The sequence below is a fragment of the Nerophis lumbriciformis genome, linkage group LG04 (assembly GCF_033978685.3).
Source record: "Nerophis lumbriciformis linkage group LG04, RoL_Nlum_v2.1, whole genome shotgun sequence".
NCBI lineage: Eukaryota > Metazoa > Chordata > Actinopteri > Syngnathiformes > Syngnathidae > Nerophis > Nerophis lumbriciformis.
Genome location: NC_084551.2, coordinates 29,200,423 through 29,272,511, shown reverse-complemented (window position 1 = coordinate 29,272,511; position 72,089 = coordinate 29,200,423). Strand labels below are relative to the sequence as shown.

Below are 72,089 nucleotides of genomic sequence, written 5' to 3'. Positions count from 1 at the left end.
TCGCATGCCTGCGTTTCACCTATCAGATGCAGTCACTGGTGACGTTGGACTCCGTTTCACCAATCAGATGCAGTCACTGGTGACGTCTGACCAATCAAACAGAGCCAGGCGGTCACATGACCGTCACACGTGGACCCCGACTTAAACAAGTTGAAAAACGAATTCGGGTGCTACCATTTAGTGGTCAATTGTACGGAATATGTACTGTACTGTGCAATCTACTAATAAAAATTTCAATCAATCAATCAAAAGTGTGAAGGAAAAAGACACTTATTTATTTCAGCTGTACCTCCCGTCAAAAGCCTAAAGACTGACCGCACAGTTCCTGTCTTCAAAGTGCCGCTCCATCGCGCTTGCGCTAACAAAATAAGAGTCAGCCATGAACCTCACCGCACGTCACTGACACACACATATCATATATATATACATATACATACACACACATATCATATACATATATACATATACATACATTTATATATACAACATATAATTTATATTTATTTATTTTGCCGTTTTTGTTCATATGTTAAAGATGTTTTAATGAATATACATGCATGTTTAACATATAGATTCCTTTCTTTCATGAAGACAAGAATATAAGTTGGTGTATTACCTGATTCTGCCCACTGCTCCCCTCACCTCCCAGGGGGTGATCAAGGGGATGGGTCAAATGCAGAGGTAACATTTCATTACACGTAGTGTGTGTGTGACAATCATTGGTACTTTAACTTAACTTTAACTTTACACATACAAACAGTAGCACACAAAAAAGCACATTTAATAAAAAAAACGTTATTATGGTCTTACATTTACTTATAAATGAAGTCCATGTGCCGCTGTTGTGCTGGATTATTGCACCCCCGCCGTAGAATGCACCCCCTGACGGGAGTGTTATATCAACTAAAGCCCTCACTTAAACTTTCCACGTGCAAGATTGAATCTATTTAAAAAAGTGTAACCGAGGGTTTATAAATGTCGCCTATACTGTATGAAACTACAAAATAACAAACACGGAGGCTCCAGTTTACACGAGGACCACTTTATTTACCTTCTTTCAAAAACCTCCGCTCCACTCCAACGAGTCATCACTTCCGCTCTTAGCGCCTTCAAAATAAGAGCTCAAGGCATATACTGTATAACAGCGCATAACAGGAACTTAACATCACAAAGAGGAAAGCCCATAAAAATAGGTTACAAAAGTTATTTAATAAGAAGCCAAAAAGTGCAAAAACAATAATGTTCGTGTTGGAGGAGTTGTGAATTAGGTACACCTGCAGTCTGCAGGTGTACCTAATATTGTGGCCCTGCAGTCATTCACAACTCCTCCAACACGAACATTATTGTTTTTGCACTTTTTGGCTTCTTATGAAATAACTATTTTAAATAGATTCAATCTTGCACGTGGAAAGTTTAAGTGTGGGCTTTAGTTGATATAACACTCCCGTCAGGGGGTGCATTCTACGGCGAGGGTGCAGGAGGCGGGATTACTGCGAGCCTCAGCCAGTGCATCTTTTGCAGCCGTTTTATGATCGCTCAGCACAAGAAATACGCTACACACATACAGTTGTTGACAAAATACACTGTACATTATATACCTCAGCTAACTAAACTATGGAAATGTATAATATAGTTCATATAGCAATACGGTCTCACTGCACAGCAGACCAGCAGTTAGCCGAGTCCGCAATCCATGTTGAGGCACAACGCAGTGACGTGCCTCAACTGGCTGCTGTTCACTGACCGTCTCTTCTCAGTATTTGAATGGAAAATGTGAAAATTCAGTGATTTTAAATAAAAATAATCTAAAACTGGTGAAGTTAAACGGAAAATAACTTTATAGTATAATCACTGGATACATATAACAATTTAATAAAAATGTTTTCTTTTTACATTTTTTTTCTTTCCATGATGGCAGGTGAGGCCCCGCCTCACCTGCCTCTAGTGACTGCACGTCACTGGTGTGTGTATGTATATGTATATATGAGGTAGATCACCTCGACTTGGTCATTTATTAAGTAATTGATTAACGTTGAAAAACTTATTGGGGTGTTACCATTTAGTGGTCAATTGTACGGAATATGTACTGTACTGTGCAATCTACTAATACAAGTTTCAATCAATCAATCAATGAATGCCTACTGAGCCTATGGTGCTTTTAAGTTATTGTGGCTCAATTTGCCTTAATTTTTATTTTATTTTAATGTATTATTATTTAATATATATTATTGTTTTAGTTGCTTAAGAGATATTCCTGGCTCTGAATTTGCTCATTGCTATTTTTATGTTTTTGTGCATTATTTGTTGCCGTCATCATTAAACGAACAGGTTACTCATCAGTTACTCGGTACTTGAGTAGTTTTTTCACAACATACTTTTTACTTTTACTCAAGTAAATATTTGGGTGACTACTCCTTACTTTTACTTCAGTAATAAATCTCTAAAGTAACAGTACTCTTACTTGAGTACAATTTATGGCTACTCTACCCACCTCTGCAAATACATGTAGCATTTAATTCATAGATGTACACTTTACAAATAAAGTAACTCACAACAAGGAATACACTGGATCTATACTCTCTATTTTATGCTGCCCTTTTTTGCTGCAGCTGTTGCATATACTGTGATATTGTACATGGTAATTGGGATTTGTTATATATATATATATATATATATATATATATATATATATATATATATATATATATATATATATATATATATATATATATATATATATATATATATATACTATTTCAGTATATATTATACACTATATATACTATGTGAACATTACATATATGTTATATTTTATATTGCTACTGTGGTACATTTTTAGTCTACTTTATACCTGCATTATCTTTCCATCCTTACACTTTCCATTTTTTGTAACTGAGCTACTGTGTGGAACAATTTCTCTTGTGGATCAATAAAGTTTGTCTAAGTCTAAGTCTAAGTCTAGTCAGTGTTCAGTTGGTATACCAAGTGTAATTTTTATATTACAGTAATATCTCGTTTATCCCTGTTAATTTATTCCGGGACTATTTTGCACCTTTCTGTACGTCATGTTTGTAAGGGGCTTTTCTCAGTCTTTTTGTTTATATTTGTCCAAATAATGATGTTTTCTTCAGAAAATATCTCTATTATATTACACAGTGAAAATCACAACTATAAATTGCAACTTTTATTTTCTCCTTCAATTTTATTGCAAAGATCACCTAATAAAAATCTGCACTTTTTGTTGAAATTTTGGGAAAACTATAAAGGTTGATTTGTGTCTTTATCATCAAATACATTTTTTTCTTACACTGAATTTGTGTAACTGCATTTTTGCTTTTACATTTTGTGAACTGAATTTGATTTACAGTATTTTGTTATGCTGAAAATGTCATTGAATAAATATTTTTTTATATTCAGTGTTTTAAAATTCAAAATGTATAAAACTAAATGTAAAAAAATTCAGTGCAGAAAAATTTGGTGCAGAAATATTTGTTGATATTTTGTTGGCATTTTAGGCCACAACATTCACACAAAAAGTCTGCGAAATTGAACACCGATTGAACAATCTGCTGTAAATGAGCCAGATTGTATGTAGCATAGATGCTAATTTACTAGGGATGTTTTGACCAGGGGTTATGCTGCCGATTCCAATACCGGTCATCCATGAGTGAGATCGGCCGATACCAATACCGATACTAATCATATGTATTAACTCTACATTTTTCAATTTATTTATGGTGAGTGCTAATGACAGTTTAATACAAGTGACAATAATTTCTTATTATCTTTCTTGTAACATGTTCAGCCTCATTCTCCAGTGATAACATTACATGATAATGACACTTAGAGGAGTGGCTCCACACTGTGTATGGAGGCACATAATTAGTTGCTATCTGCTCCTCAGCAGGCGGACTAAAAATATACAGTGTCAACCACAGTGTCAAGCTTGGTCAAAAATAGGACTCAGTTGCAGAGTGGGGAACAATCCGGCAGGCTTTTATTTTGAATGCTACTTTTCACCTCCAAAGACAGGGCAATTCAACAATGGCTATTATCTGACAAACTATCCGAAAAGGTTCCACAAAAAGGGAACAACCGAAAATCACTCCAAAAGGAAGGATCAAAAGAATATCAATTGCGAACTATACTTAGCGCAGAATATAACTATGAAATTTGTCAATAATAAAAAAACGCTCCAAAAGGAGGAAGAAACAATGGCAGTAAAACTTCTTCACTGTTTCGTATCTGGAAAATTAGTTAACAGAATTTCACTCAAAAATTGAGAAAAAGAAGGAACTGTAACAATAACTGAAACTCACCACTTCGACTGCAAAACTATATAACCAAAAATCACTATGCTTAAGAGGAGAAAAGGAAACTCAAAATACCAACAAGGGAATTCAGGATCAGGATACTCAAAAGCGAGACGAGACAAGGCTTGGGCATGAGTCTGGAGATGCACGAGACAACGAGACATTCTGGCACAGAACAAAGGGAGGCGTGGGCTTATAAGACACATGGGGGTAATGGGGAACAGGGGGAAACAATCAGGGATCAGGGATGACGTCAGACTGATGACACATAAGGAAGGGTAAGGGAGAGTTACTTTTGAAACTAAGACATGAAATTCACATGACAAAAAAACCAAGACAAGACATCCCTCACCGCGGTGTGACACACAGGGGACCGGCAATCAAATGCATTAATCGGCAATGGCGACTACATACTTCTTTACGAAAATCAGACGATTCTAATCGATGGCCGATCGAACGGCACATCCATATAATCTGTAGTCCCCCATACTAGTGTCAGTGGTACTGGGGGTAAAGAGGGTAGAGTGTCTTGCTTAAGGACACAACGGCAAGACCATAGGATGACAGAAGCTGGATTTGTACCAGGAACCCTCACGTTTCCTCACTCTACCATCCGAGTACCGCCCTGCCTCATTTCATGGATTTTTGTTTTGTTTATTTTTTTCCCCTAAAGGCTAAATTGTTGCATAATGGAAGGTGTAGACTCCAGTTATATGTATCTCAAACCTCAATAGCAAGACGGATAAAGAAGATAATAAGGCAGGTATATTTATTTCAGCATTGGTACAGTTATAATTATACCAATAAGGCCGCCAAATGTTTCCCAAGAGCTTCTCAGTCGGGCTGAAACAAATCGAGCTGTCAGATGCCTGATGTTATGAAGGTGTTTGGTGACAATGGCTGCGTTTTATTGCCCACATGACTGTTATTTTTGTTTTATGTGAGGAAATAAGCAAAGGAAATGCTGATGTTTGGTGCCTGACTGTAATAAATGTCTCATGGCCACCCAGTGGGTTTGAGCTCAATGTGTTCGAGGGAGAAGCAGCACGCAGTAACAACGGGAGAGAGCTGAGAGCAATTCGTAGAAAGAAAAAAAAATAGAAAAACTACACACAGAGAGAAGGAGGCTGCACTATGGCAACAAGCTTTAACAGAAAGATGATCACAGCTGGAGGGAGCGTATAAAATCGCTATAAAATGACTAAAACGTAAGCAATTGAAAAGGAGACTATAATATGCTGTACTTGTGTTGATTGTACAGCACAAATAGAAAACCTATTGAGTAAAACAAATGAATGATGCTGGTTTATCTACAGTGTATGTGCAAAGTGGACCCACCTTTTCAGTTATGCTGTGACTTTTTTTATTTTTTATTTTTATTTTATTTTTTCATGTATATATTCATTTCACACCATATTCATTGCACTTCTACATTTTTTATATTTTTATATATTTGCACATTGTTTTTCTAGCATGCACACATCGCACTGTATGGAATGGCCTCAATCTCGTTACTTTGCGTAATGACAATAAAGCTGATTCTGATTCTGATTCTGATTCTTATGAGAACATGCATTCAAAAATAGATAGATGGATCAACAATAAGGTGTCACACGTTTTTGTGCCAATTAAAAAGTCCATCTCGATATATGGACAATGTCAAGATGGACAGCAGATTTCCAAGACCATATTCTGTTCGAAAATATGTTTAAAATGTTTAAAGATAGGTCATTTTGTATATGCCAGCAGTCACACTGAACTGGCTTTTTTAATTGACGTGAAACCTTTTTATACTTGTTTTAACCAAACTTTAATTGAATTTGATGCATGGTTTGTGCTAAAACTAATTTATAACAAACAAATTGTTTCTTATTTTTTAGTGCAAAATAAACCTAAAACATACATTTGCTAATTTTCCAGACACGTGTCCTGCCTCGACTGCGGATGTTGTGGATCGGTGGAGGGAATACTTCGAAGACCTCCTCAATCCCACCAACACGTCTTCCTATGAGGAAGCAGTGCCTGGGTAATCTGTGGTGGGCTCTTCTATTTCTGGGGCTGAGGTTGCTGAGGTAGTTAAAAAGCTCCTCGGTGGCAAGGCCCCGGGGGTGGATGAGATCCGCCCGGAGTTCCTTAAGGCTCTGGATGCTGTGGGGCTGTCTTGGTTGACAAGACTCTGCAGCATCGCGTGGACATCGGGGGCGGTACCTCTGGATTGGCAGACCGGGGTGGTGGTTCCTCTCTTTAAGAAGGGGAACCGGAGGGTGTGTTCTAATTATCGTGGGATCAGCCTTCCCGGTAAGGTCTATTCAGGTGTACTGTAGAGGAGGCTAAGCCGGATGGTCGAACCTCGGATTCAGGAGGAACAGTGTGGTTTTCGTCCTGGTCGTGGAACTGTGGACCAGCTCTATACTCTCGGCAGGGTCCTTGAGGGTGCATGGGAGTTTGCCCAACCAGTCTACATGTGCTTTGTGGACTTGGAGAAGGCATTCGACCGTGTCCCTCGAGAAGTCCTGTGGGGAGTGCTCAGAGAGTATGGGGTATCGGACTATCTGATTTTGGCGGTCCGCTCCCTGTATGATCAGTGTCAGAGCTTGGTCCGCATTGCCGGCAGTAAGTCGGACACGTTTCCAGTGAGGGTTGGACTCCGCCAAGGCTGCCCTTTGTCACCGATTCTGTTCATAACTTTTATGGACAGAATTTCTAGGCGCAGTCAAGGCGTTGAGGGGATCCGGTTTGGTGGCTGCAGGTTTAGGTCTCTGCTTTTTGCAGATGATGTGGTCCTGATGGCTTCATCTGGCCAGGATCTTCAGCTCTCGCTGGATCGGTTCGCAGCCGAGTGTGAAGCGACTGGGATGGGAATCAGCACCTCCAAGTCCGAGTCCATGGTTCTCGCCCGGAAAAGGGTGGAGTGCCATCTCCGGGTTGGGGAGGAGACCCTGCCCCAAGTGGAGGAGTTCAAGTACCTCGGAGTCTTGTTCATGAGTGAGGGAAGAGTGGATCGTGAGATCGACAGGCGGATCGGTGCGGCATCTTCAGTAATGCTGTATCGATCTGTTGTGGTGAAGAAGGAGCTGAGCCGGAAGGCAAAGCTCTCAATTTACCGGTCGATCTACGTTCCCATCCTCACCTATGGTCATGAGCTTTGGGTTATGACCGAAAGGACAAGATTACGGGTACAAGCGGCCGAAATGAGTTTCCTCCGCCGGGTGGTGGGGCTCTCCCTTAGAGATAGGGTGAGAAGCTCTGTCATCCGCGGGGAAATCAAAGTAAAGCCGCTGCTCCTCCACATCGAGAGGAGCCAGATGAGGTGGTTCGGGCATCTGGTCAGGATGCCACCCGATCGCCTCCCTCAGGAGGTGTTTAGGGCACGTCCAACCGGTAGGAGGCCACGGGGAAGACCCAGGACACGTTGGGAAGACTATGTCTCCCGGCTGGCCTGGGAACGCCTCGGGATCCCCCGGGAAGAGCTGGACGAAGTGGCTGGGGAGAGGGAAGTCTGGGCTTCCCTGCTTAGGCTGCTGCCCCCGCAACCCGACCTCGGATAAGCGGAAGGAGATGGATGGATGGATGGGTGTCCTGCCAGGTCTCGAACATACAACCCTTGGTAAAACGATTTAGGATGTTTATTCTGTTGTTTGATTTTGTAGAAAATGTTTTTGGCAACTTCCTGGCTTTAAAAAACACTAAAACTAATCAAGAAAATAAATTGAGGTAGTCAGTAATAACAGTTTTGCTTTTAAATCAAGCAGAGTGAAACAAATATGAATTCACTCAATTCCGAGGGAAAAAAATAGCGAATCATGAAAAAGAAAAGAAAAACACTCCAACACACCACTAGTACTTTGGTGCACCACCTTTGGCTTTTCCAACAGCTTGGAGTCTCTGAGGCATGGCCTTAACGAGTGACAAACAGTTCTTTTCATCAATCTTGCTCTAACTCTCTCTGATTTGCTGTTGTTGTCAGATCAGCTTTGCAGGTTGGTTCTTCTCATGGACCATTTCCACATATGAAGGGGTTTTCAGAAATGTGAAGGGGGCATCATGTGTACAAGCCGCTCCTTCATGCTGCAGTACTTTATTTCCTGTGCTAATACAGTAGTAACATTTCTTTCTTCAATGCATTTGGTTGTTAGCTACAGTGTGTGTCCAACTCCGACCTGGAGAAGAGGATTACACTTTGTCAGGCCTCTAACTTCACATCTGTATAACTTGGATGTCCCACCTGAAGACGAAACTCCTGCTGGTAAATCCTGAGGTTACTGAGGTACGCAACCCCCTGACCACAATAAGATGGCAATCTCTCAGGGGTGAAACAAAAAAAATTGAACAAATTAAATAATGTATTCTTTATCCAAATTTGATCAACCATCACAAAATGCATCTTAACTTGATGGCCTAATTCTTAAACTGAATTTAACCTACAGCAGGACTTCACCCAGTATAGTCAATATTTACCAAACTGAAATGTACAGTAGTCTTATGAATATAAAAATAACATTCTTCTCAAACTAATGTATCATCAGGTCAGCTGCATCATGCCTTAAAGTTCCTGCATTCTCCACTAATTTAGACAAACAAACATAACAACACTGCCTACAGTCTATAGCAGACCTGGGCAAATTAAGGCCCGGGGGCCACATGCGGCCTGTTAAGCTTTTCAATCTGGCCCGCCGGACATTCCCAAATATTTTTTTTAGGTCTTTAAGATGGAAAGTGTAGCAGCCATTATGATGTGCAGTGATGTTTTCTAATGACCGTAAGTCTTCAAATATACTAAGTCTTTCAATATTTGAAATCTGCGCTTGTGGATGATATACTAGTTACTATGGTAATCTAATTAGTTACTATGGCAATCTACTTAGTTACTATGGTAATCTATGTCACAGCAGCTCAGACGAGGCACCAAGCAGTGTGGGCGGGAAGCGTTTCCACAGAGATTTTCACAACAAACTTCTAAAGTCTAGATATATCAAATATATCAGAATGTAGGTGGGTTTATTTTGTACCCTTTGCATTCATATTTCACTGTTTGTTGCATTTTTGTTGCATTTCAGTTGATTGTAAAATATGTCGATCCAAAAAGGGTGTGACGTTCATATTTTGTCAATATTCAGTGTTTTATCCTTCATAGAAAAATGTAAAATTACATTACGTTTTTTTAAGGCGGTCTGTCATAACGTTTTTAGCATTCAATCAGACATTATTGTGAGGTTTTGTATTAGTGTTCCTAAAAATAGATATACCGGCCCCCAGACACATTTTTTTCTCTAAATGTGGCCCCCGAGTCAAAATAATTGCCCGGGCCTGGTCTATAGTAATGTTTTTTTTTCAAGTGGTGTTTTACTGTACCAACTAACAAACAGTCCCCCCTGTTCTTTTAAATGTTATTTATTTCATTGTGTTCTCTGACCAGTGAGCATGAAAACACTGGCAGCGTGAGGAACTTTACATTGAAGCAAATAATGGTATCCTACATATTCACTTTCATCACCATTTAAACAAGAATGGCAACTGACTCGTTTTGACCAAACAGCTCATTTCACCAGAAGCAGCAAATACACACGTACAGCTTTAACTTACAGTTGTGTAGATGTCCCGATCAGTGGATCGCCCGCTGATGGCATCATAAAACATATAACATTAAAAATAAAATGTGTCCTCTGTCACGCCGTGGTCATCGGGATGCGTGCATTGTTCTCCCAAGGATGCAGCAGGAACTCGGGAGGCAACGTGCAGGTGAAACAATGATTTATTGTCCACAAAATCAGACAGGATACAAACAAAAGCAACTCATGCCAAATGTACGGGGAGCAGAGCTAAAGCTTAGCAAAACGAAAACAAGCATAGGAGTCAAAAAAGATAACGGCGTAATGTGTTGCATGGAAGCAAATAAGGAAGCCGGACTGATTGTGGCAAACAACAGGACTAAGTAGCTCTCTGATTAATGCCCAGGTGAACCTAATCTGCAGTCATGGCAACTAAACACAAACCCAGGGGTGCTGAAAACAGAACTGAGGTAGTCAAACTAACAAAACATGATCTGGCCAATGGATCATAACATCCTCTTCCCTTAATCCCAGATGTTCACATATTATCATGTAGAACACGTTGAAGGCCTACTGAAACCCACTACTACCGACCACGCAGTCTGATAGTTTATATATCAATGATGAAATCTTAACATTGCAACACATGCTAATACGACCGGGTTAGCTTACTAAAGTGCAATTTTAAATTTTGTGCGAAATATCCTGCTGAAAACGTCTCGGTGTGATGACGCCTACGTCACGGATTGCAGAAGACATTTTGGGACAGCATGGTGGCCAGCTATTAAGTTGTCTGTTTTCATCTCAAAATTCCACAGTATTCTGGACATCTGTGTTGGTGAATCTTTTGCAATTTGTTCAATGAACAATGGAGACAGCAAAGAAGAAAGCTGTAGGTGGGAAGCGGTGTATTGCGGCAGGTGTTGTGTCGGATAACGCACCCCCGCCGTAGAATGGACCCCCTGACTGTTGTGCCGGATAACACAGCCGGTGTTTCATTGTTTACATTCCCAAAAGATGACAGTCAAGCTTTACCATTGGCCTGTGGAAAACTGGGACAACAGAGACTCTTACCAGGAAGACTTTGAGTTGGATGCGGAGACGCGGTACCGTGAGTACGCATGCAGCTGCGGCTTCCAAACATTTGATCGCTTGCCCGTACGTGCGTGCCGCGATGTGCATGTCACGTACGTAACTTTGGGGACTTTGGGGAAATATATGTTGTATATTGTTGTATGTATATTGAGTGTGTTGTGCAGGTGTTTGAGTTGTATTGGCAGGTTATATGGATGGGAGGGGGAGGTGTTTGTTATGCGGGATTAATTTGTGGCATATTAAATATAAGCCTGGTTGTGTTGTGGCTAATAGAGTATATATATGTCTTGTGTTTATTTACTATTTTAGTCATTCCCAGCTGATTATCAGGTCCCACCCGCCTCTCACAGCATCTTACCTATCTGAATCGCTCCCACTGCCCTCTAGTCCTTCACTCTCACTTTCCTCATCCACAAATCTTTCATCCTCACTCAAATTAATGGGGAAATCGTTGCTTTCTCGGTCCGAATTGCTCTCGCTGCTGGTGGCCATGATTGTAAACATTGTGCGGATGTGAGGAGCTCCACAACCTGTGACGTCACGCGCATATCGTCTGCTACTTCCAGTACAGGCAAGGCTTTTTTATCAGCGACCAAAAGTTGCGAACTTTATCGTCGATATTCTCTACTAAATCCTTTCAGCAAAAATATGGCAATATCGCGAAATGATCAAGTATGACACACAGAATGGACCTGCTATCCCCGTTTAAATAAGAAAATGGCATTTCAGTAGGCCTTTAAATCATCACCTTTTTGTTTTGGCGCTGATGGTGAGACATTCAATTTGAACTTCCTCATCTCAGAAGGAAAAGCATCTGATTGGCTCCCCCCATAGCGAACCCCGGCCCTCTCTCTATTAAAGAACTGTGATTGGATATATTCCGAACTCGTCCCACCCCTCTACAAGACAAAATTAAATATGATTGGATTTTTTTTCTGACAACTTCCCCTCTTGTTTTTAATTCGTTGACACTGGTTTACTGAGGGCTGAAGGGTAGGGTGTGTGTGTGTGTGTGTGTGTGTGTGTGTGTGTGTGTGTGTGTGTGTGTGTGTGTGTGTGTGTGTGTGTGTGTGTGTGCGTGCGCAAACCTGCGTACCGCAGCCTAAACACAGCCGATGAACAGAGAAGATGATACTAGTGTTGTAGTGTGTCCCTTTTTCAGCGGATTTCTCCGCTACTGCCTCTAATTTTGTCAGCTTGTAATATGTTAATTTTGTGAGTATATCAAAATGTATTTTCTCAAATTCAAACATTTTGATTTGAGGGGGAACTGCCACCCTCTTGCCCTTACATAGACCCGGCTTCGATCTTCCACCAAAGAGGTGACAAGTCCTGACAGGTTCATGACAGGTCATGTTTTGTTTGTGTTTGTTATGCTCTCCTATGTTTGAGTCTGCTTCTGTTCTCAGCGCTCTTTCCTTTGTTTATATTTAGTTGCAAGGTGCGCTGATTTTCTTACATACCATTTTCTGTTCGGTGCTTAGTGTTTCCACATGCTGTCACCACTAATCACTTCCCCTTATACACCAATGTGACTCTGCCTTTGGTTGCTGGATCAATGTCCTTTGTTCGCCGTTGGCAACGGTTGCATGCTTGTTAGCTCTACGCGACAGCTTATGTTTTCACCTCTACATGCTGAACAAAGATTGGATTTTTTAATTCCTGTGCGTCTCCGAGCGACAAGCTTGTCGTTTTTTTGTATTTTTGCCTCGTATATGACATTAAAGGAATCTTACCTGCACGCAGCTCCTACTACACCCTGTCTTTTTCCACGATCAGAATGTAACAAGAATATCCGCAAACATTCTTGGGATTGATGGAATAAGAAAAGTGTAAAAAAAAGTACAAACTTGTGCAAGTATTGAAGATGTAATGACAGCCACCTCCACAGTGCCATTATCTGACATACATATATCATCGGAAATGTGCATGTTTTCATCAGGCAGTCGTCTTCATAAATCTCATTTGAACGCCACCAAAGTTCGAGCATCATCACCTTGCCCAATGCAGATTTGCAATTAATCCAAGAATATAACTCTCATCCAGTCACCCATAATCCACCATTGCATTTCCTTAGCCCATTGTAATCTTGTTTTTTTTATGTTTTAGATGTTACTGACAGCTTTTGTTTAGCTTTTCTGTATTTAAATCTAATTTCCTTCAGGTGCTTTTTTACATTTGGGTAACAGACGGTGACTCCAGTCTCCGACCATTTGTTCTTCATTTGTTTTGCTCTGCATTTTCTGTTTTCAAGACATATTGCTTTAAGTTTACTGTCTTTGCGCTTTAATGTTTTCCTTGGTCTACCAGGATGCTTTTCTTTTGCAACCTTCTCATGTTGTTTTTGCTTGGTCCACATTTTAGACACAGCTGACTGTAAACAATCAACATCTATTGCAACACTGCGTGATGATTTATCTTCTTGAAGAAGTTTGATAATCCTCTACTCCGTTTCAATTGACATCTACCATGTTGGAGCCATGATGATTCATTAAGCTACCTGATGCAACAGCCCTCCAAGGTGTGAACACTCCTTTTTATCTGCAGACTAATGAACAGATTTAATCTGATGCAGGTGTTAGCGTTGGAAAGAAACATGTACAGTGTGATGCCATATTTTTTTGTCAGAATTGAGTGTTTCTACAATTTTTTCACTCTGCTTGACCTGAAAATGAAAAATGTGACTGATTATCGTAATTTATATTCTTGATTTCTTTTAGTCTTTCTCAAAGCCAGAAAGTTGTTCCACAAACAACTGAATGAACATCCTTAAAGTCTGGTGATTAAATATGTTTGCAAGGGTTTGTAGTATTTCTGTTTCCAAGAAACTATCACTAACAAAGTGCGCCACAGGAGACGCTACAGGAGACACTGATGTACAAAATGTATCAAAGTGGCTTCGCCGCCCTTCAAATTTTCTGAACGCGGTCCTTGCTGGAAAAAATTTGGTCACCCCTGTTTTACAGTTATTTGTTTTAATGTTACAGTAAATTTTGATTACAGTATTTCACTGTGAAAAATACTGTTAAATATTTTACAGTGTACTGTCAGTCATTCTTTGGAATTACTCTTACAGAAGTTCCTGGCAGATAAACATAAACAGCATTCAGGTTCTGTGGAAGAACTCCATGACATAGTGTGTACATTTTTCAAGTAGGATCATATAAATAACGTGTGTGTGTGTGTGGGGGGGGTTGTGCTCCAGTAAAATGAAGTAATAAAGGCCACAGCACACAGAGTGAGGCTACTAGTACAGTAGACAAAGTGCCAAAGATGATAAATAACAGAACAGACCATGTCGTAAAGCCAGTGTACCTGGTTTCAAATATCGATCTGAGGTTTATTAAATTGGGACATGACCAGAGCATGTTTCTCAAAGATAATATTTTAAGGACTGATGAGTGAAAACAGAAATTGTAGACAGAAATCGTCATGCAAACCCTTTGGCTTTGACGGAGGAACGATAGAATGGTGCGTGCACACCAAGATGTTTTTTCCTTCAATTGGTAAGCAGTGAAATGACTGCAAAAGCAGAAAGGAGTGGGAGCTATTACCATTTTGCTGAGGCTGACTTTTCCAGGTAAACATTAGCATGAAAAGAAGATGGCAGCACTCCTGGCTCACTACGACATGATGATGGGTTGACACCCAGACAATGTTTACAAGATAGATTGTGCTTCTTCCTGGAGCAATAACTCAGGTGTATATTTTACAACCATTTACTTAAAATATACAGTTCAATAAGGAGCCTCATTCTATTTTTTCATTTTATCAAACATTTTTATATTCCTAACCAAAGAGAAGCAAACTAATAGAGGTGAGAATTTTTGGGCACCTCACGATTTGATTTGAGTATAAATCGATTACATATATTGTGCAAATGTAATTATTATATTGATAATATATGGTAGACTAATATTATATATTGTATTAAGGTCCTTCTTTGGCTGCAGACTTATGCAGTATCGCATCGATTCTGTTTGTTCTTTTTTTTAGTTAGTGTGCACAGCATACATATATATGGAGAACTGGATACATGAGAAATGCAGACGCCTGCTGAGTGAAAAAAATAAATAAATGTCTCTACTTGGCAAGCAGGCATCCTTAATGTTATTTGATAAATGTTGTGCCATCTGAAACCATGGAATGTTCACACACTTTGGCCCCAGTCGCCACAAACTTGCGGCTCAAAGACGTGTCGTCTATCCACTCATTCAGATCTATGGCTGAAAGTGTCGCCTGCCAGCTGTCGCACGGTACGGATATTATTGCCTCTCCTGATTTGTTAATCTACTTGCTAATTTCCTTTTCTTTGCTGGTTACTTCCTGCTGCAACGCCATTCCTATTAGCCTTCTGTTGAATTGTACAAAGCATTGATTATTTTCTTGTTTTACTATTTCACATTAACTAACTAACATGGTTAGTTAGAACTAAACCTAGAACTAACATGTGTATAATATCAATGTTTGGACATTTATCCATCGATTCAGAATCACCAACGTTCTAATTTTGATGCGTCTAAGAATCGATCATTTTTCCCACCTCTATTAACTACTGTGTAGTAAAACTACAACAAAGTAAACTAGTCACCCTTTGAATATATATGTCTTACCGATGAAAGAGAGAGAATATTTAGCCCTACTTGTCAAAATGTGATTAATTACCGCCACCTGTCAATGATTTATGACCCTTGCTTGTCAAACTTTTTGGCAGGTGGGCAGGGTTTCCGGTCAATGCTTGATTTAATCACTTACAATGGTACTTCAACTACAACAGTATTTTAAAGATAGGAGCTGGAGAAAATAGAGCTTGCTAGAATTTGCGTTAAAAGCTTCCCCGCCATAAGTTGGTGTTTTTGATTGATTGAGAAGTTTATTGACATCTTGATTGATTGATTGATTGAAACTTTTATTAGTAGGTTGCACAGTGAAGTACATATTCCGTACAATTGACCACTAAATGGTAACGCCCAAATACGTTTTTCAACTAGTTTAAGTTGGGGTCCACTTAAATTGATACATGATACAGATATATACTATCAAATATATACTAACATTATAATACAGTCATCACACAAGATAATAATCAGAGTATATACATTTAATTATTTACATTATTTACATTATTTACAATCCGGGGTGTGGGATATGGAGGGGGGCGGGGGGGATTGGTTAGGTTTGGTTGGTATCAACACTTCAGTCATCAACAATCAGCATCAACAATTGCATCATCAGAGAAATGGATATTGAAAAAGTGTAGGACTGACTTGGTAGGATATGTACAGTAGTGGACATAGAGAGAGAGATCAGAAAGAATAAGAAAACGTGTCTATAGTTTGGTTATTTACATTTGATTATTTACAATCCGAAGAGGTATTATGTGGAAGGGAGGGTGCTTAAAGAATTGAATCCATGTAATGCTTTAAAAAGGCAAATGGATGGCACAAAAAGCCAAAAGGCTTGTTTCCATTGTGGTCCATTAAATATTCATCACATTGACAAATTCAATAATATAAGATATATAATCTGTAACATGTATATATAAAAATATGTTAAAAAAAAATTGATAAATTATGTACATATACACAGTATACATGTCAGGCGATTTGAAAAACAATATATACAAAAAATGGGGGGGGGGGGGGGGGGGATATATACACTATGTACACGACACTATGTACATGACTATGCACATGTTGACTCTAAGAGTGTGCAAAACAGAATGAGAAAATATATATACACTATATAAGTTGCTGGGGATCAATTACAAATGTTACAGTGAACCCCGCAAGATCCGACCAAAACATCTGGTCTTACTAGCTGGCATTAGCTTATAGCTACAGATCAACATACCTGTTGTTGTTTTTCTAACCATGAGAAGGAAGAATGTGCGTGTAAAGGACAGTGCTGAGAAGAAGTGGATGACATTCTTTGAATTAAAGAGAGAAATCATCAAAAACATGACCGAGCGCGTCTCCAGCTTGGCGAAGCAATTCGAACGCATCCCGGCTAATCTACTGTGCTGAAGTACAATGATTCTGTCAGCCAAGAATGTTCAACTAATATCTGAACGATGAACATTTATGGAAAAGCGGTACCGCGAGATACCGTAAAAGTCCTCCTAGGTAAATGTTGCACATTATTACTTTTACATTACTTTATTAAACTACTGTTGTTGTTTATAGTACATACTATTGTATGGTTTTCATACAAAAATTATTTTCGGAAAGATTGTTTTTATTTTTAAAAGGCATGTTTCATGTTAAAATTGTGCTGTTTTTGGGGACCAAATACCAATGAAATTATTTTCAATGTATTACATGATTTGAGTTACAAGTGTAAGTTGAGGTACAGTAGTACTGTATATGTCATGGAAAATGTAGGTCAAACTCCAAATTGTACACCTTGGTGTTTCATTGCTGGTGTGCAGCCTTTTGTCTGAGCTGCTGCATGCAAACGTGGACGTGATCCATGTTTATCTGGTCTCATGTAAACACTGGGGAAAGGTGCTCTTCCTGGAGTCACTGATGCTCCATCATCCACGACTCGTTCTTGACGTCACCAAGGCGCCATCCCAGAGCGCAACGTTGTAAATCACGTCAGCAAGAGTGAGGATCCAGTGCAAGCACATTCAGGGGTAGGCTGGCATATCGCTGAAACTAGCTTTATTATCTCAAAATGCATCATGACATTATCGATTCACATCCAAATCCGGACCTTGATTTATTCAGATTCTAAATTGATTCATAATTTTTGAAAATACATATTTTTATTTTCAAGAATTAATTTGTGGATTAAAACATTATACAACTAATATTGATATTTTAGATATTTTATACATTTTTGGTTTTCCTATTTTTTTAGTATTCTATTTGTATGTTTTCTCAATGTCTTTGTACATTTAGATAAGTCTTGTACAGCTGGGATTGGGTTGCTCTATTTTCTTTTATCAGATTGATTAACATTCTGTGATTTTTATAAATAAGATTTGAAAAATGTTGTCTGTCTATCTGTGTTGGCCCTGTGATGAGGTGGCGACTTGTCCGAATGCAGCTGAGATAGGCACCAGCACCCACCGCGACCCCGAAAGGGACAAGCGGTAGAAAATGGATGGATAGAGGGAGGGATTTTAAAAATATGTTTTTAGGCCAGCGCTGCCCATATTCAGTATTCACAGCGCTTCCCTTTTTCCACACTTTGTTTTGTTACAGCCTTATTCCAAAATGGAATAAATTCATTTTTGTCCTCAAAATTCTACACACAATACCCTATGATGGCAATATGAAAATATTGTATTTAAAATCGTGGCAAATGTATTAAAAAATAAAAATAAAAAGTATGTAAGTAATCACAGCATTTGCTCAATACTTTGTTGATGCCGGATAAAAGCCAACACTTCTCATTCAACCTGATGGAGCTTGAGAGGTTCTGCAAAGAGGAATGGGCGGAACTGCCCAAACCTGACTTTGGGCAGTTAAAATTTGCTATATTTATTCAAAATTTTGCAAATTTATTAAAAATGTGCTTAATTTTGACAAAAACAACTACTAAACTTCACATTGTTATTAGGGGTATTGCGTGTAGAATTTTGAGGACATAAATGGATTTATTCAATGTTGGAATAATGCTGCAATGTAAGAAAATGTGGAAATGTAAAGGCCTACTGAAACCCACTACTACCGACCACGCAGTCTGATAGTTTATTTATCAATGATGAAATCTTAACATTGCAACACATGCCAATACGGCCGGGTTAGCTTACTAAAGTGCAATTTTAAATTTCGCGCAAAATATCCTGCTGAAAACGTCTCGGTAGGATGACGTCTGCGCGTGACGTCACGGATTGTAGAGGACATTTTGGGACAGCATGGTGGCCAGCTATTAAGTTGTCTGTTTTCATCGCAAAATTCCACAGTATTCTGGACATCTGTGTTGGTGGATCTTTTGCAATTTGTTCAATGAACAATGGAGACAGCAAAGAAGAAAGCTGTAGGTGGGAAGCGGTGTATTGCGGGCTGCTGCAGCAACACAAACACAGCCGGTGTTTCATTGTTTACATTCCCGAAAGATGACAGTCAAGCTTTACCATTGGCCTGTGGAGAACTGGGACAACAGAGACTCTTACCAGGAGGACTTTGAGTTGGATACGCAGACACGGTACCGTTCGTACGCATGCAGCTGCGCCTTCCAAACATTTGATCGCTTGCCCGTACGTGCGTGCCGCTATGTGCATGTCATGTACGTAACTTTGGGGACTTTGGGGAAATATATGTGCTGTATGAACTTTGGGGAGGTGAACGATACTTTGGGCTGTGGGATTGAGTGTGTTGTGATGGTGTTTTAGTTGTATTGGCGGATTATATGGACGGGAGGGGGGAGGTGTTTGTTATGCGGGATTAATTTGTGGCATATTAAATATAAGCCTGGTTGTGTTGTGGCTAATAGAGTATATACTCTTGTGTTTATTTACTGTTTTAGTCATTCCCAGCTGAATATCAGGTCCCACCCGCCTCTCACAGCATCTTCCCTATCTGAATCGCTCCCACTGCCCTCTAGTCCTTCGCACTCTCACTTTCCTCATCCACGAATCTTTCATCCTCGCTCAAATTAATGGGGAAATCGTCGCTTTCTTGGTCTGAATCGCTCTCGCTGCTGGTGGCCATGATTGTAAACATTGTGCGGATGTGAGGAGCTCCACAACCTGTGACGTCACGCGCATATCGCCTGGTACTTCCAGTACAGGCAAGGCTTTTTTATCAGCGACCAAAAGTTGCGAACTTTATCGTCGATATTCTCTACTAAATCCTTTCAGCAAAAATATGGCAATATCGCAAAATGATCAAGTATGACACATAGAATGGACCTGCTATCCCCGTTTAAATAAGAAAATCGCATTTCAGTAGGCCTGTAAATCACACGTCAGCAGCCAAGAGAAGCGTTTGTGGATTTATCATACTTTATATACCAACCAATACGCTAAAAAATTCATGTTGAATTGAGAATCGATTCTGAATCGAATCATTACCCAGACAATCACAATTGAATGGTAAGGTGCCCAAAGATTCCCTACCTTCAATGCTGGTGATCTTACTGTCTAATCTGGGCAACATTGAGCCGCCTCCTATGCTGGAGGCTTTGTCTTGGTTTTGCATAAAGACTTTCATTCAGTCCACTGTCATGCCATGCAGGCAATCGATGTCTTTGAAAAAGCACCATCTTCACGGAGGGAGCAACCATCTTCATCAGGATTGATGAGGAGGAAAGCTAACCAATTAGCAAGCCAGTTGCAATCACTTAGCAACACAGAAATACACACAGTGCACTGGTGGACTTCCACAGAAAGGAGAACATTAAGAAGATATGGCTCATAAGGTCCACATCCAAAAGCCAACATGGGACTGAACCTATATATAAAGATCATAAACGTAAGTCACCTTAATGACCGGCAGCATCCACTGTAAATTGTACCAGGAGAAATTCTAGTCTCACAGTCACTAGAGGTAGAGACTCAGCAAGGCTTTTTGTGCCTGAAAACAATGGCACATACACTAAAACAGAATATTATACATTACAAAACATCTATTTAGAGTGTCTTCCATTAAAAATTCAATTACTCACCTAGTTATTATAAAACGATTGCTAAAAAAATATGAACAGGAAAAAAAAGGCTTCTTTTGCAAAGGAAAAATAATTGGTGGAAAATCAATCAAAATCAATGGCCCTTTATCAAAACAAACGCAATAACATGCTGCGTGTTTTCATCTTTGTTTGAACGAATTATTCATTTGTGCACGCGTTCTTTTTAAGAAATGCCTTTTCATTTTGGGATTTCTTACTAATTGGTACCCGAGAAAGCTTGTTGCTTAAACCAGAAAATGACCACCAAAGAGCAGCAAGGGGTCCTTATTCTAAAAACAAAATGAATGCATTTTTAATGGGATGTATATGTATCCCATATTACCCTAATTTGCTAAGATATTAGTGTTTTGTTCTCATAGCTTCTTAGTATTTATTGATTTGAATCCATAACTTCATCAAAATTGAAGAACCATGTTGAGGTCTAAAATTGTTGAGGGTTTTTTTCCCACCATCATCTTATATCTATCGCCAACAGCTTTAGCAGCTTTTCAGATAAGCACTAACAAGCCAGCAGCTAATTTGTTTCTTGCAAAGTGGGAAATGCTGTGGCCTGTGTGAGCAGCATGATGCTTTGTTGCCATCTGCTGTAGGCATAAAGCGGTGTAATGTCTCCTTTTGATAGAAAACATACTATTGTAGTATTGTTGGTAAGACCACAGTTATTGGTGTGGGTCTTGATTACTGTGTCATGCTTTCAAAAATAATATATTACTTTATTTTTATTTTAGTCATGTGGGTGCCTAAATGAAGCGTTGACAGGAAACATAATTTGACGATGAGAAATTAATGTATTTTGAATGACAACAAAACAACCATGTTTATTATGTAGGCACTTTATTGGAATTCCACACTATACAGAGTTGTGCTTAACTGTACTATTATGAATATTTTTATTCCACCAAGGAAGTTTTTTCATTTGCTGGTGTAGAAAATAGAACATTTAGCATTTTTAAAAAAAATGTATGGATTTTTTAAATTTTTTTATAGTTTTAGCACTGGTGGCTAACACTTAACGACACTTCATATTGATGCTCAGCCTTCAATTTCATTGGACCAATTATTAGCATGCATAAAAAACAACTATTTTAACTGAAAATTGTAACAATTCAACCAGCTGCAAATTTTGTAGACTTTTTTTGCAGACAAATGGTTTCACCTGGAAGACGTCAGCAGAACTGAAACGGAGGGGAAAAAAGTATGTTATTTAAAACAAATATTTTATGTTAAAAAAAAAAAATATATATATAGCACAACTTTGGAACAAAAAGCTGACCTTCCAGCGGTTTCCACACTCGTTACAGAGCACAAATGTGGTCATGGGCTCGTCAGCGCTGCGTGTCTGCACCTGCGGATTACATGCATTAAAACATCATCATAAACTACTTGTGCAAGTACATACAAACTTCTTAAAAGTCCTAACATTTAGAGCGGTAGACAATTTTTTGGCTCCACTGTATTTCCAAGTCAACATTTTGAAAATCATCAGGGAATTGTTTAAGTACAACTAAAAAAACAAAATCATTGTTTTTTTCATCTACTGTTTTTTTCCCACGTTTGTGTTTTGCGCGGCGCTGTGTACCTGATTGTAGGTGCAGTTCCTCTTCTTGCACTTGCCGCACTGCAGCAGGTCGGTGGAGGTTCCACCAGTTTTGGCCATCTGGTGCTCCCTGATGGCCTCCTGGGTGAGGACGTTCCTCAGTTGTTTCAGCTCATCGCTGGCCATTTCCTTTGGGGTGTGGAAAGAGAGTGAAAAGCTCAAAGTTGAGTACGGTAAGTGTCAACAGACACTACAAATAAAACTACTACCAATGGTAATGCTCCCAATGTAGCATGTTAGTGCAATGGAGGCCAGCCAGTGTGTAGTAAACAAGATAGCCAGATAGTATTGGGTGCCGAATGTAAAAGTACAGTCACACTTTTCTAGATATATTTCTCAGATTTAACTCACTTTCTCAGATTTAGCTATTTTTCATCAAATTTCAGTTTGAAATAAATGGTGATTCTAAATGTCAATGTAAGCACTAAATGTCAAATATATGTTTAGATTTAACATTTAGGTCTACATTTAACATTTAGCGCTCATATTTAATATTTAGGTTCATATTTAACATTTAGATTTAGATTCAAGATTTAGGTTTATATTTAACATTTAGTGCTCATATTTATATTTAGAATTATCATTCAGGTTTAGATTCAACATTTAGTCTTAGATTTAAGATTTAAGTTTATATTTTACATCCAGGTTCATATTTAACATTTGGATTTGAATTCAAGATTTAGGTTTAGATTTAACATTTAGGTTTAGATTGAACATTTAGCGCTCATATTTAAAGGTGCCATATTGATAAACTGATCCGGAAAGCCGGCCAAATTATTTCGATCGTAACCCAAAGCTCATGACCATAGTTAGGATAGGGACGTAGAGCTACCGGTAAATTGAAAGCTTTGTCTTCTGGCTCAGTTCCTTTTTCACCACGATGGGCCGATGCAGGGTCCCCATCACTGCAGACGCCGCACCGATCCACCTGTCGATCTCACAATCCACTCTTCCCTCATTCGTGAACAAGACCCTGCATTACTTGAACTCTTCCGCTTGGGGCAGGATATCCTCCCCAACCCACAGATGGCACTTCACCCTTTTACGAACGAGAACCATGGACGCGGACTTGTACACTCAGCTGCAAACCGTTCCAGTAAGAGCTGAAGATCCTGGCCAGATGAAGCTAGCAGATAAAGCAGATACCTAATCCTGCACCCACCAAACCGGCTCCCCTTAATACCCTGACTGCGCCTAGAAATCCTGTCCATAAAAGTTGTAAACAGAATCGGTGACAAAGGGCAGCCCTGCGGAGTCCAACCCTCACTGGAAACGGGTCCAACTTACTTACCAACTACTTACTGACTTACGGACCAAGCTCTGACACTAATCATACAGGGAGCGGACCGCCACAATCAGGCGGTCCGATACTCCATACTCTCTGAGCATTCTCCATAGGACTTACAGAGGGACATGGTCGAATGCCTTCTCCAAGTCCACAAAACACATATATACTGGTTGGGCAAACTCTCATGCACCCTCTAGGATCCTGCCGAGAGTATGGAGTTGATCCACATTTCCCCGACCAGGACAAAAACCACACTGCTCCTCCTAAATCCGAGGTTTGACTATCCGGCGTAGCCTCCTTTCCAGTACACCTGAATAGGCCTTACCGGGAATGCTGAGGAGTGTGATCCCACAATACTTGGAACACACCCTCCACTTCCTTTTTGTAAAGAGAGGAACCACCACTCCACTCTGCCAATCCAGAGGCACCGCCCCTGATATCCACGCAATGCTGCAGAGTATTGTCAACCACGACAACCCCACAGCATCCAGAGCATTAACGAACTCCGGGTGCACTGCCACCGTGGAGTTTCTTAACTATCCATATGTTGTTCCCCATGGCTTCTCTTAACTCCTACCGTGTCAGAGTGCCTCTACAACCGTCAAAGCCGCACACCGCTTGGCCTGTCAGGACCTGTCCACTGCCTCTGGAGTATCATGAGCCAAAAGGATCTGATATGACTACTTCTTCAGCTTGACGGAACTCCTCACCCTGGGATTACCGCCACGGCAGGCACCTTGCGGTCACAGCTCCGATTGGCTGCCTCAACAATAGAGTGTGAAGAAGGTTTAGCGCTGTTGTTTTTTCTGTTCTTTTTGTAAAAACATGATAATGGATCATTTGTTTCCAATATTGCCCTGAGAGGATATTCAGTATTGAGTGAATTCACTTCTTTAGCAATGGTTGACATCTACAGGTGCCCAGTTTAGGCCCACAGTACCTCAGAAGTCATACTGGCAATGCGGTTAAGGTCAATGCTTCCTGCCAAAACGTTCCTGCGGAGACCAGGGTTCTTTGGGTCCTTTAAGTTGCTGATGCGACTCCTCACTCTGTTCTTATATTTCATGTCTGTGGCCTTTATTTCTTGATAGATATGTGCACCATAAATGTAAGGAAGTACTATTTGTGTTTTGTTTCGGCATGTTGAATGTTGAATGTTGAAGGATATGATCTTCAATTTCTGCTGCCATGCTGTCACAGTTAGTTCCAAAATCTTTGAAGTCATCTGCAAGCAAAAAATAATATAATATGACATGATTCATATACGATATGTTTGGAACATAATGCATTACTAGCGCGTAGTTCGCTAAAAAGACCTTACCGTCAGTGCGCAGGGCAGCAGCCAGCATGTCGATGCACTTGTCTCGTATGGAGTCTCCAGTAGTCAAGTGGGGGGGCAACGGGCCGCCAGCTGAGGTAAAGCCAGGCGACATGGGGCTTGTGGGCGTTGTTGGAGTTTTAGGGGGTTCACATTTACCTTTTCTGAACAAAAAAGTGTACTGTGATCATTTGCTATTGTTGCAAACCAATTAGAAACGTTTGGTGATATGTTGTTTTTCTACATATTGTCCCTTTTATATGTATTTTCCAGGATCGGTAGTTAATTTTAGCATTTTTAACAACAACACTGCCTTTTGCCTCTAGCAACAACCCATTTCTGAGGGATCTCATGGAAGAGAGCTTCATGCAGACAGTGTGTATACCGTTGACAAAGGTGGTTTTGGCGACTATAAAAGACTTGCTCGCGGAATGAAGATGTTATCGTTTGAAGAAGCGGTGCAGGAGCATGACACAGTGCCGCTCACATCGCCACCATCAATCAAACCCCTTTTTTGACGCCACCATAGCAACTGTGTGGAACCACAGGGGAGCCAGACACAGTTGAGAGCCGTTTTGAACGTTTCATGAGTAGGGTCATGGCATCTACCCCTGTGGCACGTTAATCTGGAGTGAATAGTAACAGAGGTAGTCTCGTTAACCCTTTGTCTTCCATAAACTGTGAATGCAGCATAAGTAATAATTGCATCTGTTAATGTGCACTGAATGCCACGTCACGAGCACACCTGCCAGTTAAGAATGTCAGAGGTGCACAAGCTAAATACTGTAGCTCTGCCTTGCACTATAGTGCTCCACCACTAGGAGGTGAAGAGACCTGAACATGAGGAGCATAGTGTGAGGGGATGCAGGTATGCAACACATAACCAAACGCATATGCAGCATGCCGGCTGTAAGGATAGAAGTGACGAAGAGTGCTTTGATCGAAGAGAGAGAATACCCACACTACAACCAGGCCATTTTGACGGCTCGAGTTCGTGGAGAGACTTCCTGCATCAGTGGCCAAGCCAACAATTGGTCTACAAAAACTATGGCATTCCAGATAAGGTTCAACCTCATAGGCACAGCCGGCGTAATTGTCCTCAAGAACCCCAGATCATCTAGATGGAACTACCATCAGATCAACAAAGTGGGAGGGACTTATGTGCCACACTCCTAGTGCCACGCTCACAGCTGCCATTGGCATCCAGTCGAGACAACAAAGCCAGTATACTGCAAGGAAAAGTGCCGTCGTCCCATGAAACAAGTCCGTAAACTCGTTGAGTTGGTTACCGACCAAACGAGCCAACTTAAGTTTGATCAGGTCGTCTCCTACTACGGTTTCGGGTCTGAAGGTACCGCCCAACAAAAGCTGTATATAGCACACTTTGTTATGATTGTGCTTTAAAGTTAAAAGTACCAATAATTGTCACACACACACTAGGTGTGGTGAGATTATCCTCTGCATTTAACCCATCACCCTCACCCCCTAGGAGGTGATGCTGAGTGCCAAGCAGGGAGGTAATGGGTCCCATTTATATATTCTTTGGTATGACTCGGACGGGGTTTGAACTCAGGACCTATCGATCTCAGGGCGGACACTCTAACCACTAGGTCATTATCGGCGGAATAAATCATATCCCAATTAACTGCATTGTTAGCCGCCTCATACTAGCCTTTTATCACTCTTTAGAACGCACAGCAAAAGGAAGGACGTGTGTTCTTGTCTCACATAGGGATTGTAGATGAATGGTAAAATTCCCCCACCAGTTTTCTTTTAAGGCAGGGATTCTGATACTTTTTATAGCCAAGTATCACTTTCAACAGAAAAAAGAATGTACCTTTCACTGTGGTCAGTAGAAGGCTTCCTCTGCGGCGGTGCGGGCTGAGGGGCCTTTGAGCCATGAGACTCTCTCCTGTCACATTCAGTCAACAGCACCTCCATGATTTTAGTTGAAAGAGGACTGTGAAACTTGTTGACAAACGAACGCTTCATGTACCTTTCAGCTGTTAGTTTCTTTGCAGGAGGGGAGCTGCTCTGCTTCGAATCCAATTCCTGCCTGAGTAGTGAGAAGCTTGAGTGAACATGTCAACATCCATAGCTGAAATTGCTGTTTAAATGATTCAATGAGGAGGTGCAGGCCAGTTGTACCTGTCAGGTTTAACATCAGTTGAATGTTTCACTGGTTGGACCAATTTGGAGTCACAGGAGTTCTTCCTGAAAGACCAAGAGAAGCAAGAAACATTGTTTGAAATGACTGACCTGTGACCTCATAATTGCTCTACTGGATCCATTGATAACAGTAAATGTTGCAGGCAGTGCATCTCCAACTGCATGTTTCCTCCAATGTTCACTCACTGTAGGTGTTCTAATGCTTGATACTCATTTTCTGTAAAATCACTTTAAATTGCCTTGTCAAACTGTGCTCTATAAATAAAATTGTATTGCCTACTTATGTCCATGTTGTGAGTGAATCAATACTGTTTTTTGCAATGTTGTGGCTTACTGCCAATATCACACTCCTGAATGTCCAACCTTTCTTTCTTGGCTTCCACCAACTGCTTCTTAACCATTTTGCTATCCAGGCTATCTTTCCTGCAAGAAAAGAACACAGAAATGCTCATTTTAGCTGTGTAGTTCTCAAACATTTACAATAAACCTGTTTGAGCTGAAAGACAAATCAACCAAGGTAGTGAATAAAGCAATTACAAAAAAAAAGAAATCCCTAAACAAAAAATACAATCTAACAAAAATGTATTCCAGAAGGATTACCATTAATTGTGTTAATATTTGTGATATGGATTAATTTGACTTAAGGTAAAAAAGAAAATGCTTAAATTTGTGTACGACTCAGTTTTCCACAGAACTTTTTGAAAAATAATGGAGGTAACACGGTGTAACTTCCATGAATATCTATAAAATACCACTAGGTTATAGTATCACTCTGCATACACGTTCATAATGCCTGTGAATGTCCTCGTTCACCAGTTGTACTCTCAGGGCTCTCCTCGCTAGTCTGGAGCATGAACTGATAAACTCTGCTTGTCAAGAGGCTAAATGTCTTTTAAATGATGTGTACTTTTTGGGGAATTTTGTCCATCATTCACAATCCTTACACATGTCTTTCTCTTTTTTGTGCATCTGAATAGTGAAAAACTGCTAGTAAGTGGCAGCTAACAATATAGGTAATGGGCATTTACTAAACTAACTAACCTATAAAATACTCTTTGAAAAACGTAAAAATACCGCCAACAATGCTCCATTTACATGCCGTGACCTGCATATTAACCAAGCTATAGCGACGTTGTTATTGTAAGAGCTAACACCAAGGAACGACTTTTATTAACACAGTGCTATACTTACAGAGAGATAAGATAGCTACTGAGCCTCTGAGTTTGTAAAAATTAACGCTAGATATTATATCATGCTTCGTACTTGTATAGTTTAGATTTTGGCCATACACCGAGAATTTAATCAGCTTTGAAAATTAATTTAGATGCAAAGACATTGCTAGAAAGACACGACAAGATGCTCGTTTCATCCCAGTATTTTTAACTGAGTACTGAGGATTATGATGACTTTATTATTTAGACAGGGAGCACAAGTCTAGTGCTGAAAGACATAAACATCCTATCAGTTGGCATCCCAACTGTTTTATAATGTTCGTAGTGTGTATTTCTTAATTGGCACTTAGCAATACTGCTACATGATGCTTAGTGTTTCACTAAAGTTGGATCTGCTTATCACTCAGCTTCTAAAACTTGGAGCTCATCCTCCGTATATTCAGTCTCAAAAAGTGCATCATCTATTGTCTCAAGTTAGTCGCTGTTGGCGCTCACAAAGTCTGTTATGATTAGTAGTGGGTTTTTGTTGACGGAAACAGCGTTCGTTGCTGTGTGCTCTGTGAAATCAATGTTACCATAAAAGAAGTTCCGGCAATGCTTGAAATAAACAAACAACTATAAATATTACATCATGAATGAATGGGCCTGTTACTACATTACATACAAACTTACGGCAAGTATATAAAACGTTGGAGTTTTCCCTATTTCCTGCATTGTTTTATATTTAGTCTATTTATACCTGCATTGTCCTTTCTATCCTTACACTTTCCATCATTGTAACTGAGCTACTGTGTTGAACAATTTCACTTGTAGATCATTAAAGTTTGTCTAAGTCTAAGTCTAAGTCTAACCGCCTGTTGCTAATATTTTTTTATGATGCACAGAACAGTGTTTTTGTCTCACATAGAGATTATGAATCAGAGGCAAAATTTCCCAAAAAAGTGGAGTTCTCTTTAAGACAATGTAAATTGATTGACTCTATGCACTGAGAGCCCCTTTTGTTGCCCTTTCCTGGTCAAAGGTAGTTTGACTTTATTGTAGTTGTATTATGTTTTACTGTACAGTGGTTGACTTCTGTTTATACTTGCATGACAGCTAGGGATGTTGGTTAGAAGGTTGTGTATATAGTTATTTAAGGCTTTATGATGGCAGGTTTTATTGTGGTAACTCACAACCAACGTCCAGCGTCAACCAGCATTACCCAATTTTGTTCACTTTCATTAAACAATTCATTTACTTAAATATAAAATTATAATATGAAGCAAAATTCAAGAATTAGTCAACTATCCTAAACATCTTTACGTGCTATCTATGCCTCTGTATAAAATGACTGAGCCTCCAGGGTGTCTTTCAAAAAAAAGTCCCAGTTTCCACACCTGTCTTTCCTCACAGGGTCTGACGTCTTCTGCGAGGGCAGTTTAGAATCCAAGGAGTTCTTCCTGTGTTGACAAAAACATCACAAAGCTTCAAAATAGCCCGTCAGACCCTCCAGAGTGGTAATGATCCAAATCCCACCTCCCCTTTTTCCCGTCCAGCTGCAAGGGGCGCTTTGGAAGGGACGGAGGTGGGTGGAGATGAAGAGGGAGAGGAGGCAGAGGAGCATTGGGGTCTGGAGGCTCTTTTCTAGAAGGACAAGACACCTTAAGTGAGAACTCAACTATGTCATCAAATCATTGAATTGCTATTACCAGGGCCGGCTCCTGGCATCAACACTCTATGTCAGTGGTTCTTAACCTAGTTGGAGGTACCGAACCCCACCAGTTTCATATGCGCATTCACCGAACCCGAACCGTAATCATAAAATGATGTTATTATATTAAAGAAATACTAAAAGATATATATTTTACAAACAGAAAGATACAGGAATGTACACATAAACTCATGTTTACATCTCATTGTACAACATGTGAATGTTTTAGTGGAACCAAATGCGATATCTGAAAGGGGTACACATTATGTCCAAAGTAGGACCCCCCACCCAGACATATGATGCTAGTACACAGCTCATGAAAAACAATATGTTATAGTCATTGTAAGTGGGCCAAAATGGAAATGACTGTTGTCATTTGATTACAATAATAAAACCTTTAACTTGTTATTTAGTCAGGTTTGGGACAGGTGTGCTGCAGGTGCGACCACATGTGCTCCACCGAATGCTCAAGGAGTTTTTGCGTTTGCTCACACATATGGAAAATTAGAGGGAACATTGTTTGGGGGTATCCATAATACGCCGATAGGGAGAAGTTTTTATTTACACGATGAGTCGGGCGTGTCTTGACCTCCGCGGCGAAGGCTCTGCCGAACCCCTGAGGCCTACTCACCGAACCCCTAGGGTTCGATCGAACCCAGGTTAAGAACCACTGCTCTATGTGGTTGTTTAGGGCCACACCCCCTAGGGGTACTAAGGCTCTGACCACATTTGAGTCAATTTAGATGCACACTGTTGATATTTTCAATAACATTTGAAGCCTTAGATAGTTCAATTTGATTTGCAAATTAAAAAACCAAACTTATTAAAGGGGACCTATGATGATTTCAAATTTACATTTAAAACACTTCCTTGTGGTCTAGATCAGTGTTTCTTAACCATAGGGCCGTGAGCGCCCCCTGGAGAGCCACCCAAAATACCTGTTTCTCAGCTGTCATCTGTATGGGCAGCATAAATAATAATAACATTTTCCTCCACTTGTGGCAGTAATGACAATCTCAAACAAACAAAATAAATTTGGCGCTGAAGTCATAGAGACGTTTCTTAAGGGCAAAAAGTGTGACCAAAGATGTGAGTCTGTATTTGCATTTGCAATTTAATTTCATCAACAGTGTACTCAGAAAATATATATTTTATTATAGTTAGAATGTTTTTTTTTAGCACTGCGTAATTGCATGTATATTTTTGTATCAGTTTTTATAAGTCCCTTCCCTTGCAGTATATTTGATTACTATTTATGTTTGTAATCAGCCTGACCATATCTTGATAAGAATCTGTGTGATTAACACATGATTTCATATCATTTGACAAGGTTTATCCTGTTAATGTCATGATCCGTTGCCCGGAGGATCATGTTTTGTTTCGTTTTTGACTCCCTCAGTTTCCGAGCACCCCTGGGTTTGTGTTTTGGTTGCCATGGGTGCAGACTGGTTTCACCTGCCTCTGATTAGTGTTCGGCACGCTCACCGGCTGCTCAGAGAGCTACTTCTTCACGTTGTGCACCACACTCAGTCTGGTTTCCTTGGATGATTTCTTGCTTCCTTGCACAAGATTCCTGTGCTGAGTTTTTACCTTTTAAGTGTGCATTATGTTTATATAGCGCTTTTCTCTAGTGACTCAAAGCGCTTTACATAGTGAAACCTAGTATCTAAGTTACTTTTTTTTTTTTTAAACCAGTGTGGGTGGCACTGGGAGCAGGTGGGTAAAGTGTCTTGCCAAAGGACACAACGGCAGTGACTTGGTTGGCAGAAGCGGGGATCGAACCTGGAACCCACAAGTTGCTGGCACGGCCACTCTACTAACCGAGCTATGTCGCCCCTTATGCCACCTTAGCTCCCCGTGCGATCGGCACGCGTCCCTTTTGTTCGTTTCCTGTATTTTTGTATGATTTATGAGAATAAATCATTGTCCTACCTGCATACTGCCTCCGGAGTTTCCGTCTGTATTCTGGGAGAACGACCCACGCATAAACATGCGACCCAATCGTGACAGTTAAACTGTAAGTAGGTCAGATATACTTATTGAATACAATTAAAGAGTAAGATGACTAATTCAGTGTTAATATTGAAGTAGTCATCAAGATGTTAGATTGAATCAAACAAATTAAACCATGCCCCACACTCTCTGTATTCGAAGTTATTTTATGAAAATGTACACTGTTCAAATTCATATCTTGAAGTCGTCACCGCTATATTTTGTCCTGACACAGTCAAAAAATTAATTGGATAAACATTATGTAGATGGACCCGGTCACAGCATTAGGTACACCTGCACACTCTCCGACGGATTCAGAGAGCGCATAAAAAGTAGCTGCTTTCAGCAGCATGTACTTGTATGTCACTGCACGTCGCATGTCAGTGTTATTATTCTCATGCCACGCTTAGATGAAAGCCATACTTTATCCTACCCCTCTGGCTGAGAGCTTGACTTAATGTCCAAATAAAAATATCCGCCTCTGACGCAACCAGACTGCAAAAACCCCGCGTACATAGGCATCCATAACCGCGTGCAAGCTCACGGCAAAATGCGCAAACCTTATGATTTGATTAAAGTACAAACCCAACTTTTCTTCCCTGATGGTACCTATTAGGGGTGTGTGAAAAAACGATTCGAATTCGAATCGCGATTCTCACGTTGTGCGATTCAGAATCGATTCTCATTTTTTATTAATCAATCCAACAAAACAATACACAGAAATACCATAACAATGCAATCCAATTCCAAAACCAAACCCGACCCAGCTACACTCAGAATTGCAAAAAACAGAGCAATTGAGCAGAGACACAAACACGACACAGAACAAACCAAAAGTAGTGAAACAAAAATGAATATTATCAACAACAGTATCAATATTAGTTACAATTTCAACATAGCAGTGATTAAAAATCCGTCATTGACATTATCATTAGACATTTATAAAAATAAAAAAAAAGAACAATAGTGTCACAGTGGCTTACACTTGCATTGCATCTCATAAGCTTGACAACACACTGTGTCCAATATTTTAACAAAGATAATATAAGTCATATTTTTAGTTCATTTAATAGTCAAAATAAATTTACATTATTGCAATCAGTTGATAAAACATTGTCCTTTACAATTATAAAAGCTTTTTACAAAAATCTACTACTCTGCTTGCATGTCAGCAGACTGGGGTAGATCCTGCTGAAATCATATGTATTGAATGAATAGAGAATCCTTTTGAATCGGGAAAAAAATAGTTTTTGAATCGAGAATCGTGTTGAATTGAAAAAAAAATCGATTTTGAGTCGAATTGTGACCCCAAGAATCGATATTGAATCGAATCATGGGACACCCAAAGATTCACAGCCCTAGTACCTATCTTTGATGGACGTGGAAAAGTATTGTATATTTTGTACATAGGAGCTCTCAAACAAAGCAGGTATATTTGGAGTCCCCATAAGCCCCATGGTGAAATCAAACCATGGAAGCATGATGGAGGTATTTACAAAACAATCTTGCTCCAAACGCACCGTTTGGAATTTGAGACGTTTTTATCATCGTAACATCGGCAAATATCTCTTATATGGTAGAGGTTTACCCAAAGAGCTTTGTGCGAGTACCCCAATTTCATTTAGTTGGAGTCCAAAGTTGTGGCCAAAAGTGAATTATATTTATATAGCGTTTTTTCTCTAGAGACTCAAAGCGCTTTACATAGTGAGACCCATGATCTACATTTAAGCTACATTTAAACCAGTGTGGGTGGCACTGAGAGTAAGGGTAAAGTGTCTTGCCCAAGGACACAATGGCAGTGACTATAAGCGGATGCTGGAATCAAACCTGGAGTCATCAAGTTGCTGGCATGACCGCTCTAGCGACTGAGCCACGCCGCCCAATAAGTTCCTTCTTTGTTTCTATCCTCTTGTTGTGGGGAAGACTGGCTCGTACATGCACATGCATGTCAAAATCCTCCGTTATTGCCATTTCTAATACAAAGTAGCATATAGTTCTAACTTCTATCTGTCAGTAGACTTGTTATGGAAGCGCTAAAAACTACAACATGGCTGACGGGGTGGAGATACAGATGAAGTGGAAGGGGATTTGGCCCTGGAGGAGGGCTTTGGGTATGCGCATTCTGAAAAGACGGTTAGAAAGTGGATTGAAGATGGTCTGTAAAACAAAATCTATGCACCACCATTACATGTTATGTGGACCACAAGAAAGTATTTTAAATATAGAAAAAAAATCATAAATGACCCCTTTAACCTGAGTATGAAACATTGTAACAACTTTTATAAGTCAGAAAAGAAGTGATTTATCATAGGTCCCCCTTTAAAGACCGAAATAGGACCATAAAAAAAATCTTGTCAAGGGCCACAAAAAGCCACGAGTGTGTGCTAACCTTGGCGGTGGAAGAAGAAAGTTCAAAGGAGGAGAATCCTTGGGAACATTTGAGTCTTTGGGAATTTTCCTAATGTGAATGAAATCAACATAAGCACCATGAAAAAATGGATTACATGCGTTGCCGTGCATGCAAACGCTCCTGCCTGACCTCTTCTTCTTAGAGTCCACTGAAGGCCGCTTAGCCTTGGGGGAGGCACGCCTTGGAGCGTGAGAGTGTCCAAGCGAAGGGTCTTTCCTGAACAAATGTCACACACGAGTTGGCCTCACATGAATTCCCCCGTGATACAACATGCATGCGGCTCAGGCTGACGAGACACACCTGAGCGAGGCATCACCGCAAGCAACATGCACGGCGTTCACCATGCACGGCACGCCACTGCGCTGACCTCTCTTTCTGCACGTCCACAGGGGGTCGCTTGACGGGGAGTGGAGGCCGAGCGGGTCGAGGAGGTGAGGGGAAGCGGCTGGGATAGAGAACGCTGCTGTCAAGAACTCCTCTCCTGAAATGAAGAGTTCACTCTCAGGCCGGGTTGGTTCTGATAGAGCTAAGTTCTACTTGGGTCACGTCTCACCTTTCAAATAACGGTCTTTGGATACTTGCAGACGTCCCCCTGCAGGGGTCACTAAGGTGTCGATTCGTTGTGCTTGTTAACCTCTCTTGTTTGCTCTCCTCTTTGGGTTTCATGGCATTGATTTTTTTGGGCTCCTCATGTTTTTTCACTTCTTCCATGATGCCCCTCAGAGGGTCTTGAACTTGCTTGTTTCTCTTCTCATGTTGGACTTCATCTGCTGCTCTTGACTTTTTGCTTTCGTCTTTAACTATTTGCTTTGTGTGTGCCTCGTTTCGAAGCTCATGCAGGTCGCCTTCATGCCCCTTTTTGTGTTTTTCCTCCTTGTGTTTTTCTTTCCCCTCTTTAATGGAGCAATTTGTGTCGGAGTCTGCATCCGATCTCCTGTGACTAACATAAGAAACAAAGGATATTTTGTTTCTACGATACAGAAGGAATTCATATGGCCCCATTCCTGGGTGGATCTCGCATGAGAGGATGAAGAAGGGTCAATCATTTTGCAATGCAGTCTGCTGAAAACGATGGAAAGCGCCACTCTACAAAGCAACTGACGCTGTGGTCAAAGTTGCAATTGCCACAAAACTTATTTTAAGATATTCAACACTCTACTGCCATCTGGCGGCTAAGGTGGATTGAGCACCACTTCAATTTGTCACGTGAGGTAAACCATGCCAAATATGGCCATATGAATCTCCTTCCTACTGTACCTCAAGTAAACTATAAACCGCGGCTGTGGAAAATAATGTGTCTCTAGCTAGTCTATAAATCAATTAATCAAACGCTAAATGAAAATTAACCCGACAAATTTGCCAATAAATTGTCACGCCCATGTGTTTTTGTTTTCTTAGTCTATGCTTTCAAACAGGGTCCAAGAGGGTTCACTTTGTGCACCCGAGCCTGTTTATTCAACAGCAAAATTAAGTGAACAGATTAAATCCTTTTATCAGTCATCCACAATATTAGCCTCTGTGTGTGGAGGCAGGACAGCTGGCTTACACACACAGGAAGCAAGGACAGAAATCCTTGCTAGTCTCGACTCGCTAGTGAGAAGCACCGCAAAAGTACAAAAATTAGGATGAAAAAAATATGATTGAAAAGCCTAATAACCGGTGTGGGAATATTTCGGCTTCAAACTGTCATGAGGGGTGGTATAGCTCGGTTGGTAGAGCAGCAGTGCCAGCAACTTGAGGGTTGCAGGTTCTATCCCTGCTTCCGCCATCCTAGTCAATGCCGTTGTGTCCTTGGGCAAGACACTTTACCCACCTGCCCCCAGTGCCACCTACACTGGTTTAAATGTAACTCAGATATTGGGTTTCACAGTGTAAAGCGCTTTGAGTCACTTGAGAAAAAGCGCTATATAAATATAATTCACTTCACTTCATCTCACATGACAGTTTGGACTTTTGTCAGTTATTTTCCTGTGTTCTGTATAATTTTCTGTGCTGGTGCTCTTATTTTGGTTCTACTTCCTGTTGGACTCCTTGTTTATCTGCGCCTTTATTTTCCTACCAGCACTCCTGTTTTCTATTTCTCATCAAGTCTATTTTTTCTTACCAGGGCTGGATTTGTGGGTGCACTTTTTTGTCAGTGTGCATGAGTTACTTTGCTGCTCATACATACCTTTTGATCATGTTTTCTTTATTTTTGCTCACTATGTAAAGAATTAAATTATTTGACCTGCACGCTGCCTTTTATCTCTGCATCTTGGTGTCACACCAACAAACCGCATGTGCCTGTCACGATTTGGGGTGCAGCTTGCTGCGGTTCGTTCTCCTGGAATGCAATACTGACGGCTACGGACCAAGGCGTGAAGGTAGGATTTGATGTAATCTTCATAAATCATCCAACACATACCAACATACAGGCAAAACAACAAAAAGGCAAGCATGCCTAACACACGTGAAGCTAAGACGTAGCATAGGCTAGGAGACAAGCAAAACTTAGCACTGGAAACATGAACTCACAAATCTCACGTGACAGTAGCGGGAAGCAAATAATGAAGGCAGGCTTAAATAGTAGTCTCTTGATTAGACACAGGTGTGTCCCAAACAACAGAGGCAGGTGAAAATCATAAGTAACCATGGTGACTAAACTCAGGAGGTGCACAAACAGGAACTCAAGGAGTCCAAAACTAACAGAACATAATTAAAGAAAACATGATCCGGACCACGGATCATGACAGTGCCAAATGAGTTAGCAAGATGAGCCAGTATGTAAGTACAAAAAAACCCCAACAACACCCGACCCAGTTTTTACAATTGGGGGAAAAACTCTACTACAAGATTTTCAACGTTTCATGAAGTCCATTTTTTCTTTCAGAGATTGAGAGTCAATCTTATTTTTATGTTTACTAATTTAGTACAATTAAAAATGACTGACCTTCCAATTACAATGGTAAAAATCTAACACAAACATTTTACATGTTAAAACTGTGCAGTTTTGGGTGGGCCAAGCACCAATTAAATTGATTTTAATTCATTTCAATGGAATACATTGATTTGAGATACAAGTGTTTAGAGTTAAGAGCTCCATCAAAGAACCAACCAATTATGTTTAGAAAATGAGGACAAATAAAGGTAATGTTATTTGCGTTGCAGCCATGCCTCACACATTTCATCTCTTAACATTCTTAGTTGTCACATAAGTGTAAAAAGAAGGCAGCTCGTTCAAGGTTTCTGATTCACACTAATGACAAGTGACTTCTTTTGAAATAAAAGTTGTTAAAGGGGAACATTATCACCAGACCTATGTAAGCGTCAATATATACGTTGATGTTGCAGAAAAAAGACCATACATTTTTTTAACCAATTTCCGAACTCTAAATGGGTGAATTTTGGCGAATTAAACGCCTTTCTATTATTCGCTCTCGGAGCGATGACGTCACAACATGACGTCACATCGGGAAGCAATCCGCCATTTTCTCAAACACATTACAAACACGGAGTCAAATCAGCTCTGTTATTTTCCGTTTTTTCGACTGTTTTCCGTACCTTGGAGACATCATGCCTCGTCGGTGTGTTGTCGGAGGGTGTAACAACACAAACAGGGACGGATTCAAGTTGCACCAGTGGCCCAAAGATGCGAAAGTGGCAAGAAATTGGACGTTTGTTCTGCACACTTTACCGACGAAAGCTATGCTACGACAGAGATGGCAAGAATGTGTGGATATCCTGCGACACTCAAAGCAGATGCATTTCCAACGATAAAGTCAAAGAAATCTGCCGCCAGACCCCCATTGAATCTGCCGGAGTGTGTGAGCAATTCAGGGACAAAGGACCTCGGTAGCACGGCAAGCAATGGCGGCAGTTTGTTCCCGCAGACGAGCGAGCTAAACCCCCTGGATGTCTTGGCTCACACCGTCCCTTATGCCACCGAAGATGATCAAGAGAAGAATATCGACCCTAGCTTCCCTGGCCTGCTGACATCAACTCCAAAACTGGACAGATCAGCTTTCAGGAAAAGATAGCGGATGAGGGTATGTCTACAGAATATATTAATTGATGAAAATTGGGCTGTCTGCATTCTCAAAGTGCATGTTGTTGCCAAATGTATTTAATATGCTGTAAACCTAGTTCATAGTTGTTAGTTTCCTTTAATGCCAAACAAACACATACCAAACGTTAGTTAGAAGGCGATCGCCGAATTCGTCCTCGCTTTCTCCCGTGTCGCTGGCTGTCGTGTCGTTTTCGTCGGTTTCGCTTGCATACGATTCAAACCGATATGGCTCAATAGCTTCAGTTTCTTCTTCAATTTCGTTTTCGCTACCTGCCTCCACACTACAACCATCCGTTTCAATACATGCGTAATCTGTTGAATCGCTTAAGCCGCTGAAATCCGAGTCTGAATCCGAGCTAATGTCACTATAGCTTGCTGTTCTATGCGCCATGTTTGTTTGTGTTGGCATCACTATGTGACGTCACAGGAAAATGGACGGGTGTATATAACGATGGTTAAAATCAGGCACTTTGAAGCTTTTTTTAGGGATATTGCGTGATGGGTAAAATTTTGAAAAAAACTTTGAAAAACAAAATAAGCCACTGGGTACTGATTTTTAATGGTTTTAACCCTTCTGAAATTGTGATAATGTTCCCCTTTAAAAAAAAGTCAAATAAAAGACTCAAGCAGAGTCCATATCCTGATTAGTGCTTGTATAATCATTAATTCATATCAGAGGATTTCCAGCCACTTCCTATTGGTACAAACCTAGAGATGTTCCACTTTAGAGGACAAAACTTCTAAAAAACATAGCACCAAACACGTGCAAACCAGACCAAGAGTTTCCCAGCATAATCACCCTGACAGTGTGCATATGTCACTCCTGTACGTTGGTCGCTGACCTGGGTGAGCTGCTTGGAGACGCGGCTGCTTTGCCGGAGGCCAACCCGTTCTTCACTTCCGCTGCTTTGTCAGTGTGAGGACGGCCAGCGTCTAAGGATCATAGAATCAGTCATGTCCTCTGTTCAACTGCTTGCTCGGCCTGCATGCCGTCTACACTGACCTAACAGTCTTTTCCATTCCTTAATCAGGACTTTTGCCAAAGCAATGACCTCCTCGTCCGTGCAGTGCTTCCTGATGCTGTTCACAGACATGCCGATTCTTGTCTCCTGCAACAAACACAAGCTTTTATTGGACATAATGAATATACTTTGTCTTGGTCTTTTTCATGTCAACTATCACACATGAAATATATCAATCAATCAATCAATGTTTATTTATATAGCCCTAAATCACAAGTGTCTCAAAGGGCTGCACAAGCCACAACGACATCCTCGGTACAAAGCCCACATAAGGGCAAGGAAAAACTCACCCCAGTGGGACGTCGATGTGAATGACTATGAGAAACATTGGAGAGGACCGCATATGTGGGTAACCCCCCGCCTCTAGGGGAGACCGAATGCAATGGATGTCGAGTGGGTCTGACATAATATTGTGAGAGTCCAGTCCATAGTGGATCCAACATAATAATAAGAGTCCAGTCCATAGTGGGGTCAGCAGGACACCATCCCGAGCAGAGACGGGTCAGCAGCGCAGAGATGTTCCCAGCCGATGCACAGGCGAGCGGTCCACCCCGGGTCCCGACTCTGGACAGCCAGCACTTCATCCATGGCCACCGGACCTGTGCCCAGATTCTTTACTGATTCGCCTTGTGTAATTGTTTGGTTGTCAAATGTTAAGGTGGTATTATTAAATAAATGTCGGTGTTTAGCAGGACCGATAATCAGCATTTCCGTTTTCTTGGCGTTGAGTTGCAAGAAGTTAGCGGACATCCATTGTTTAATTTCATTAAGACACGCCTCCAGCTGACTACAATCCGGCGTGTTGGTCAGCTTTAGGGGCATGTAGACTTGGGTGTCATCAGCATAACAATGAAAGCTAACACCGTATTTGCGTATGATGTCACCTAGCGGCAGCATGTAAATACTACAGAGTGCAGGGCCAAGAACCGAACCCTGAGGAACTCCGCACGTTACCTTAACATAGTCCGAGGTCACATTATTATGGGAGACGCACTGCATCCTGTCAGTAAGATAAGAGTTAAACCACGACAAAGCTAAGTCTGACATACCAATACGTGTTTTGATACGCTCTAACAAAATATTATGATCGACGGTATCGAAAGCAGCGCTAAGATCAAGAAGCAGCAACATAGATGATGCATCAGAATCCATCGTTAGCAATAGATCATTAGTCATTTTTGCGAGGGCTGTCTCCGTAGAGTGATTTGCCCTGAAACCGGATTGAAAAGGTTCACAGAGATTGTTAGACACTAAGTGTTCATTTAGCTGCTGTGCGACAATTTTTTCGAGGATTTTCGAAATAAAGGGAAAATGGGACACCGGTCGGTAGTTTACCATGAGGTCAGGATCAAGGTTAGGTCTTTTGAGCAGAGGATGAATAACCGCTTTCTTGAATGCTAGGGGAACAGTGCCAGAGGAAAGTGATAAGTTTATAATATTTAGCACTGATGGACCTAATAATACAAAAAGCTCCTTGATAAGTTTCCCAGGAAGTGGGTCAAGTAAACATGTTGTTTGTTTTATCCCACTTACACGCCGTAATAGTTCCTCTAATGTTATTTCATCAAAAAGAGAGAGACTATTTTGTATTGCAGTATCCGTCGTAGATACAGTTGTATCTGTGTTAATAGAACCCAGTTGTAGCTGGGATGCGTTGTCTTTAATCTCCTTTCTAATGAGTTCAATTTTCTTATTAAAGAAATTCATAAAGTCATCTGCCGAGTGGGTGGAGCTATTGGGAGGAGTCCCTTGTTGGGTTAGCGATGCTACTGTACTAAACAAAAATTTAGGGTCGTTTTTGTTGAGGCGGATGAGATTTGAGTAATATTTAGCTTTAGCTAAGGTAAGCATGCGTTTATACGATATTAAACTATCACTCCATGCTTGATGGAAAACCTCAAGCTTGGTCGCGCGCCATTTGCGTTCCAACTTTCTACATGATAATTTATGAGCTCTGGTTTCTTCTGTAAACCATGGGGTGCGCCTTTTAGGGGCCCTTTTTTGTTTTAGCGGTGCTATGCTATCAATGGTTTCGCGCAGGGCATTGTCAAAGTTGTTAGTTAGGTTATCAATAGAGCCGACATAATTTGGGAATGGTGCCATTGCCGAAGGCAGTAGGTCAGCAAGAGTCATCGTTGTGGCAACATTAATGTTGCGGCTGCTATAGCAGTTATTATTATTATTAGTTTGTTGACAATGAGTCAGAACTTCGAATTTTATAAGGTAATGATCAGACAATACTTTAGTACACGGGAGTACCATAACTTTGGAGGTGGTGACACCCCTGACCAGCACTAGATCTATCGCATTACCGTTGCGATGCGTAGGTTCATTTATTATTTGTGTAAGACCACAGCTATCAATTATAGTCTGGAGCGCCACGCACTGAGGGTCCGATGGGGTATTCATATGGATATTAAAGTCCCCCATTATGATTATATTGTCTGCGTGCGTCACTAGATCAGCAACGAACTCTGAGAATTCATTGATAAAGTCCGAGTAGGGCCCTGGGGGGCGGTAGATAACAGCCATATCGAGAGGCAGCGGTGCGACAGACCTCATAGTAAGCACCTCAAACGATTTGTATTTATTATTTAGGTTAGGGGTAAGGTTAAAGTTTTCATTGTATATTAGTGCAACCCCCCCACCCCTTTTGAGGGGACGGGCAATATGCGCATTCGTATAGTTAGGAGGAGATGCCTCATTTAGCGCAAAAATAACGTCTGGTTTGAGCCAGGTTTCGCTAAGACCAATGACGTTAAGATTTTTGTCTCTAATGACCTCATTAACTAATAACGTTTTGGGAGACAATGATCTTATGTTTAAAAAGCCCATATTATAAGTATTGGGCTGTTTTGACGAGTTTTTGTTTAAATTATCCGTAGTACCAATATTAATAATGTTGCGTTTATTATACGTAGTGCACTTTAAATAGTTTCGACCATATCTAGGAATTGATACGACGGGAATTTTCAGATTGTTTGCTTGATGCTGCGATAGACTGAACGCATCATGATTTGCCACCTCAGTAGAATGCATATCTACCTCTAACACATTCACAACAGAAAACACATTATGTGAGTTGTGTCTTATTCTAAGAGAATTGCTATGCGTACAGGAATTATCCAGCCTGGCGCTGGCTAGTTCTAGCTTAACTGACTCCTCACCCGGACTAGCAGGCTCTGTAATTGCCTGTGACCGGGCTTGCTCTAGTGTAGTTAGTCAAATGTGACTTAAACAGTAGTCTATGTTTTTAGACAGGATGATGGCGCCTTCCTGGTTAGGGTGAAGGCCGTCTCTCATCAGCAAGCCTGGTTTGCCCCAGAAAGAGGGCCAATTATCAATAAACGTTAGTCCCTGTTGTCTACAGAAGCTAGCCAGCCACTTGTTAAGCGAGACTAATCTGCTATATCTCTCATCATTGCCTCTCGCAGGCAGGGGGCCAGAGACAATTACTCGATGCCTGGACATCTTTCTAGCGAGATCACAAGTCCTGGCTATGTTTCTCTTTGTAATCTCTGACTGTCTCATTCTAGTGTCATTGGAGCCAACGTAGTACAAATATAGTCAAACTAAAATGTTAAAACATAACACATACTATCTTTTAAAAAGATTGTAATGTTAACCTGGGCAGAAGTATTTGAACACTACCAGAGTATTTATTAAGTTTGCTGACTTCACATAAGCTTCCAGTGAGTTTTCTTCTCTACCAGTCTCCAAGACACACCTAGCATTAATCCTTTAATCCATCCATCCGTTTTCTACCGCGTGTCCCTTTAATGCTGGCTAATATTAGGTCTAATGAGACGTGTTGTTCTCACAATGGTTCAATTCGATAGATACAGTCGTGGTCAAAACGTTACATACACCTGTAAAGAACATAATGTCATGGCTGTTTTGAGTTTCCAATAATTTCCACAACTCTTATTTGTTTGTGATTCAGTCATGAAGTTCAAACATTCATGAAGTTTGGTTCTTTTATGAATTCATTATGGGTCTACTGAAAATGTGACCAAATCTGCTGGGTGAAAAGTATACATACAGCAATGTTAATATTTGGTTACATGTCCCTTGGCAAGTTTCACTGCGATAAGGCACTTTTGGTAGCCATCCACAAGCTTCTGGCAAGCATCTGGTTGAATTTTTGACCACTCCTCTTGACAAAATTGGTGCAGTTCAGCTAAATGTGTTGGTTTTCTGACATGGACTTGTTTCTTCAGCATTGTCCACACGTTTAAGTCAGAACTTTGGGGAGGCCATTCTAAAACCTTAATTCTAGCCTGATTTAACCATTCCTTTACCACTTTTGACGTGTGTTTGGGGTCATTGTCCTGTTGGAACTCCCAACTGCGCCCAAGACCCAACCTCCGGGCTAATGATTTTAGGTTGTCCTGAAGAATTTGGAGGTAATCCTCCTTTTTCATTGTCCTATTTACTCTCTGGAAAGCACCGGTTCCATTGGAAGCAAAACAGGCCCAGAGCATAATACTACCACCACCATGCTTGACGGTAGGTATGGTGTTCCTGGGATTTAAGGCCTCACCTTTTCTCCTCCAAACATGGGTATTGTAGCCAAACAGCTCAATTTTTGTTTATCCATATATATTTATATATATATATATATATATATATATATATATATATATATATATATATATATATATATATATATATATATATATATATATATATATATAGAAAAAAAACAACCAAAAAACCAAAAAACACACACACAGGCAGAGGGCACTTTTTAAGACGAGGCAAAAAAGGGCAGGGGCTCAAGCACCCATAGGGCCCTATGTGTGCACGTGCCTGTATATATATATATATATATATATATATATATATATATATATATATATATATATATATATATATATGTATATATATATATATATATATATATATATATATATATATATATATATATATATATATATATATATGTATATATATATGTATATATATATATATATATGTATATATATATATATATATATATATATATGTGTGTGTGTGTGTGTATATATATATATATATATATACATATATATATATATATATATATATATATACAGTATAGTATACAGTATATTGCTGTACGTGTGTGTGTGTTACCTGTAGGAGTTTAAGTGTCATATTGAAATCTTTGAGCTCCTTCAGCAGGTCCATAGCACCTTCCTGTGAGTGAAAAGCCAACAAGTTAACATGGAAATTATACAAAGTCATATATGCACATTTAGTGATTGGAATTGTGGTTCTTTTAATTAATTGGTTGTTGTGGCTTTCCATTACTAAAAAATCAATGAATGCAGGGCGCGGGGGTATTTTATATATTTTGTTTAAGTTTGTAAAAATGCTAGAAAAAGGTTATATTTAAAGACTAAGTTTTATATTATTAATGGTTATTAGTGTCAATATTTCAGCTCTGTATCTTTACATTGAGTCTTTATTCTCTATTTACCCCAAGGTCTGCTTTTTTCTGTTTGATATTAGTATTATTTGTATTCTTATATTGTTAAAAAAATTTAATAAAAAAACAAATCACAAATGTGCAAGACCATATGCATAACTGAGCGCCTGCCCGCCCGCCCCCCTACCCCCATTACAAAAGTGTTCACACTATTGTAAAAATGTGAAATGATTTTGATACTTTTTTTAAACCACATTTAATTTGATGCATGTTTCAAGGTCAGGGTTGAAGTTTTTAAAGCGCACAAGTGAGGTAAAAAAAAATTTGAAGATCAACCAATAAATTAATAAATCAAATAAATGAAAACATCAGAGAGGTTTACAAAAATGTAGTTGATAGTAGCAAATAAAAGTGAATAAAATATTTAAAACATTACTAAAAAGTCTATCTTAACTTGTTTTTAAAGGCAAGTGCATAAAAATGTGGTTAAAGACTAAAACAAACTCAAGGAAAAGAAATGGTTTAATAATTAGTTTTTCTACATCAAAATAACAGCCTTTAATATAATCCAAAGAGGTTAGGTCTTCAAAAAGTTATGCAATTTGTGTACTTCTGTACCTGATGGCTACAACTGTTGCCTTCCTCAGGGGTTGTCACGTGATGTTAAGTATGGAAGTAAACACACAGGTCTGGATATAAGGGTAACAAATTGCAGCCTTTACTATGATTAAAACTTAAATTCATAAACAGTAAGAATTTCAAAATCATTAAAACAAATGTAGAAACTCTATTTTCTCAGTTCCAACTGGGATTTGAACCTGTATCCTCATTTTTCAAGAGAACCTACAGTATATGGGCCAGTAGGGCCACTGGCACTTGGGGGACATTCACCTCCAAAGACATGCACCTGGGGATAGGTTGATTGGCAACACTAAATTGGTCCTAGTGCACTAGGGCCAATTTAGTGTTGCAATTTAGTGTTGCCATTTAGTGTTACTGTAAACCAGAGTAAGTTCAGAAAACTCAAAATTTTGGATGTAACTGATTACATAAAAACTTTTAAGTTATCATAATAAATGTTTTGAGTTACAGTATACTTAAAAATGTGTGTTCAGTTGACTTAATTTATATTCTAAGTTCAATATAACATTTTAAATGATCATTAACTTACTATTTATGTCTTCTTCCTCCCTAAATGATCTGATTGAATATACTTATAAAAACTAAATTACATGGACTTGAAAAAAATAACTGAATACAATGTATTAATATCAATAGTATCTACTCAAAATATTACACCTTTATGAACTCAAAATATTTACTTCTTGCCGACTTAATGTGCAAGATGCCCTGTTTTAGAGAGCTGTGTTTTCTGAGAGGTTCTGTCCCCCAAAGACATGCGTGAATGTTGTCTGTGTAAATGTTGTCTGTCTATCTGTGTTGGCCCTGTGATGAGGTGACGACTTGTCCAGGGTGTACAAGGCCTTCGGCCCGAATGCAGCTGCGATAGGCTCCAGCACCCCCGCGACCCCAAGAGGAACAAGCGGTAGAAAATGAAAGGATGGATTCAGTGACGCAGCAGGAAGCGGCTAGGAATATGTTTGCTGTAAAATTTCATCAGTGAATTCTTTAATTAACATTTTACATGTGCTTCTTTCTTCATGCATAAAGGGGCCCCTTACGGATCGTGGGGCCCTAGACACATGTTTAGAGGGGGCCCTGCAAATGGCCCCTCTTCTTTACACGCATAGAAATAATAATTTTACAGCACTTTTACTCTTTAAAAGTCATCAAATTGTGCAGCTTAAAAAGTACTTCTTAATATAAAAACATTAGGAAAACAGTATGTGAGTTTTTAGTTCCCATAGTTCTATTTTGTTGTGAAAGGAAGTTCAAATTGACATTTGTAGAAAATCAAGCCTCAAAACACCACGTGTGATTTACAGCCTCCAAACAGTGAGGGAGTGTGCACACTACTGTACTTGTTTACTCTCTAGTAGCCGAGCAGTTGTTGAGCAGCGATACCAAACTGCTCCCAGATCAGTGTTGGGCAAACACCTGTCGACCATTTGTTACAGCGCACTGTGGCTTGTCTTGCAACTTGTGCACACGCACACGCACACGCACGCACACACAAAACACACATGCAAATGCTGAAGCCTTGGAGTATTTTCCCCAAGTCAAAGCCACACGGCGTGTTTGTCCTGGAACAAGACGCGCACAGCAGGTCTGGTGCACACTACGCCGTTCGCGCAAGGCAGAGCGCGCCACCTCGTGGGTGTCAAAGTTCCAGTCTCACCGTGTTATTTCTAGACACCATCTTGTCCAGCTTCTTGGCGATCCGGATCAGGTCTTCTTCCCGCGTCATGGCTGCATTTAAATCACTCCGAATTCGCCGAAATGCGAGCGCAAAACCCCCCCAAAGCTGCAAGAGTGTCGGACTTTACGCACGACGCGCTCCATTTAGCGCCACGGAGGGCGTGTCCTCCTCCTGCTGCTGTGGACGCCAGCTGACAAATAACCACCGCCACACACTAAAACTAAATTTAGCCGAGAGTGCACACATGAGTCAGTACAGGCAGGGGACATGTTACTGAATGTGCCTTTAAACAATACTTTCAATTACTGCATGTACACCTTTTTACTAAGTCAGACTGCAAAATCATTAAATTGTCACGATGTAATAATGATTGATGTGTAATAATTCGCCAGTGTGGGACATTTCTCTGAGTGCGTGAGACCTGGGAGGAAGGTTAGGCAGGTAAATACAAATATCAATCGTGTCGATACCAGCGTGGTATCAGTATCAGGTCGATATCCATCCATCTCCATCCATCCATCTTCTTCTGCTTATCTGAGGTCGGGTCGCGGGGGCAGCAGCCTAAGCAGGGAAGCCCAGACTTCCCTTTCCCCAGCCACTTCGTCCAGCTCTTCCCGGGGGATCCCGAGGCGTTCCCAGGCCAGCCGGGAGAGATATTCTTCCCAACGTGTCATGGGTCTTCCCCGTGGCCTCCTACCGGTCGGACGTGCCTTAAACACCTCCCGAATAAATATCTGTTTTTGTTGTGTTGCTCATTTTGCTGTATTGTTGATAATATTTATAATTTAAAACATTTACACATTAGGCTTCTGAGTAAAATGACAAATGATTTGAGTGAAAATGTGTTGTACTCAATGGGCCCCATACAGCAATAAGTTCCTAACTTTTCCTCTTATCTTTCTTCCTAAGTGATTTCCTAAGAAGAGTCCATTCGTTTCCAATGAGGGTTGGACTCCGCCGATCCATGATTCTGTTTATAACTTTTACGGACAGAATTTGTAGGTGCAAGAAGGGCTTTGAGGGAATCCAGTTTGGTGGCTGCAGGATTAGGTCTATGCTTTTTGCAGATGATGTGATCCTGATGGCTTCATCTGGCCAGGATCTTCAGCTTTCACTGGATCAGTTCGCAGCCGAGTGTGAAGCGACTGAGATGAGAATCAGCACCTCCAAGTCCGAGTCCATGGTTCTCTACCGGAAAAGGGTAGAGTGCCATCTCCGGGATAGGGAGGAGATCTTGCCCCAAGTGGAGGAGTTCAAGTACCTTGGAGTCTTGTTCACGAGTGAGGGAAGAGTGGATCGTGAGATCGACAGGCGGATCGGTGCGGCGTCTTCAGTAATGCGTACGCTGTATCGATCCGTTGTGGTGAAGAAGGAGCTGATCCGGAAGACAAAGCTCTCAATTTACCGGTCGACCTACGTTCCCATCCTCACCTATGGTCATGAGCTTTGGGTTATGACCGAAAGGACAAGATCACGGGTACAAGCGGCCGAAATGAGTTTCCTCCGCCGGGTGGCGGGGCTCTCCCTTAGAGATAGGGTGAGAAGCTCTGCCATCCGGGAGGAGCTCAAAGTAAAGCCGCTGCTCCTCCACGTCGAGAGGAGCCAGATGAGGTGGTTCGGGCATCTGATCAGGATGCCACCCTAACGCCTCCCTAGGGAGGTGTTTAGGGCACGACTATATCTCCCGGCTTGGCACTTAGCATCAAGGGTTGGAATTGGGGGTTAAATCACCAAAATGTATTCCCGGGCGCGGCGCCGCTGCTTCCCACTGCTCCCCTCACCTCCCAGGGGGTGAACAAGGGGATGGGTCAAATGCAGAGGACAAATTTCATTACACCTAGTGTGTGTGTGACAATCATTGGTACTTTAACTTAACTTTAACTTTACGCATACAAACTGTAGCACACAAAAAAGCACATTTAATAAAAAAAAATGTTATTATGGTCTTACCTTTACTTATAAATGAAGTCCATGCGCCGCTGTTGTGCTGGATTAATGCACCCCGCCGTAGAATGCACCCCCTGACGGAAGTGTTGTATCAACTAAAGCCCTCACTTAAACTTTCCACGTGCAAGATTGAATCTATTTTAAAAAATAGTAACCGAGGGTTTATAAATGACGCCTATACTGTATGAAACTACAAAATAACAAACACGGAGGCTCCAGTTTACACGAGGACCACTTTATTTACCTTCTTTCAAAAACTTCCGCTCCACTCCAATGTGTCATCACTTCCGCTCTTAGCGCCTTCAAAAAAAGAGCTCAAGGCATATACTGTATAACAGCGCATAACAGGAACTTAACATCACAAAGAGGAAAGCCCATAAAAATAGGTTACAAAAGTTATTTAATAAGAAGCCAAAAAGTGCAAAAACAATAATGTTCGTGTTGGAGGAGTTGTGAATTAGGTACACCTGCAGTCTGCAGGTGTACCTAATGTTGTGGCCCTGCAGTCATTTACAACTCCTCCGACACGAACATTATTGTTTTTGCACTTTTTGGCTTCTTATGAAATAACTTTTTTAAATAGATTCAATCTTGCACGTAGAAAGTTTAAGTGTGGGCTTTAGTTGATATAACACTCCCGTCAGGGGGTGCATTCTACGGCGGGGGTGCAGGAGGCGGGATTACTGCGAGCCTCAGCCAGTGCGTCTTTTGCAGCCGTTTTATGATCGCTCAGCACAAGAAATACGCTACACACATACAGTTGTTGACAAAATACACTGTACATTATATACCTCAGCTAACTAAACTATGGAAATGTATAATATAGTTCATATAGCAATACGGTCTCACTGCACAGCAGGCCAGCAGTTAGCCGAGTCCGCAATCCATGGTGAGGCTCAACTCAGTGACGTGCCTCAACTGGCTGCTGATCACTGCACCGTCTCTTCTCAGTATTTGAACGGCAAATGTGAAAATTCAGCGATTTTGAATAAAAATAATCTAAAACTGGTGAAGTTAAATGGAAAATAATTCATAGTATAATCACTGGATACATATAACAATTTATTTTTTATTTATTTTTTTTACATTTTTTTTCTTTCCATGATGGCAGGTGAGGCCCTCCAGTGACTGCACGTCACTGAGAAGTGTGTACTTTGAATCAAACTTTATTGACTGGAAGTTGCATAAGCCAAGCAGAAAAATTTACGGTATATGTTTTAATTGCTGATGCGTTTTAATAGATTTTTGAATGCACCAATAAATAACCTGTTTTGTATACTGTTGATGTGATGTGATGAGCTTAACATATTGTTGCTTTATGATGTTTGTTCTTGATATATGGACATTTTTTTTTGTATTAGTGCAAGTCATATTTTCTCTTGTAGGGTTCAAGTTGTGTGTTGTCCGCACAAAAAGAGGTCACTGTGTAATGATTAATATTTCCACAGTGAGGGCAGTAGGACACAGGGCACAACTCCAAATATATTTACGCAACAATCCTCAGGCTGATATGTCAAACCATTGAGCTCAGATCATTGCTTATTACATATTTACTACAACAGCAACGTTTAAAAAAAACCTTTGCGAAAATCCCTAACAATTTGCGGGGACTGAAAGGCAAACACTCAAAACACACTTTTTGTTACTACCACTAAAGGCCGCTGTTGTGCCACATTACAGTCATGGACACATCTAATGAAACTTGTGTCACTGCATTTTGTTTGTCATTGTTTCACCTGCAGCTTTATTGACGACATTGTCAACCTAATGTGTTTTTATAAATAGTAGTCATAAAATTATTGGAACAATAATTCCTTTGAATAATTACATTTTTTTTTTTTTTACAAAACTGTATTAATGAAAGTAAAGACTCAATATTTCAATAATGTTACACAGCACATCATTTGACAACACAAGACAATTATTAGAGGACTTTTCTATTAGACTTTTGTGATTTTTCATTTTGTATTATTATAACAATAACTATTATTATTTTTACTATTAATATAATTGTTTCATCCCAAATATATGTGATCAACCAAATATGCCTATATTTTTTCAAATTAGTAAGACACACAATAAAATACTTGAACAACAAAAAATTAAGAAAAAAAAGTAAGTATAAAAGAACTTAAAAAGAGGAATAAAGAGATAATCTACTTTTTTGAGTTTTGTTTTATTTTCATGACAGCATTCATGAATAATAAAGAATAGTAATATGATGGTTTTTTTTGTTTGTTTTTTGTTTTTTTCAGTAAAAAGCTATCCTAGAATCTTAACCAAATACATTACTTATTTTTAAAGAGAAATATTTGTCAAAACAAATACTTTTTAAAATGTTTCCCAATAAAATCACTAATATCCATTTACTATCGTAATAATAAAAATATGAATAATACTTTTTTCCATTATTTTTTCTATTATTCTGCTGATTGGTTGGAGTAAAGCTTATCTACCCTTAAAATGACTAAATATGTTTTATTATTTGAAATCATCAACAGGGCACAAAATAAAACACTTAAAAACATGCAGTAAAAATCAAAGTAAACAATGTTTTTGCTTTGTTTCTCATTTTATATCCTAAGAACATCGACCAGTTCAGGATTATTTCCTTGCTGAGTGTTGAAGAGAATATTTTCTCCACCTAAATTGCAAGACTGCTGAGCAACTTTTACATCGACACCTCAGTGCAAAAGGGAGGCAAATCTGGACTGCCGGGTTGCCCAGCTCATCAGAGAAGCCTGGGAGAACAAGGGAGACCTGGCAGTGCTCTGACTAAACCTGGCTAATGCTTATGGCTCCATCCCACACAAATTGGTCCAAACAACCCTGGAGAAACATCATGTGTGTTTGTGGACTATTATCATCAGGGTCTATAGTATGAGCGTGGCACAAAGTCGAGGTTGGGATCATCACAGGCTGCATGATCTCTGTGATCCTTTTTGCTATGGCGATGAACATGATCGTGATGTCGGTTGTAACCCAAAATCAGGAGTGTGCCAGCCATGCACCAGTCAGGGTCTTCATGAACGACCAGACTGTTACCTCCGAGTCAGTACCAGTGAGCAGGTGGATTCGGTAAGGGTTGGAGGAACTGATTGGATGTGTAAGGATGAGGCTCAAGTCTGCAAAATCAAGGTCACTGTTTCTGGGCACAATCGTGGACAGGTCCTGCTTTAGCATCGGAAGGGCACCAATACCAGTGGTGTCTGAAAAGCCGTTGAAAGGCCTTGGCAAGGATTCTTTATCTGATCATGAAACCTGTGAGGAGCTTGAGACCTGGGTGAGAGCTTCTTGGAAAGTTTAGGGCTTGGTTCTACCAGCAGGGTATCCTGCCAAGGATACTTTGACCTTTGCTCATATACAAAGTTTCGATCTCCAGCCTAGAGGGCTTGGAGAGGAAAGTAATAAGTTTCCTCAGGAGGTGGCTGGGACTGCCTAGGAGACTCAGTAGCATCACCCTCTGACACAATGCTTTAGCTGCCCTTTAAATGTCTTGAGGAGGAGTTTAAGGTGATGACGGCAAGATATGTGATGATATATAAGGACTTCAGCGACCCCAAGTTGTACCAGGCTGTGACCAATGGGAAAACCGTGATAAAGTGGAGAGCTGATGAAGAGAGTCGCAGAGAACTGGTTGAAGCAGTGACCTAGGGTAAAGCCGGTCTGGGGACCATTCCAACGCCACATTTTGAGAAAACCAAGGAGAAGGAGGATCTCAGACTGGTCCTAGAAGAAGTGAGGGCAGGTGTGGAGGAGCGGGGGACCAGCGGAGCTGGGTGCATGGACAAGGTTGGAGTAGGCTTTCAATCGGAAAGTCAGTGCATAAAGGTTCTTATCCAGGCAGTGTATGACATTATGCGCAGCCAATTTAACTTCTCTATCTGGGGTAAAACAAAGTCTCCTAATAAACCCCAGTAAGCTCCCAGGTCTCCTATAGCAATTGTGCATGATTGGCGGCTGGTAACCAAGAGAAACAGCTGAAGTTCCCCCAGCACATTGTTGAGATCACCCTGAGGCCAAACATCGTCATGGTTTCAGAGAAGACAAAGAACATCATATTGTTGGAGCTGACAGTGCTGCAGGAGGACCGTCTGGTTGAGGCCCTGTGAAGAACTGATTGTCAACTGCCGCAAGCAGGGCTGGAAGGCTAAGTGTGTGTCCATTGAGGTTGGCTGCACAGAGTTTGCGGGACAGTCACTCTATCCTACCTTGAGTGCACTTGGCATCATCAGAGTGAAGAGGAGAAGAGCCATGGTTGTTCAGTGAGATCTGGAATGTTTAAGTTTGTGGAAATAACATTTTGTTTTATGAAATTGAAATTATTCATGACATATGCAGGTCTAAAACTAGTATAGCTTTACGCTGACATTTTCTAATTACGTGGTCAACATGGCCTTTAAACACGTTCGTACCCTAAATGCAGACCTCGTTTTCACATTTAGAAGCTATAGTTCATCTTTCAACTGTCTTCAATAGAAAAATTATCATAGCAATGCAAAAAAAACCACCAGCTTCCAGTACATGGGACTTGGGTTTTGAAATGTTAAAGGGGAACTGCACTTTTTTGGGAATTTTGCCTATTATTCATAATCCCTATGAAAGACATGACGATGGATGGATTTTTTTTCATGCATTCTAAATATGAAATAAGTGTAAATAAAAGTCCACTTACAGCGGAGCCAATGGGAGCTCCACTATTCCGCCCCCTAAATCCGATAAATAACCATTCAAAAAGCAGCAACAATACTCTATTTACATTTAGTGGCTTGAATATTAACCACATATTAGTGGTATTGTTATTAATGGCGCCAACGCAGACAAACTATTAACAGCGGCGACGTGATGACTTCCGTGTCTCCCTATGTTTACATCATCGAGTAGTCTGCTGTTTCCTCGCTTCCTTGCTCCATGTAAGTTTATTGTAGATTATAAATAATGCATCTCACCCGGACAGTTGATGGCTACGGATATAATCCGACAAGTTGGGATACTTTAACAGCCGTATTGGACCTGGAACTGGTGAGGACGACACGAAAAGTGCCTTTCTATGTTCATGTTGGCTCTTTGTGACCTTATAACGTGTGTTTTATAACATGCAGTACATCTAATCTTTAATGTGGACAACCTGTCATGTACTAAAGTTGTAAGATAAATATAAGGTATAAGGCTGACGTGATAATTGATTTGCATAAGTTGTTCACCCGAGCTGGAATAGTGCTGCCTTAAAGTTAAAGGTTTCTGTGTCAGTGTTTTAACAAAGCGGTGCACCCGCCTTTACTGCGTTAATGACAGTGGGTGAAAGTACACACTAAGCGCTTGTCTTGAGTAAAGAGTATTATCTCTTTGCAGCGCTCTTACGCAACGGCTGAGTGTCTAACCCGGCCGGGCCTTAGCCCAAGGACGGGCCGCTTGTCTGGCAAGTTGCGACAATGTGGGCCAAGTGGAGGAAGTGGGACACTAGGCCGTGAGCTAAGAGAGGAAGCGGGCAGAGAGGAAGAAGCGATCAATCCCAAACATCCTTTAGCTCCATGTCCTAAAACCCTCAGCTCATGACGAAGAGCGGGGCAACCCAACGGCTGGCCTATTGTGAACTTTGACCTCAAACTGTCTGATCCCTTTATAATAATTAAAACCAAGACTATATATATATATATATATATATATATATATATATATATATATGTGTGTGTGTGTGTGTGTGTGTGTGTGTGTGTGTGTGTGTGTGTGTGTGTGTGTGTGTGTGTGTGAAGTTGTTGGGCAATTTGCTTGTTGTCACTCTTAAAACAAAAAATTTTCAAATCTAAATATTGAAAATTAAAAAAAACAATACATTTAATTTATAGAGCGATTTTCAAAAAATCAAAGAAGCTTTACAAGGTAAAAAAATATATAAAAATACCAGTGTAAAAAATATAACACACAAAACAAAAAATAAAGTTTAAAGGTACATACAGAACTCAAGATTGAAAGATTAAAATGTGTTGATTTTATAATACGGTACACATATTGAACTACTGAAAATGTGAATTGGCCCATCTCCGGCTACTTGATTTCATATTTCTTTAGGTTTCTAAGTTAAAGTAGAGGACTCATTTGAGTAACAGGACTGAAAGTAACAAGAGTTCACTGCAAAAAGTCAGTGTTCAAAAACAAGGGAAAAAAATACAAAAATTAGGGGTATTGTATTTGAACTAAGCAAAATTATCTGCCAATAGAACAAGAAAATTTGGCTTGTCAAGAATTTCCAAAACAAATAAAATTAGCTAAACTCAATGAGCCCAAAAAATACCTTAAAAAAAGTATATTTTCACTAATAACAACTGTACTACTATATGAGTACGTATTTTCTATTGTTTCATTGAAAATAAAACAGCAAAGTCCATTTGGCTGTCATTTGTTTTAATCATACTTGCCAACCTTGAGACCTCCGATTTCGGGAGGTGGGGGGAGGGGGGTGGGGTGGGCGTGATGGGGGGTGGGTCGGGGCCGTGGTTAGGGGCGTGGCTAAGAGGGGAGGCGTATATTTACAGCTAGAATTCACCAAGTCAAGTATTTCATATATATATATATATATATTTATTTTATTATATATATATGTATATATAAATAAAATAAATACTTGAATTTCAGTGTTCATTTATTTACACATATACACACACATAACACTCATCTACTCATTGTTGAGTTAAGGGTTGAATTGTCCATCCTTGTTCTATTCTCTGTCACTATTTTTCTAACCATGCTGGACACCCTCTCTGATGATGCATTGATGTGTGGCACGCACAAAAGTGCTTTCATCAAATGCATTAGAGTCTGGAATCTTCCATCTCTCCCTAGCATGGCCCAAAACCGGTCAATCTTTGCTTCCTGAGGAAGATCTTCAGAGCCACTTGGTAGTCCACTACTTCTTCCCGGAGGCTATCCAGGTCCAATCGCAGCTGCGGCTTGGAACTTACAAGCTGTTATGAGAGTAGTGTATGTGTGTGTGTGGCCCTTTAATAGGTGAGCATGTGAGGTGAGTGACGTCAGTGAGTGTGTGGGCGAGAGAAGAGAGGGAGCGGTAGCGTGAGTGCGGGCGGGACTAGTTTGTTTTGTGTTGGATTGGCTGTGTGCAAGCAATCAATAAAGCAAGATTTGCAACTAATCGCCGGACTCAGGCAGGAAAGGTGCAACAGAGCGTATTTCTTCATCTTACTCGTCGTCGGCGTCGCCATGGCTGTATCTTCCTCGTTCTTCTGCTTCGTCTCCTTGTTGTGTGCGCAGTTGTGCACTGCACTCTCTAAAAGCCGTATATGGTATTGATGTTATAGATGGCAGTATTGTCCTGTTTAAGAGTGTCACAACATTGCTGTTTACGGCAGACGAACTGCTTTACGGTTTGTGTGTTGTTACCGCGCTGGGAGGACGTTAATGAAACTGCCTAACAATAAACCCACATAAGAAACCAAGAACTCGCCCTCCATCATTCTACAGTTATAATGTGATTGGGCAGGCACACTGTTTATATCGTGGGAAAGCGGACTCAGGTCCGCATGGAGCTGAAGGGGGTGTGGCCTCCAGCTCCGCCTGAATTTTGGGAGATTTTCGGGAGAAAATTTGTCCCGGGAGATTTTCGGGAGAGGCGCTGAATTTCGGGAGTCTTCTGGAAAATCCGGGAGGGTTGGCAAGTATGGTTTTAATTATGAGACACAATTGTGTCAGTCATGATTTTTTTTTTACATGCTTAAAATAAGAAATTATTACTTTAAAAAAGTAGTTTTATACTTGTGAGTTTTGATGACACAGCTTTGCAACAGTTGATATTCTAGTTTCAAGCATGTTTTACTCAATATAGGTCATAAGATCTCAGCAACAAGCTGTAATATCTTACTGAGATAATTTAGGACCAAAACCCTTAAAACAAGTAAAACACTCTAACATAAAATCTGCTTAGTGAGAAGAAGTATCTTATCAGACAGAAAATAAGCAAATATCACCCTTATTTGAGATATTTAATCTTACTTAGATTTCAGTTTTTGCAGTGTGAGTGTTTAGCATACAGTAGAATTAGCAAATATATAGGAAATATATAGGAATGTAGGAAATATAGAAATTATGCTTAAGTATGTTCACACTAAACACATTACTGTAATTCGACAAGAACATTTATTTTTAAAATAATGTTCTTTATTTGTCCAAATTAAGGAGAAAACTTTAAATTTTTAGAACATATTTAACATGTTTTCTTCCCGTTTCTTCCTAATCATACAATGTTTAAGCGTGGGCTAGCAAAAAAATCAACCATATAAAAAAAAAAGCACTGATTTAGACTTTCCAATGAGCCTTTACATAAGTGTTTTTGGGATGCAGGAGGACACAAAGATGGTGAGAACAGAAGAGCAGACATAAAGTCTTCCTGGCCTGAGAGGTGCTTAGCAGAAAGAAGAATCTTGTAAATGTATTTTTGAGGAGAAGTTCTCCTGTGGAGCTGCGGTGCTTCTTGAGCTGGCTGCGGTTACATAAGTGCATGTGCGTGCATTCTCACACAGACGCAGTGAAGCACATGAAGCTTCTGCTGTTGGCTTTGAGAGTCTGTCATTACCTTTGCGAGTCCGACCACATCAAGTTCTATCTTGTCTGCGCTTCTGACTGCGCTTGGAAAGTGTTTGGTGTCTCCATAGAAAGAGGTTCCTCCTGATGCACCCCTCGCTCATGGAGAAGATGCTCACAGTCATCAGCTGGCTGATGGACCACATTTGTGAATGACATCATGGCAGAAAATGAATGGCTTCATTTAACCATCCATTTTTTCCCCTCTTGATTCGGGTGTGGAAAGCAGAACCAGTAATAGAAGACATCTTAAAGACTTGTCGGGTCGCTAACATCTGCACTTGGCTAGAAGGTGAATCTCATGAGGTCGGCTTATTCGCTGACAATAAGCACAGTTTGGCGTTGGCACTCCTAAATAAGAAATCTCAATGGACCACCCAGAACCATCTACAGCTGCTTCTAAGAACCTTCTGCGCACACATGCTGGACACGCCTAATCATTAAATAATCAATCAACCAGGAGTTGAAGCCCTTAATTCTCTAATTAGTTGTCTCTGTAAGACATTTTGGTCAAGCCTGCAGGAAGAGTTTGCACTTGTCTGTTCCCAGTGAACAAAGAAAGATCTATAGTGGGAACTATATAATAATAATAATAATACTAATGGTTATGGTTTGAGTTTATTTCGAAGATGCATGCATACAACATGATACATCACAATTTCCAGTTTCTCTTTTCAACATGTTCGAAAAGTAGAAGGAAGAAGCAGAGCTTATTTAACCCTACCACTTTTTTCATTACTTAGCAATCGCTAACACTATTGTTCACTTCCTGTTGTAAATATATTCACAATATACTCCAGAGTTCAAACCCCGACCGAGTCATACCAAAGACTATAAAAATGGGACCCATTACCTCCCTGCTTGACACTCAGCATCAAGGGTTGGAATTGGGGTTTAAATCACCAAAAAATATTCCCAGGCGCAGCCACCACTGCTGCTCACTGCTCCCCTCACCTTCCAGGGGGTGATCAAGGGTGATGGGTCAAATGCAGAGAATAATTTCACCACACCTTGTGTGTGTGTGACAATCATTGGTACTTTAAATTAACTTAATAAATAATAACATTCAAAAAATAAATAAATAAATAATAAATAGTGAAGTAAGTTGTATCACATATTGTGAGATGAATACGATTATCAATAAGTTCAGAATGTTTATCATGGTTCTTCTTCTTTGTACTTTATCAATCAATCAATGTTTATTTATATAGCCCTAAATCACAAGTGTCTTAAAGGGCTGCACAAGCCACAACAACATCCTCGGTACAGAGCCCACATATAAACACTTTGAGTTTGAACAGTTTCTTAAAGTGGATAATTTTAATACATTGTTTGACTTCTTTACTTAATCCATTCCATAATTTAATTCCACATACTGATATGCTAAAGGTTTTAAGTGTTGTGCGTGCATACAAATGTTTTAATTCACATTTTTCTATAAGGTTGTATTCCTCCTCTTTTGTTGAGAAGACTTGTTGTACATTATTGGGTAGCAGGTTATAGTTTGCTTTGTGCATAATTTTAGCTGTTTGCAAATTTACTATGTCGTGGAATTTTAAATTTTTATACAATATAGATAAAAACTGATCTTTCTGTAACACGGTTAGTGACTGAAGTGCACTTTTGTATTTCAGTGTTTCCCACACATTCATTTATTTGTGGCGGCCCGCCACGAAAGAATTACGTCCGCCACAAATGGATTTTTCGGCTTTTGACTCGCTCGACCGCTCATAAAAGCAATGGGACTGTCTGTGAATGTTGCTTGTAGTTACACCTCCGGTGCAGTAGGTGGCGGTAGCCTACTATGCATTGTAACTCCGCCAATAGCACTTAATTCACCTGGTGGGCCAGAAGAAGAAGAAGAAGAAGAAGAAGAAGAAGAAGAGGAACGGACGGGATCAAAATACTCGCCGGCTACTTTTCATAATGATTTCTACGTTTCTACCTCAAATGTCCAAAAGCTGCTGAAAGCCTTGATCCAGGATGCCATGGGGAAAAAAACTTAAATGGTGCCTTTTGGCGATAGTTAGCAGCTTGGTGGCTCATAGCCGGCTAGCTAACGCTTGCTAGCGTGGTAGCATTGCTTCATTTTTACAGGTGTTATAGGTAGATAGGTTATAGCTGCATCGCTCGCGGCTCGTCATATATTTAACGTTAATCCGCGACTTCACCGAGCGTTTCACTGACGGTTAGCAGCCTGACGCTGCTTCATTAACACCGCCGCTGTTTGACTCTGGGTCCGGGGCAGACGGACGTAATAACAATCACCTGTTTTCATACCGACGAGCTAACGTGTCCAGGTTATAACCCTGTTGTCAATAAACACACATGGACTGAAGCTAAATTGTCCACTGTCCACTGCAGCATGTGAATGCAATGAAAAGAATAAAATCTGAGCCAACCAGCTGTTAAAATGTTGTCCAGGTTAATGTTTTGGCCATTAAAGGCCCTTCATTTCAAGATTTCAACTGTGATCAGGCTTTAAACAGGTGGCTGACCTGTTCAGATGGGTGTAACTGCTACTGGTCAAATAATGTGAAATAGCATTTAATTTTACATGTATGCAATGCCATTTAAATGTAATTATAGATAATAATAATAATAATAATAATAATAAATACTGTGTAGTGTTGTAAATAGTCAACGGGAAGAATTTTAGTAAGATATAAGCCATGAGCACTACACAGCCAGAAAAAAACCTAGGCAGGACAAGTAAAAATATTTGGGCAAGTAGATTTGAGAAGTCAGGCAAGTAGAAAAAAACCTTAACGTTGAACCCTGCATGTGTTGAGCTGCTGCCGCTTAAGGTTAGACGGCACTGTACATAGAGCGGTTCTGCTCGTTAGTAATAAATTCTAATGTTGGAGTTTACTCCTTCACACAGATGAGTATAGGCAAATATTTTCAACGGCCGAAAAGGGCTCGACTTGGAGAGGAGGTAGGCCTACAGTCCGGACCACAAGTGCAACCTGTTCAGCAGCAGCAGGAGGAGGAGGAGGAGGTTGACTGAATGTGGCAGGACACCTCTGCCTCTGTTTCACTTCATGTTGCTTGTAAATAATATGGTTGTAGTAGTAGGCTAAAGTTAAATTATTTAGTATTCACTAATTAAAGGGGCAGAGCTTTAAGAGACATTTTAGCTTTTATATTTTATAAGATATATTTTTTGTAAGACCCACAATTAATAAATATATTTCAGTGAATCACTAATTGTTCAAATCTGTATATAAATATGTACATAAAATGTTGTAATTATATTCCAACTCCGCGCTCTTCTTGATCATCGCCGCTGACGCCGCCACCCCCCCACCCCCGCCCTTGCCACCCGACCACACCACCACAAATAGATGCCTGTCCTGTGGGAAACACTGTATTTATTTCCCCAAATTTCTGGACAGTAACTCAGATATGGTAACACTAGCGAGCAGTAAAGAATCCATCCATCCATCCATTTTCTACCGCTTATTCCTTTCGGGGTCGCGGGGGGTGCTGGAGCCTATCCCAGCTACAATCGGGCGGAAGGCGGGGTACACCCTGGACAAGTCGCAACCTTATCGCAGGGCCAACACAGATAGACAGACAACATTCACACTCACATTCACACACTAGGGCCAATTTAGTGTTGCCACTCAACCTATCCCCAGGTGCATGTCTATGAAGTGATTTTTGGTCCAATACTTCCATCCATCCATTTTCTACCGCTTGCGGGGGGTCGCTGGAGCCTATCTCAGCTGCATTCGGGCGGAAGGGTCCAATACATATTTAGCTTTATTCATTATTGATGGATTTCTTACCACCTTATTTTGTATATCTTTTATATGAGATTTCCAGCTGGGTGGCGGGGCTCTCCCTTAGAGATAAAGTGAGAAGCTCTGTCATCCGGGAGGAGCTCAAAGTAAAGCCGCTGCTCCTCCACATCGAGAGGAGCCAGATGAGGTGGTTCGGGCATCTGGTCAGGATGCCACCCGAACGCCTCCCTACGGAGGTGTTTTGGGCACGTCCGACCGGTAGGAGGCCACGGGGAAGACCCAGGACACGTTGGGAAGACTATCTCTCCCGGCTGGCCTGGGAACGCCTCGGGATCCCCCGGGAGGAGCTGGACGAAGTGGCTGGGGAGAGGGAAGTCTGGGCTTCCCTGCTTAGGCTGCTTCCCCCGCGACCCGACCTCGGATAAGCGGAAGAAGATGGATAGATAGATGGAAGATTTCCAGCTCATTTTATCATCAATCATACACCTAGAAATTTGATTTAATTTACTATTTCAATGTCTATAGATGGATGGATGGATCTTTATTATAATTGCACAAGTACAACAACAAAAAAATGTCAGCACAAACCCGTTCAAGATTAGACAAACACTGTACAGGGTTACGTAACAGGAACGCTGATGGGTTGCCACAAAGTGCCCCGTAAAAGGTAGGAAAATGGTAGACGTTGGGGGAGGAGGAGAAAAAAATATATATATCTCAGACTGGTACGGAGTGGGAAAAAAGCTCCATAGCAAAGCACATATACATATTACGACATACAACTCGAGACTTGCAACGAGAACAGTGCAAAAAGAGGCAACAAGAAAGTTAAGACAGGACAAAACAAAGAAGCAAACAGAAGAGATTAGGGAGAGGGAAAGGGAGCGACCGCCCTCGATGAGTGCCAGTGAGAAAATTAATTGAAATGAATGAAAAATATTCTGTCTATTTGTATTTGTGTTTGACTTTCCCTTCTACTGTTACCAAATAGCATTATTTTCATTTTACTGAGGCTCAAAGATAGTCTGTTGTTGTCAAGCCATCTTTTTATTTTACTAATTTTCTTATCATTATTTTGTTATTATTTGTATTATCTTCTGTGTGTTCTCTCCTGAACAAAATGTTGTTCTAATAATAACTTTACAAACTTTACCACTCACTCGACAGGGCAATTAAGGTAAAAAAAATAATACAAACAATGTCCAAAAATAACTTTACCCTCATTTTGCTTTTTTACATAATTTTAACTGTTTGGAAATGCACCAGATCATTGAATTCCATAAATCAAGGGTTTGAATGTTCTCGCTAGCCAACATTATGTATTATTCTAACTGATCTTTCTTTATTGTAACATGGTAAGTGAATGCACTTTTGTAGTTACTTACCCATATTTCTACAAAATAACTCAGATATGGTAACACTATAGCAGGCGGTAGAGAATATGGAGTGATTTTTGTCCACTACAATATTGATGTTTCTTACCACTTTGTGTTGTATATTTTACATGTCATTTCCATTAAATTTTTCTCATCTATTATTACACCAAAAATGTGGTTTCTTTTACTCTTTCAATGTCCGTCTATTTGTATTTGCGTTTGCCTTTCTTTTCTTTTTGAAAGTCTGTTTTTGTCAAACCATTACTTTTTTTTTTTATTTCTTCTGATATAATTTCTATTATCTTCTGTGTGCGACAAAACGCAGACGTTGTGTCGTGTGTTTACCTCGCACAAGACGCTGTTATGGGTGGCTCTCCAATGTTGGTGGCGAACCTTCACTTCCCATACTTGTCTTCTTTCCAGGTTAAGCGACATAAAAGAGTTCCACAATTGTCACAGGTGGAGCAGCTTCATGCTGCACACAAGGCATTATACACGTCGAAAAACTAACAAGGAAGCGTCGCAAACACATATCATTAGCTCAAAGTTGGTAGCAAACATGGCGGCCTTTTGACCAATCGTTGAGGAGATTGCTCTCTATACACGACTCTGGTCCTTAATAAACAGCAGAGCGCTCCTGTCATATACAAATTCAAAAAAACTAAACAAAAAAGCACAGTGGTACAGGGGCCTCACAATAAGAAGGTCGTGGGTTTGATCCCCGGGCTTGGGGTCTTTCTGTGTGGAGTTTGCATGTTCTCCCCGTGACTGCGTGGGTTCCCTCCGGGTACTCCGGCTTCCTCCCACCTCCAAAGACATGCACCTGGGGATAGGTTGATTGGCAACACTAAATGGTCCCTAGTGTGTGAATGTGAGTGTGAATGTTATGTTGTCTGTCTATCTGTGTTGGCCCTGTGATGAGGTGGAGACTTGTTCAGGGTGTACCCCGCCTTCCGCCCGAGTGCAGCTGAGATAGGCTCCAGCACCCCCTGCGACCCCGAAAGGGACAAGCGGTAGCAAATGGATGGATGGATGGATGGATGGACAGGAGCCGAGTGTAGGTTTTTTTGTGTTTTTTTTTAAACAGCAAAGATCTCCCGTCGTTTAGCAAATCTTTGATTAGTACTTTGTGCAGTGAGTCCTTAAAAAGAGCGGAGCGCTCCTGTAATTTAAAAAATCTATGACTAGCTTTTTTTGCAGAGCGCCCTTTACACAATAGAGCACTCCTGTCTAAAAGAGGATCTTTGACTAGCTTTTTGCAGAAGGTCTTCAAAAGACAGCAGAACGCTCTTGTCATTTAGCTTTTTTTTCCCAGTGTGTCCTTTAAACAACGGGAACTCCTGTCATACAAGGGATCTTTTTTTGCAATAAGTCCTTAAAAATAACAGTGTACTCCTGTCTAATAGATGACCTTTGACAAGCTCTTTTTGCAGTTGGTACTTAAAAACAGCAGAGCACTCCTGTCTAACACAAGATCTTTGACTAGCGGTCTTTAAAAAACAACAACAAGGTGCTCTCGTCATTTAGAGAATCTTTAACAAGATTTTTTTTTTGCAGTATATCTTTAAAACAGTAGGGCACTCATGTCATATAGAGGATCTTTGAAAATCACTTCTTTGCAATGGCTCCTTAAAAAAACAACAGAGCAATCTTGTCATTTAAAAGATCTTTGACTCGTGCTTTTTGTAGTTGGCCTTTAAAAAACAGAGGAGCGCTCCTGTCATTTAAAGGGGAACATTATCACAATTTCAGAAGGGTTAAAACCATTAAAAATCAGTTCCCGGTGGCTTATTTTATTTTTTGAAGTTTTTTTCAAAATTCTACCCATCACGCAATATCCCTAAAAAAAGCTTCAAAGTGCCTGATTTTAACCATCGTTATATACACCCGTCCATTTTCCTGTGATGTCACATAGTGATGCCAACACAAACAAACATGGCGGATAGAACAGCAAGGAATAGCGACATTAGCTCGGATTCAGACTCGGATTTCAGCAGCTTAAGCGATTCAACAGATTACGCATGTATTGAAACGGATGGTTGTAGTGTGGAGGCAGGTAGCGAAAACGAAATTGAAGAAGAAACTGAAGCTATTGAGCCATATCGGTTTGAACCGTATGCAAGCGAAACCGACGAAAACGATACGACAGCCAGCGACACGGGAGAAAGCGAGGACGAATTCGGCGATCGCCTTCTAACCAACGATTGGTATGTGTTTGTTTGGCATTAAAGGAAACTAACAACTATGAACTAGGTTTACAGCATATGAAATACATTTGGCAACAACATGCACTTTGAGAGTGCAGACAGCCCAGTTTTCATCAATTAATATATTCTGTAGACATACCCTCATCCGCTCGCAGATTTCTTTGACTTTATCGTTGGAAATGCATCTGCTTTGAGTGTCGCAGGATATCCACACATTCTTGCCATCTCTGTCGTAGCATAGCTTTCGTCGGTAAAGTGTGCAGAACAAACGTCCAATTTCTTGCCACTTTCGCATCTTTGGGCCACTGGTGCAACTTGAATCCGTCCCTGTTCGTGTTGTTACACCCTCCGACAACACACCGACGAGGCATGATGTCCCCAAGGTACGGAAAACAGTCGAAAAAACGGAAAATAACAGCTGATTTGACTCGGTGTTTGAGAAAATGGCGGATTGCTTCCCGATGTGACGTCACGTTGTGACGTCATCGCTCCGAGAGCGAATAATAGAAAGGCGTTTAATTCGCCAAAATTCACCCATTTAGAGTTCGGAAATCGGTTAAAAAATTATATGGTCTTTTTTCTGCAACATCAAGGTATGTATTGATGCTTACATAGGTCTGGTGATAATGTTCCCCTTTAAGGGATCTATGTCTAGCTTTTTGTGCAGTAGGTTTTCAAAAGACAGCAGAGCGCTCACATCATTTAGAAGATCTGTTTTTTACAGTAGTCTACTGTATGTCTTTAAATAAAACAGAAATGTGCCCCCAACAAATAGAGAATTGCTGCTTTTTGCAGCAGGCCCTTAAAAACAGCACAGCACTACCGTCAAATAGAGGATCTTTGAATAACATTTCTTTGCAATGGATCCTCAAAAAAAAAAGAGAGCTTTTGTCATTTTAAGAATCTTTGCAGTCCTTTTGTAATGGTTCCTTTTAAACAGCAGAGTGTTCCTGTCATTTAGAAGATATTTGACTAGTACGTTTGGAAATGACTGTAATACAGTTAGTCCCAATCCAACTAAAATAAGTAAATGACAAACCAAAGTAAATCTAAATGCTACACTGAGCTTATTTCCTAAGCAGGCCCCCAACTAGCTTGTACCATTATTATATGTCACCAGAACCGTGGTGGGAGTGATTCAGCCTATAGCTGAACTGTGACTGCGCCATAGACGCCTTTTTAAAGGGCACAAAAGGCTGGAACGGGATATGTGAAATATGTACTATAACTTTTCCCCACCCGTCAATTACACACAGACATAGTGGACAGACACTGAATCATTTGTATAGCGTGTCTGCAAAAAGATCCTGCGGTTCTTCCCAAGGCTGCGATTTCATCTCGGGGCTCTCTTCGTTGGTGCTCGCGGCCTTTACGCAGACAAACAAGTGCATAAGCCGTTTTGGCTGAAACATCCTTTTCAAAATAAACCGCTTGCTGTGAACCGGAGGAGAAATTACCATTTCATGCTCCGATTGTGCTAATCGACAAAGCAGGGTTCCTCCTGTGAACAGGTGAAATTGTGTTAGTGTGCAAATCCCCGCTTACTCCCATTTCCTTTTCAACTAATCCAATTAGAACGTCACGGCTCTCGACGCTGGACATCTTCAGCTTCCTCCCCGCATCAGCAGCTTCGGCGGGCTGCATGTGAAACATTCTATATGACAGTGAAAACCTTGGTCACGCGCACTGAAATAGTGTTGTGAAGTCAAAGACAATCACGTGCACAAAGCCCAATAGAAAACATGTGGAGAATGATTCATGGGCATCTTGTGACAATATGCAGCACTCAGCATCACACCAAATGTTCCTCAGCGTTGAAGCGCAGACTAAGAAGCAGAACACCTTTTTTTAAGCCTGTTGGTGGCCTCGCTCACCTTTTTATGTTGCAAATATACTCAACCTAAGTATAGGCCCAGTGAAAACCTTCAACTAATTGCATTATGGGAAGAATACTGCAGTGTTTACCTCAAACAGACGATCCACTGTGAGCCCCCTGGACACTTCATTAGGTACCCCTGCACACTCAAAACAATAAGAACCGAATGAAACGGCAAAAAAATGATTATTTCCCGTCAGAACTACACTGAGCTGTACTAAAAGCTGCTTGAGGGTCTGCAAGATGATGACATGCATGGGCACAACTTCACATTGTAAATGTGACATTAAAGATCTTACTCCTTAGAAACGTTGTCCCAAAATTACTTATTTTAACTTAAAAGAGCTTTTTGCAACATTTACACAGATGCTTAGGGGAGCCAAACGTTCCAATGTATTTTACACAATATATACCGCCCTCTTACGGCTTCTCTTACGTAATTGCGCAATTACGTACGTACGTAACACATGCACGCCAGTGACGTGCGGTGAGGTTTATGGCTGGTGAAGCACTGACTTCATCACAGTCAGATTTACAAACATATGAACCCTAAAGAGTATCTTATTCACCATTTGATTGGCAGCAGTTAACGGGTTATGTTTAAAAGCTCATACCAGCATTCTTCCCTGCTTGGCACTCAGCATCAAGGGTTGGAAGTCACTGCTGCTGCCCACTGCTACCCTCACCTCCCAGGGGGTGAACAAGGGATGGGTCAAATGCAGAGGACAAATTTCACCACACCTAGTGTGTGTGTGTGACAATCATTGGTACTTTAACTTAACTTTAACTTTACACATACAAACTGTAGCACACAAAAAAGCACATTTAATTAAAAAAAAAACGTTTTTATGGTCTTACCTTTACTTATACAGGTAAAAGCCAGTAAATTAGAATATTTTGAAAAACTTGATTTATTTCAGTAATTGCATTCAAAAGGTGTAACTTGTACATTATATTTATTCATTGCACACAGATTGATGCATTCAAATGTTTATTTCATTTAATTTTGATGATTTGAAGTGGCAACAAATGAAAACCCAAAATTCCGTGTGTCACAAAATTAGAATATTGTGTAAGGGTTAAATTTTGAAGACACCTGGTGCCACAAACTAATCAGCTGATTAACTCAAAACACCTGCAAAGGGCATTAAATGGTCTCTCAGTCCAGTTCTGAAGCCTACACAAACATGGGGAAGACTTCAGATTTGACAGCTGTCCAAAAGGCAACCATCGACACATTGCACAAGGAGGGAAAGACACAAAAGGTTATTGCTGAAGAGACTGGCTGTTCTCAGAGCTCTGTGTCCAAACACATTAATGGAGAGGCAAAGGGAAGGAAAAACTGTGGTCAGAAAAAGTGTACAAGCGATAGGGATCACCGCGCCCTGGTCAAGATTGTGAAAAAAAACCCATTCAAAAATGTGGGGGAGATTCAGAAGGAGTGGACAGCTGCTGGAGTCAGTGCTTCAAGATCCACCACCAAGAGACGCTTGAAAGACATGGGTTTCAACTGCCGCATACCTCGTGTCAAGCCACTGTTGACCAAGAAACAGCGCGCAAAGCGTCTCACCTGGGCTAAGGAAAAAAAGAGCTGGACTGCCGCTGAGTGGTCCAAAGTCATGTTTTCTGACGAAAGCAAATTTTGCATTTCCTTAGGAAATCGAGGTCCCAGAGTCTGGAGGAAGACAGGAGAGGCACAGGATCCACGTTGCCTGAAGTCTAGTGTAAAGTTTCCACCATCAGTGATGGTTTGGGGTGCCATGTCATCTGCTGGTGTCGGTCCACTCTGTTTCCTGAGATCCAGGGTCAACGCAGCCGTCTACCAGCAAGTTTTAGAGCACTTCATGCTTCCTGCTGCTGACCTGCTCTATGGAGATGGAGATTTCAAGTTCCAACAGGACTTGGCGCCTGCACACAGCGCAAAATTTACCCGTGCCTGGTTTACGGACCATGGTATTTCTGTTCTAAATTGGCCCGCCAACTCCCCTGACCTTAGCCCCATAGAAAATCTGTGGGGTATTGTGAAAAGGAAGATGCAGAATGCCAGACCCAAAAACGCAGAAGAGTTGAAGGCCACTATCAGAGCAACCTGGGCTCTCATAACACCTGAGCAGTGCCAGAAACTCATCGACTCCATGCCACGCCGCATTAACGCAGTAATTGAGGCAAAAGGAGCTCCAACCAAGTATTGAGTATTGTACATGCTCATATTTTTCATTTTCATACTTTTCAGTTGGCCAACATTTCTAAAAATCCCTTTTTTGTATTAGCCTTAAGTAATATTCTAATTTTGTGACACACGGAATTTTGGATTTTCATTTGTTGCCACTTCAAATCATCAAAATTAAATGAAATAAACATTTGAATGCATCAGTCTGTGTGCAATGAATAAATATAATGTACAAGTTACACCTTTTGAATGCAATTACTGAAATAAATCAAGTTTTTCAAAATATTCAAATTTACTGGCTTTTACCTGTAAGTGCGGGAACAGTGGTGTTCGTGTTGGAGGAGTTGTGAATGAATGAAATATGAAATCCGTGCTGCAGTCTGCAGGTGTACCTAATGTTGTGTCCCTGCAGTCGTTCACGGCTCCTCCGGCGCGAGCAATGTTGTTTTTGCACTTTTTGGCTTCTTGTTAAGTGACTTTTTTTGGGTGGATTCGGTCTTGCACGTGGAGGGTTTGGGTGTGGGCTTTGGTTGGTGTGGCGCTCCGGTCGGGGGGTGCAGTCTGCGGCGGAGGTGCAATAACCGGCACCAGGAGGCGTGATTACGCGAGCCTCACACAGTGCGTCTTCGCAGCAGTTTTATGATTGCTCAGCACAAGAAATACGTTACACACATACAGTTGTTGACAAAATACACTGTACATTATATACCTCAGCTAACTAAACTATGGAAATGTATAATATAATTCATATAGCAATACGGTCTCACTGCACAGCAGGCCAGCAGTTAGCCGAGTCCGCAATCCATGTTGAGGCACAATTGAGTGACGTGCCTCAACTGGCTGCTGATCACCGCACCGTCTCTTTTCAGTATTTGAACGGCAAAAATTCAGCGATTTTGAATAAAAAGAATCTAAAACTGGTGAAGTTAAATGCAAATTAACTTTATAGTATAATCACTGGATACATATAACAATTTAATAAATTTTTTTTCTTTTTACATTTTTTTTCGTTCCATGATGGCAGGTGAGGCCCCGCATCAGTGACCGCACGTCACTGATGCACGCGCATTAGCTTTGGGTGTTGTTTACTAATAATAGCAATTTGGATAGCTAGTGTTAGCTGTCATTTAATGTATATTCAATCATAACAACAACATGACTGTAAATTGTTTGTTGCTTCTCTTGGACTGCTTTTGTATGTGTGCACGCGCTCCTTGCTCGTGCGTGTTGACAAGACATGGGGCCGTATTTATCAAGCGTCTTAGAGTGCCATTTTACACTTAAGTCCTGAGAATTTGCGAAATGTAGTCCTACTCTCAAACTTAAGACTAACAGCTATTTATCAACTTTCTTAAGTCTAAGAATCACTCCTACTCTCCACGATATTTAAGAGACCTTCAGAGGTGTCCTAAGTGGTTAGGAGTTGCCAGCGGGGGATGGCACTGAGGCGAGAGAGACGTGCGTGAACGTTCAGGGAGCGGAAGGATGTCCTGGCTTTGTTTGATGACTAGCAGCTGATCAAACGGTATCGTTTAGACAGAGCGGGTATTATTTTTGTCACAGATTTAATAAGGGGCGTCATCACATCAGCAACATCACGCAGCAGAGCTTTCACAGCAGAACTAAAGGTCATCACAATGCTTCGATATCTCGCCACTGGGAAAATGAATTGGAAAGAAAAGGAAACATTTATTTTTTATTCATTGCCAATATTGTTTGTTTGTTTTGTATTATTTTGTAGTTTATTGTCAAAATATACACTCCCATTGTCCACTTAAATATTTCTAAGATTCTTTATTCTTAGACAAGGGATTCCCTTCCGTGATTGGTCATTTCTATGGACACAGAAATGACGTCACCTAAAATTCCGTTCACGGCACATAGTAATGTCGTAATTCAGCTCTGAGTGTGACACTTAACATTCAGTTCTACACTTCGCTGAAAGTGTGAGTAAGACGCTTGATAACTAACTTTTAAGTGCAGCTTTCAGTGAAGAATTTCTTTACTCATAAGTCAACTCTTAGCAGACTTCTTAGGAGTAATTCTAAGACGCTTGATAAATACGGCCCCTGGTGAGTGACCGCCGTAAACACCAAATCATTTTATTCGTAAATTCGTAATACATAAACTTTGTAATTGTAAAAAATATAGACAATTGTCAAACAAATGTGTTCTGTTAAATGTTTAATGCTAACCTAAGCTAGATTGTGGTGTTCTTGTTATATTTTTTTCTTTGAAAAATGTTACTGTGAGGAAGTTGCAAACAGCACTTTTAAGGCCCACACTTAGAAAAAATGTTAAGTTATTGCAAAAATTTTATCAAGACAATAAAATTAACATTTTACATATTTTTAGCGAAAAAGTCCTTATTTTTATATTTTTAGATAAAGTGTTGTGTACAAAATTATTGAATGTCAAAATCTCCAGGCAAACCGAAACACATCATCTGACACTTGCAGTCTTTTGTCTCTCTGGAGACCGAGGGCCTGATTTACTAAGATTGAAATACCTTGTGCCCTGTGATGAGGTGGCGACTTGTCCAGGATGTACCCCGAATGCAGCTGAGATAGGCTCTAGCACCCCCCGCGTCCCCGAAAGAGACAAGCGGTGGTAAATGGATGGATGGATATACAGTATATATGAGAATTTACATAATTAATAAATGTACCCTCGACAAATCATTTTCAAGTTTTAATATACTATGACTGGACGATTAATTAAATGTTTTTTTTAAATATTATGCTTTTTTAAACAGCTCACCGCAAAAAGGACATAAACACGTTTTTAAAGAAAAAAAAATACCTTCAGTGCATTGTTATCTTGCCAGCTTTTGTATTTTGAAGGAATACAAAAACTGTATTCCTGCTGTAGAAGCACTTGCATTCAGAGGAGAGGAGCTACACTTCCATGTTTAGATACCAGTTTCACACATTAATACCATAAAATGTGGACTGTCACAATCATGCTTTGATTTTCAAAGATGTTTGGTAATGTATAATGTGGTATTTCTACCTGAATAAATGCTTCTGATATTCTGTACATTACATGTTGTACAATTTAGTCATATTTGTTTTGCTGCATGACAATGTTTTCACCTTCTCTATTCATTAATAAAATGTAACATTCAGCCTGTTAAACGT

The 72,089-nt window shown here is 40.4% G+C and overlaps 1 protein-coding gene across 2 annotated transcripts; it reads right to left on the bottom strand.

Moving 5' to 3' along the window:
• Positions 1 to 21,430: 21,430 nt before the first annotated feature.
• tcea3 (transcription elongation factor A (SII), 3) lies at positions 21,431 to 47,193 on the bottom strand. Of its 2 annotated transcripts, XM_061945315.1 has the most exons (20): positions 47,012 to 47,193; positions 44,418 to 44,480; positions 39,281 to 39,386; positions 39,120 to 39,210; positions 34,786 to 35,172; positions 34,600 to 34,713; positions 34,362 to 34,448; positions 34,212 to 34,280; positions 29,656 to 29,763; positions 29,517 to 29,579; positions 27,332 to 27,391; positions 26,948 to 27,013; positions 26,796 to 26,855; positions 26,637 to 26,711; positions 24,803 to 24,963; positions 24,651 to 24,706; positions 24,422 to 24,577; positions 22,176 to 22,322; positions 21,870 to 21,941; positions 21,431 to 21,771 (listed from the first exon to the last, which is right to left on the bottom strand). In XM_061945315.1, the coding sequence occupies exons 1-20, from the start codon at positions 47,078 to 47,080 to the stop codon at positions 21,763 to 21,765; spliced, it is 2,019 nt and encodes a 672-aa protein (XP_061801299.1). In that variant the 5' UTR covers positions 47,081 to 47,193; the 3' UTR covers positions 21,431 to 21,762. The 2 variants fall into 2 exon arrangements, with proteins under 2 accessions (XP_061801299.1, XP_061801307.1); XM_061945323.1 differs by lacking the exons at positions 34,212 to 34,280; positions 34,362 to 34,448; positions 34,600 to 34,713; positions 34,786 to 35,172.
• Positions 47,194 to 72,089: the final 24,896 nt, after the last annotated feature.

Coding starts and splice junctions, on each gene's coding strand:
- tcea3 (XM_061945315.1), bottom strand. CDS start 47,080: ATGACGCGGGAAGAAGACCTGATCCGGATCGCCAAGAAGCTGGACAAG. Junction 34,281..34,361: donor GTGGACTCTAAGAAGAAGAG/GTCAGGCAGGAG, acceptor CATTCACATTAG/GAAAATTCCCAAAGACTCAA. Junction 27,014..27,331: donor GTGGAAGCCAAGAAAGAAAG/GTTGGACATTCA, acceptor TTGGTCTTTCAG/GAAGAACTCCTGTGACTCCA.